The following is a 72,089-nucleotide window of genomic DNA, read 5'->3' on the forward strand; positions in this document are numbered from 1 at the left end:
CCACGTCCTAAATGGTTACCAGTATAGGTCAGGTACGGACACAAGTAATCACGTATATGGTACACGTATTTAACACATAGCATACTAAAACATGCAAGGGTATTGGGCCTGTCCTAACACTTGAACCGTTAATCAGTAACAGTAACCGGAAATCATGCAGCCCAGACATCAGATGCAGCCCAATAACGAAAACAAGTAGCCTACTCGAGACATGGTGGTCTCGAGTCGAGACCTCTCGGTCTCGAGTCGACACCAAATGGTCTCGAGTTGCAGTGGGGTGGTCTCGAGTCACGCAGTTCGAGTCGCAACCTCAGACGTCTCGGGTTCAGTCTCGAGTGATTGCTATGTGGTCTCGAGTAGCAATCTCCGTAGTCTCGAGTTGTAATTTGCTGGTCTCGGGTTGAGACAGGAGGTCTCGACTCGCACACCTGATGACCGAAAACCTTCTAGAACTTGACTAATAGTACTATCCAATAGAATTTTGTTTTCATGATAATATGTACTATCCAATAGAATTTCATAAACATGTTTTGTTGTCTAATTTCCAAGCAAATTAGATCAAACATGGCATCTTTTTGAAATTCATAGCATGTTCAAATATTCATATTCATATTCACATTCAAACTTGTTCATCATTTTAGGGTTTTTCATCATACATCATCATGTTTATTTGGTTTATCAAAATATGATCTTGAAAGCATAGTAACATGCCTTGAACACTAAAACACACATTATTCATTTCAAGGTTTATAATCTAACTATCAAGGAAATCTTGCAAGAATACTATGGAAATAATATTTTCTTACACTTTCTAGCATGAATCCATTATTTGAACACACTAAGCTCATCCATTTACTACTCATTATTCCAATCATTTATTCGGTTTATAAGAAGCACTTTGTTTCACACAAGTTGTTTCAATATTGATAACAAATCTAATATCTAATAAGTAGCATACTCATTCAAGCATCCAACTATCAAAACAATTGCTATGCATTCATAAATCATCATTTTTGATCAATCAACTACAAAAGAACTAACCGGCTAGATGAAAGGGTATGAAGGATCAATGAACCAACTTCCGATTGATGATATCGAGCTTGATCCGAGAGTCTTGGTTGAATCCGAGAGAAGGAAATGAGAGGAGGTTTGGTGGTGGTGTTTTAGGGTTTTAGTGAGAGAGAGAGAGAGAGTGTGTGAGTGTAGGAGAGTGTGGGGAGAATGATGGAAATATCAAAATGAGAGAAGGTTGGCTTGGGCATGGGTTTTATACCCGTTCTAAGGTCGGTACACTCTAATGGGTTCCGAATGGGCTTTGGGGGGGGGGTGCACGGCCTAACCGGCCCAATCGTTCACTCGAGACCGAGTGGTCTCGAGTCGGGTTCATGGTCTCGAATCACTTGTACGTACTTATATATATATATATATATATTACATACACATAGTTTAATACAAGGATCACATAACACACTAATATAATTCACAATTTCCATTTAATAATATATATACACACACCGTTCTAATACGAGAAGGTTGCTCGGGAAAGCCCGAAGTGTCACAGAGGTTTAGGCTCAAAGGGGTTAACTAGGGGGATTTTGGGTAGGTAGTAAAAAATTGAAAAATAATGGTGTAGAAAGAAAAAGGGTTAGTCCTAATGCCTCCATCATTTACTTACTCGGGTTTAAGTTGGTAAGGACCGGGAATGCATTGTCATGGCAAGTTCTAGAGTTGTAAGAACCAAGCGGCTATTCACACAAGAAACGAAAAATGAGCATTTAGTGTAAAGATATGTATTTGTATGCTCAATTTTATGTTACTCGGCGCCTGGACCCGGCCCCGTGGTGAACGGGCACAGCCCCGTGTTCAAGTGCCAGTAACAGAAATTTGTAAAAAGAAACAGAAGCCTGGACACGGGGGCGTGTTCAGTGAACACGGCCCGTGTCCAGTTACCTGAACTGGGCATTTTCTGCAGACTGCGCAGCACGTGGCCGTGTCGGGTGGACACGGCCCGTGCCGAACTTGCTGTAACGAAGAAATTTTGTCGGGGAGTTCTGTTTTCATGCATGGGGTGACGTTTCTCGTTTCCCTTGTCATCCTTCACTATCCCGAGTGTGTTTTAACCATTACAACATCATCCAAACACTAAAACCATCATTTTTATTAAAGTCATAGAGAGAATTACATAACGTTCCTAGAAAATTAAAAGAAGAAAAATAAAAGTTAAAAGTCCTAAACTAGATAGGTCAAGTGATACATAAAATTATCATAAGGAGTTCTACTTTTTCATTAGGAACCAAAATCCCGGAAATAGTTTTCCGGTATTGAGAAGTGTAGTAGGACTCTCGGCCGAGGGTTATTTTCCTAGACATTGTTAAAGTCATTCTTCTATCTCTCTTGGGAGGAAGAAGGCGGCTTCGTTTTCCTCAACATCTTGTGGAGGAGGAGAAACACCAACCGGGACCCCTTGTAATATGTCGTGAGGAGGTCCCGGATGTATGGTGTACCACTCGGCTGGTATGATGACTTCAGGCACCACGTTCCATGCCCTTTGGGTTACTATTGGCACCAAAGGAGGAGAGGTGAGAATGTTCAACCTCTGGTGCAAGAGGTTGACCTCCCGGAGACATCCTTCCAGTCCCACCGTTAGGTGATTGATACGGTCGACCAATGCTTCTTCCACCCCCATCATTTCATCAATAGCCTCTCTTAAGGCGTAAACATAGTTTACAAGAGAGTCTTCCGCCGTTGATGACCTCCTCCCCTGTCGGTTGTTCCTTGAGTGCGATGAACACGTTCCGCTTGTTCTGCTCGCCATTCTGGGAAAACAGACCGGAAAGGGCTCAATTTATATGAAACAGTACCTCGGACAAGGCCCCGTGTTCAATGAACACGGCCCCGTGTCCAATTATCTGCAGGTTTTTAAAGCAAGGAATCTTGGAGTTTTAAATTATTATTTTTTTCAATTTGTAGGTCAATTTTAAGCATAAATAATTCAAACAAAGTTGTATAACTTGTTTTAAGCAAGATTCCTTGAATAATGACCTTACAAACATCACAATAAAGGTTGGAATCATGAAGCTCCCAAGCTTTAATGGAGGTAGTGATTGGAAATTGAAGAAGAAGGCAATGAACAAAAGTGGAAAAGACAAGATGGTTCTTGAGAACCTTCTTTTAGAACATACCTAGGATGGTATGAGTGAAGATCCCAGAAATCTCTTTCTTTTGGAGTGGTCCAAATGAGCAGGAATCTTGCTGCATTTATAGAAAACAACAGCACGCTGGACACGGCCCCATGTTGGCTGGACACGGCCCCGTGTGCAGACAGAATCCTGACACAGTTTGTCCTTATTTTGATGAAATCAGAAGAGAATCTTTTGGCGGACACGGGGGCGTGTTGACCTGGGTACGGCCCCGTGTCTGGAAGCTGTCTTATGGAGTTTGCCTATCTTCAAGGAACTTATCCGGATCGGGCGGTTCCTTACTGGATGGAACAACCCCAAAGTGCCTAAGGTACCTTAATTGCTCTAGATTAAGACGAGAACGCACGAGGTTGTCGGTGAGGGTGATTCCTATGCTAAATGTGGGTGGACAAGTCCAACCCTTTCCCAGGCTCTCGTTAAAGAAGGTGTATGCTGAATCGCTCAGGTCTATGTATGCATCAAACGAAGTCGATGGAGAGTCCTTCACGGCACAATCGGCACAGGGACGACTATCGTCCAAGTCTTCGCTAGAGTTGAAGGAAACGTCGGGAACAACGAGGTTGTTTTTATTTGAATGCGACCCCAACAATTCTTCTTGGTCATTGTCTTGAGATGAATTAAGGAAATCCATCTTAAGTTCTTTTAACCAATTAAGAACTAGATCTTCTAGTTGAAATAGTTCATCGAGGAGCATTTCTCCTAGAATGTCTGGTTGGGCGCATTCGAGGGAGAGATAAGGATTATTTTTACTTTCGTCCCTCTTAAGGCTACAGGAAAACGATGGGTCTATATAGTGGGGCTTATAATTTAGAAAATAGCATTCTAATTCTTTATGACGGCCACCAAATATTTGACACCACATACCATAAGAGTGCCGAAAGTAAAAAATATCATTATCATGTTTGTGTCAGAAATTACCAACCGTCGGGATCTTACGGTTCTGTTTTCAGTAACTGAATCTTGGGCGTGGGGGCGTGTTGAGTGGGCACGGCCCCGTGTTCAGCTTATTGTCTGACTTAAAACAGGATTGCCAGTTCCAATGATTGGGCACGGGGCGTGTTCAGCGGGCACGGCCCGTGCTGAGTTCTGCAGAAGCTGAAAAATTAAGAAAATCCTAAAAAATATAAATTAATAAAAAAAATGATTAGGCCGCTGATTCCTAACTTTCTTAAAATCCTTGTGTCCCCGGCAATGGTGCCAAAAACTTGATGCGTGTCAGTGTGTATATGTTTTAGGTGTATATTTTAAGCCCTTTTTACACTTTTTAGCCAAGTTTTAAATTTATAAACACGATATTTACTAACACTAAACACACATATGGGCAAGTGCACCCATCGTGGACGTAGTATAGTGTTGGTAAGATACCGAGGTCGTCCAAGGACACAAGAGCTTTTAGTACCGGTTTATCCTCAACGTCTAATCAAATCAAAAAGTTAGAAAATGGTTTTAAACTAGAAAAATAAAACTAACTAAAATGCTGAAAATAAAATAAAAGTAAAAACAGATAGACAAGATGAATCACTTGGATTCGACTCGTGTGTAGTGTAACCTTTGATTATTTTCGCACTTTTGCACTTTTTAAGATATTATCTTAGTTATTGTAGTAGGCCCCTCTTTTGAAGGTAACGTTACCCTCAACCCAGTAGTTTGAGTCAGCAAGGATACAATCCTAAAGGGTCGGATTATTGAAAGATAATTAATTAAGTTATTAATGCATAATGTTGTAGGCCCCTCTTTTAAAGGCGACGTTACCCTCGGCTAAGTAGTCTGAGTCAGCAGGGATACAGTCCTAAATGACCGGGTTAACGTTTTAATAGTAGTTTAACTTATGAGGGGATCAAAGAGTTTGGACCCCCGCCATCCAATACCGGTGGGTATTGAAGGAGGTCCTACTAAATTTGACCTAGGTCCTTCGCAGGATCTATACACTGAACAATGGCAAGAGTCTTACCAAACCGTTCCCTTAACCCCCGACCAGGTAGCCAACATACCTCCATATAGACCGTGGAGATATGAATGGTGAAAATCTTTTATTTTATATAGACAGTAAAATAATGCCAAGACACCACGGACAAACGATAAGGAAGAATCACCTTCAACATAAGAAACTAGTAATTAAAGTCATTAATACAAAACCAATTAAAAAGTGCAAAAGATTAAAAATAAAAAGTATTACACTAAACACTTGTCTTCACCAAGTGATGTAAGAGACTTAGGCAAACATGGCCTTTGATTGTCAAGAACTCTTACGATCAATCTTGGATCCTGAGACGACTCACACACTCTATGATAGACAATGGATGATGGTGGTGGATGATGGTGTTGTGATGGTGGTGGGTGGTGGGTGAAGTGTGAGAGAGGTGGTGTGCCAAGGGATGAGTTGCAAGAGCTCCAAGCACTTCTATTTATAGGATGAACAGAAGCTAGGGCACAGCCCCGTGTCCACTGGGCACGGCCCTGTGTCCATCCTCCTCTCTTTCTTCATTAATTGCAGTTTGTCTGCATTAGTTGACCATGCCCCCGTGTCCGCTGAGCACAACTCCGTGTGCAGAAGCATATCTGTACCATCAAGATTTGCCTGGATTCCGCGAATCTTATAGTTGACCACGGCCTCGTGTCCACTGAGCACGGCCCCGTGGTGGGCGATGGAAGCTTCTACAACTTTGTCTTTTCTGCTGACACTTGGGCACGCCCCCGTGCTCACTGAGCACGGGGCATGTTCAGTCTTCTGTTTTCTTGTTTTGCTTGGGAAGATGCTGTCTAGAGGCCGGGCATGCCACTTTTGTTCCTTTTCTTGTATTAGTTTTAGATTTAGCTGCCTTTTTCTTTCTTTTGTTATTTGAGCTCATTTAATCCTGAAAATACAAAAGGAAGACAAAAGCACACTTTTTCCAACATTAGTACTAAAAAAGGGTTAGTTTTATGCCACAATTGATGTAATTTATATGTTGCATTTTGTGCACATCACCTACCCAAAATCCCCCTAGTTAACCCCTTTGAGCCTAAACCTTTTCATTTCTAAACCCATAAAACAAACACCTTTACCCACCAAAACCTTTTTCTTTTCAACCCTTTATTTTAGTAAAAATCTCAGTTTTCTTGTGATGTTTCTTTATAAAAAAATGGAAGTCTAGCAATAAACAAACAAAGTCCTCAAAGAAACTTTGTTTGAAGATGCTTAGTTTGAATAAAACTCACAAAAACAAAAAGTTTTACGACGACCGACGCTTTTTACGCTTTTAGCCCTTTTACTAACTAGTAACCCAAAACCACATACCTTTAGCCCAAGCCTAACCCTTTCCCAAGTCCTCTTGATATTTAAAAAGGTTTATAGTTAAAAAGGAGGAGGATTGATTGCTTGGCAAGCATATGGTAGAAGTAAGTTCCATGCCGGTCTCGAGTGTTTCACAAAAATATATCTTTGGCCGAGTGCTGAGTGATCTCCCATTAGCTATGTGAACTTGTATATAAAAGGAATTTTAAAGAGGCATGTTATGCTCAAATAAGTAATTTCTCTTATAAAACGTTCTAAATAAATCATAATGAATAGGATTGTAAATAGTATAAAAATAAAACCCAATAAAAGATCTTGGATTCCCGACACTCAAGGCAAGCCCAAAACTTCTCTTCTACCTATTCCATTTGGGTGTGTAAGCCACATAATAAAGAGTTTTGCTTGGGGACAAGCAAAGATTCAAGTGTGGGGGTATTTGATGTGTGTAAAATGCAACATATAAATTACATCAAATAAGGCATAAAACTAACCCTTTTTTAGTACTAATGTTGGAAAAGTGTGTTTTTGTCTTCCTTTTGTATTTTCAGGACCAAATGAGCTTAAACGAACAAAAGGAACAAATATGCAGCAAAAACTAACATAAATACAAAGAAAAGGAATAAACATGACATGCCCGACCCCTCGACAGCATCTCAAGCAAAAACAAGAAACTGAAGGCTGACCACGGCCCATGCCCAATGGACACGGGGGCGTGGTCAGATGTCTGCAGAAATGGACAAAGTTGTGGAAGCTTCTACACCCACCACGGGGGCGTGCCCAGTTCAGGACGGGGCTTGGTCAACGCTAAGATTTGTAGAATCTTGTAAATCTTGATAGTACAGATACGCTTCTGCACACGGGGCCGTGCCCAGCGAACACGGGGCCGTGTGGAGCCCAATGCTGACAAATGTAATTAATGAAGGAAGAGAAAAGAGACACGGGGGCGTGTCCAGAGGACATGGGGCCGTGGTCGGGCTTCTGTTTAGGCTATAAATAGGGGTGCTTGGCTCACTTTAAAGGCATCCCCTAGCAAACCACCTCTCTCCGACTTTGCCACCACTCCACCAACACTACAACACCCACATCCACCACCATCATCCATCATCCACCTTAGAGTGTGTGTAGTAGTCTCAGGATCTAAGATTGATCGTAAGAGTTCTTATCAATCAAATGCCATGTTTGGCTAAGTCTCTTACATCACTTGGTGAAGACAAGCATTTAATGTATTACTTTTGATTTTTAATTTTTCGCACTTTTTATTTGGTTTTGTGTTAATGACTTTAATAACTAGTTTCTTATGTTGAAGGTGAAACTTCTTTATCATTTGTCCGTGGTGTCTTGGCATTACTTTACTATCTATATAAAGTAAAAGATTTTCATCATTCATATCTCTACGGTCTATATAGAGATATGTTGGTTACCTGGTCGAGGGTTAAGGGAATGATTTAGTAAGGTTCTTGCCTTGTTCAGTGTATAGATCCTGCAAGGACCTGGGTCAAGCTTACTAGGACCTCCTTCAATACTCATAGGTATTGGATCGCGGGGGTGCGAATGGCCTGCTCCCCTCATATGTAAACTACTATTAATACATTAAACCGGCTACTTGGGATTGTATCCCTGCTGACTCAAACCACTTAGCCGAGGGTAACGTCACCTTCAAAAGAGGGGCCTACCACTTTTCGCATTAATAACTTAATGAATTATCTTTCAATATTCCGACCCTTTGGGATTGTATCCTTGCTGACTCAAACCGCTGGGTTGAGGGTAACGTCACCTTCAAAAGAGGGGCCTACTACTATAACTAAGATAATCTCTTAAAAAGTGCAAAAGTGCGGAAATCATCAAAGGATACGTTAAAGGCAAATGGAATCCAAGTGACTCATCTTATCTATCTGTTTTCTTTTTATTTTTATTTCAGCATTTTTAGTTTTTATTTTTTTCATGTTTAAAACCTTTTCTCAAAAATTTTAGTTTGATTAGACGTTGAGGATAAACCGGTATTAAAAGTTCTTGTTTACTTGGACGACCTCGGTATCTTACCAACGCTATACTACGCTCACGATGGATGCACTTACCCATATGTGTGTTTAGTGTTAGTAGAATATCGTGTTTTATAAATTTAAAATTTGACTAATGTGTAAAATGTGCTTAAAATATCAATAAAAACATAATACACTCGACACGCATCACACATACTAAAACAATACATACATAAACGTAGCATTTTTGAATTATATTAGCACATGAAAATTAATCAAGATAATTAATTTTAGCACATATGTGAAATGATATCAACACTTACCTTTATTGGGTAAAGTTCTTGTACAAATAATCTTAACATACTAAACATACAAATTGAAGGAAAACTCAAAAAGACAAGGTGGCATTTTTGTAATTATCAATAACTATCAAAGTTACTCTACAAATATACCTAAAAAAACCTAACCACTCCCCCACCCCAAAAAAAAAAACCTAAACCCCCCACCCCCCCACCCCCCAAAAACCTAAAAAAAAAACTAACCCCCCCCCACCCCCAAAAACCTAAAAAAACCTAACCCCCCCCCACCCCCAAAAACCTAAAAAAAACCTAACCCCTCCCCCCCCCCCCCCCCACCACCCAAGCTAAAATGCTAAAAACTAAACCCCCCAAAAAACCTAAATAAATCTAAAAAAATAAAAAAAAAACACACAAATTATTTTATTTTATTTTTTTAACATTTTTTATTAAAAAATCGCTATTTTTAGTTGCAGCAAAAAAATAAAAAAATTTTTTTTTTTTTGCTAACGAAATGTAGCGATTTTTTAATAAAAAATATTAAAAAAAATTGTGTTTTTTTAGTTATTTTTGGTTGTAACTTTGATAGTTGGTGGTAATTACAAAAATGCCACCTTGTCTTTTTGGGTTTTCCTTCAATTTGTATGTTTAGTATGTTAAGATTATTTGTATTTGATCTTTTGCTTACCTTTATTAGCATATTGTAAACAAAAGGAAGACCCAAATAAAGAATTAATTGCTTGTTAGCATAATTATAAGGAATTCAAGATAATTTATATTATTTAGGTTATCATTTTACCATTTCTCTATAATTGGTTGGATGTCACATGACACTTTTTAAATGGTTCTTACAATTTGTATACGAAATGTGGTCAGTATTTGATCCTACTCCGATATATATAATAATAATAATAAAAGAACAAGCAAAATTTGATTTGAATTTGTTACCATGTGTAATTCTAAAATTTCTTTATAATAATAGAAGAACAAGCAAAATTTGATTTGAATTTGTTTAGCATGATTTAAGCACTAGGTACAGTAAGCGGAAGAAATATGCCCCAAAAAACATCCACACATGTTTTAAATTGGTTACAAACAAATTTTTATTACATCGGACAATATTGTTCTGATGGGTGAAACAACGAAATTATATATCAATATAACAAATTATTTGGGTTTAAAGTTAAAAAAAGGATTATATTAAAGCATAAATAATGGCATTTTATTTCATATTAGTAAGTATTATTTTCAATAAAATATAAAAACTACGAAATATGAATAATATATTTTATTTGATACAAATCAACATACAACTAACAACCCCATCATGTTAAAATGAAAACTGATGATGGAGTTTGAAATGACAAATATGAAAAGTTACATCTAAAAAGAGAGAAACATTAATAAACATGTAAGCCATCAACGTCTTCTTAGCATTTGATACACTACACTTATAGTTTATAAAAAGAAATTTAATTAAAAAATACATAATATATAATGTGTTTCTTTACCATCACATAAAGCCATCAAAGTCTTATAAATTATAACTAGTGGGTTACCCGCGCGTTGCGACGGGACTAAAAGTATCATCATACTGTTTCTATTCATTTAAACGTCAAATCTGAATTTTTTTTTATTTGAATGATAATGATATATCAGATAAAGAATACATATAACAACATGATATAAGTGTTATCTCAAATAAAGAATAATTGAACCAAACTATCTTGTATTAATTAATTTCCTTTCTATATTATCATTTTTTGAAAAAAGAACTACTAAGATTAGTAAGTTCACATTTTTCTACGACATGAATTACACAATAATATTAACTCAAATGAAATATTTAACAAAAACAAAATACTTAAACATTGGTAAAGAAAAATGAAGGACCGAAAACCAATATATTCTATTATAAACAAACATTTAACATATAGACATACAAATACATATCCTTAATCATGTACTACTTTTTTTACATGTACTGTACTAATCGAAATCTAAGGCTACACGGTATTGGGGACGTCCCCACACCGTCGCACCCTGGCGCCGCACCCAACACCGTGCCGCCCCCAGCACGTCGCGGCCTCTCCGTCCATTCCTTGCCGTTGGAGACGGTCCAAAAAAGTGGGGCCACATTCAATTTTCGACCGTTAAAAGAAAAAAAAAAGAATTTCCATTTTGAATAAATCCAAACGGTCACATTTTTTAAATATATATATTTACCTTCCATTTTTCACTTTCAATCACCAAATTAACCCCAAAATTTCATCTCTTTCTCACATAATTTTTATACACCTTCTTCCACTATTTTATAAACTTTCTTCCACTATAAACCTTTTTACACTTTTTCATGGATCCGTTCAACAACCCGGACAACCCGAACATTCCGAACAACCCGAATACTCCCAACAATCCGACCCAACCTAATGTTTTTTTCGGTTCCTGGATATTATCCGGCGCTAGAACCGAACCAATTCTCGGAATATTCATCGAACGCGTTTGCTTCATTCCAACACTCGCCAAACCAATTCGCTCAAATCTCCCAAAATCAAGCCCTTCAACAAATGATGATGCGGGGTGCTTGGAACTTCCCACCCGTTCAACCTCAACCGATCCCCACACCACTCGTTCAACCTCAACCGATCCCGACCCAATCCGAACCCGAAGACGATGTGGAGATTGTTCCCGAAACCCAACCGCCTAAAGGGAAAGGAAAACGAAACAAAGGCAAGCAAGTGGTGGGTGATCAACCGTCGAAACCGAAGGCGACTAAGTGGACACCAATCGAAGAAGAAGCCCTAGCCAAGACTTTCATTGGCACTTCTGACAACCCGTTAAAAGGTTCGTAATTTTTTTAAAGTTTACATCTTTTTAAAGTTTACATTTTTTAAAGTTTACATTTTTTAAAGTTTAAATTTTTAAAAGTTTATTTCTTTTTTGTTAACAGTGGGTTTTTAGGTTTATTAGTTTTAAAGTTTATTTTTTTTTTGTTAACAGTGGGTTTTTATGTTTATTAGTTTTAAAGTTTATTTTTTTTTGTTAACAGTAGGTAGATTGTTAAAGTTTTAATTTTTTTTGTTAAAGTTTTTTTTGTTTATTATTATGTTAACACTTTATATATTTTGTTTGTTTTTTATAGGTAATAACCAATCGGGTGAGGGGTTTTGGTCCATGGTATTGGCCAAGTTTCTCGCCTTGATGGACCAAGGCCCGTATCGAGATCTCGACTCGGTTTCCTCAAAGTGGCGGAAAATGAACACGTCCATCAATAGGTTTTGCGAGGAATATAATAAATTATATACAAGTGACCGTCGTAGCGGGTGGAACGACGAGGATGTGTTCAAAATGGCGTTGGAAAAGTATAAGGACAAGAATGGTACCAATTTTCCTCACGTTCGCGCGTGGATGGTTGTAAAAGACGAACCAAAATGGGCGCCTATTCCCAACGAGGTGGTGATGGCGAAACGCCAAAAAACATCGGAAACGGGTAGTTTTAGCGCCGGTGGTTCGGACGCGAGGTGTCACATAAACTTAAGTAATGACGCCGACTATGACGAAGACGAGTATAACGTACGTGAACCAGAGCGTCCACCGAGCCGAGACAAAACAAAGAAGGAGCGGGCCAAGGGAAAAGAAAAGAAAAAGGTGGACCTGAACATGGTTGAGTTTATGGAACACATGTACAACGACGTCACGGCCCAAAAGACGAAGGCGAAGGAGCGGGGCGTCGAAGAAAAAAGTCGTGCATCGGAAGAAAAGTTACGCGAGAAGGTCCGATTGGCGAATGAGAAAATCCGAATTTCCGATGAAAAAATTCGGCTCAAGGAATGGGAAATAATGATGATGAATGTCGAGGACGAACCCGAGCCAAAACGTTCGATGTTGAAAATATTACAACACGACATCATGAAAAAACATCAAATTATTTAACTCTATGTTTATTTTTATCAAGTCTTTGTTTTTTTTTTAAGTTTATGTTTTTTTTTTTTTATATTTATGTAATGTGGGTTTAATATTAATGAAAATATTTTGTTAGTATATTTGTTAAATGTTAAAAAAAATAGAATACTAAAAAAAGTAAAAAAAAAAACATAAAAAGTAGTGGAGGACTATGACTAGGACCATCCTACCATGCCCTCTAGTTTTGGAGGATGGACCATCTTAGGGAGGAATGTGACGTGGCGCCTACGTGACGGATCATCCTCCAAGGATGGTCCATCACCGTACCTTGTTGTCTGTTGGTCATTTTTAACTCATTTAACAAGCCGTCATGTTAGGTTGGCTTTAAATGAACTTGATTATAACTTGACAACTCATTTGAGCACCTAACATAAAAACTATAGTTTATAAGTTTAGCCTAACTATGGTGCATTTGTGACTCATTTAACCCTTTCACATCTTGATCATTACTCAAAACATCGTTTGGCACCTGAAATACATAGAGTACAAGGGTTTTGTCCAATACTCATATTGATATTGTTTCAATACTTTAAGTTGATTAACTAAAATGGGATATGGCTTATATACTCACATGGACAAAACTACCTGTTGGATTCTTGTGCGAAGCTAGAATTCTAGGGCAACATCAAATCCTTGCAAATGAAACTACAAGCAAATCACCTAAAATAAAATTAATGAAACAAGTCAAATACTAATCCAAGAAAATGGACCAGATTGTAGATAAAACCACACTCTTTTATTAATTTAATTTTTAAATTAACTATGATAGATAATATAATATGACCAAAACAATAGAAAAGAATATGAACAGAAAATCTCAATGTAATATACTATAGAATTTTGGTATCTCCAATCTTATTTCATTCACCAAAGGATACGATCATATATACAGGTATAAAACCAAAAGACTTGCCTAAGATTAAGCCCTCAAATAAGGAAACTTAATCAAGTAAAAAGAAAACAATATTAGGCTAAAATAAAACTGAAAAATAATCCCTTCCTATACTCCCTCTCAAGTTGGAGCATGAGGATTACGAATGCCCAGCTTGTCGAGTAACAGTTGTAGTTGTCGGGCTCCCAAGGGCTTTGTAAAAAGGTCCGCGATTTGAGATTTGGTGTGAACATGAACCGGCTTTATTTCTTGTGACTCGACTCGTTCTCTTACAAAATAACAGTCCATCTCCACGTGCTTGGTTCTTTCATGAAATACGGGGTTATTTGCAATGTGTTTGACAGCTAGGTTGTCACATAACAATTGTGTTGGACCATTTTGAGTCACATCTAATTCCTTCAGCAACCATCGAAACCAAAGGACTTCACTTACTGTACTAGCCATTGCACGATACTCTGCTTCCGCCGAGGACCGAGATACAACCGACTGCTTCTTTGACTTCCATGACACTGGCGCTCCTCCTAGAAGTAATAGGTATCCGGTCCTCGACCTTCTCGTGTCAGGACATCCAAGCCAATCGGAATCTGTATATCCCACCAAATTTGTTCCTCCTTCCTTTGGAAGTAGAATACCTTGGCCTGGAGTAGCCTTCAAATACCTTAGGACTCTCATGGCTGCTTCCATGTGGTTTACTCGTGGGTCACCTACGAATTGACTTAAGACATTAACTGAGTAAGTTATGTCTGGTCTGGTTGCTTGCAAGTATAACAGCCTCCCCACGAGTCTTCTATATTTGCTTGCATCGGTCCGAACCTCTTCATCATCCTTTGCAAGTTTCGTGTTTTGTTCCATGGGAAAGGCACTTGGACGGCAACCCATCATGCCGCTATCCTCAAGAATATCGAGAATATATTTTCGTTGATTCAAAACTATTCCTTCTCGGGTGCGTGTGACTTCTATACCCAAGAAATATTTCAATGGCCCAAGGTCTTTGATACTGAACTTCTCGTTAAGAAAAGTCTTCGTTTCTTTAATCTTGTTAGCATCGTTTCCCACAAGGATAACATCATCAACATAAATGAGAGCGGCAACGAAGGATTTTTCGGTTTTGAATATAAGTAAGGAATGATCGGCGAGAGATTGCTTGAAACTGATTTGTTGCAAGGAGGTGGTGAACTTTTGATACCAATTTCTCGACGCTTGTTTTAAACCGTAAAGAGACTTTCTGAGTCGACACACTTTATTTTCTTTTCCTTTTTCAAAACCTTGTGGGATTTTCATATAAACTTCTTCGTCTAGTTCACCATGTAGGAAAGCGTTGTTGACGTCAAGTTGGTTGATTATCCAATTTCTTTTGACCGCCACAGCAAGTAGAGTTCTAACAGTGACGAGTTTAGCAACGGGAGCAAACGTGTCATGAAAATCAATCCCTTCCATTTGTTTGAACCCCTTTGCTACCAACCTTGCCTTGTATCTCTCGATTTCTCCGTTCGGCTTATACTTTATTTTGTATATCCATTTTGACCCTATGGCATGTTTACCATTCGGCAATTCTTCAAGGCTCCATGTGCCGTTTTGTTCGAGGGCATGAATCTCCTTCTTCATGGCATCTCTCCAATTAGGGTCCTGTACAGCTTGATTAAACGTTTTGGGCTCATCGTTGGATCCGATGGCCGCTAATAATGCTTTGTGAGAATTGGTAAAATTTTTATAGGAAATAAAATTAGCAATTGAGTGTACCGTGGAGGATTCTTGATCGGAGACGGGTAAACCTTGGTCTATGGATGGCGGAAGGTTGACGATGTAGTCGTTAAGATGGGCTGGTCGAGATCTTTGCCTTCTTTCTCTGATCGGTTGTTGTGCATGTGAGTGATCATGCACTGTTTCGGTTTCTTCTTGAAGTGGGCTGGTTTCGTTTGGGCCGCTGTCTTGTTCTGGCCCAATCTCATTGTCATGATCATGTAGGCTACCTTCATTGAATGGCCCATATTCATGCTCATTTGAGTCATGGTCAGTAGCATTATTTTGTTCATGCACATGCAAACCATCATTTTTAGAACCATCAATAGTTTCTTCATGATTTCTTGCAATTGGATCATGGTGGGTATAGTGAAGCCAAGGTGGTAGTTGAAAAATTTCAGGTTCTTCACTTAGTTGTGCCTCCATTTTGTCGTGTGGAAACACAGTTTCAACGAATTTCACATCCCTTGATATCATCAACTTTTTATTTTTAATGTCAAACACCTTGTACCCCTTTGTCCCATGTGGGTAACCTAGGAATATTCCCGGTCTCCCTCTTTCTACAAACTTGTCGCCCCTCGTCTCGACACTTCGGTAGTAGGCGAGACAGCCAAATATTCTCATGTGGTCATAGTTCGGTTTTCGGTTGTAAACGAGCTCATAAGGGGTCGCATTATTTATTGTTTTGGATGGGAGCCTATTTATTATGTAGGCTGCGGTTAGAATACACTCGCCCCAAAAAGTGGATGGTAATCTTGCTTCAAATTTTAAGGCTCTTGCGGTTTCAAGCAAGTGTCGGTGTTTCCGTTCGACAACACCGTTTTGTTGCGGGGTATGGGGACATGTGGTTTCAAGTAAGATACCTTCCTCACTGTAAAAATTTGCCATTCGGTTTGAGGTGAATTCCCCTCCATTATCACACCGTATCCTTTTCACACTTTTGGCAAACTGTGTTTTGATCATTTTATGAAAGGCGATTAAGAAATCACTTGCATCCGACTTTCGTTTTAAAAGGTAGACCCAAACAGACCGACTAAAATCGTCGACTATAGTTAAAAAATAGTTTGCCCCCGTTAAAGTGGGTGTGCGATATTTTCCCCATATATCACAATGCAAAAGTTCAAAACATTCCTCTGTCTTAATAGAACTTGAAATAAAAGGCAATCTAGTAAATTTTGCTTTCGCACATGAATCACAAACATCACCATTGTTCTTAAAAGAAGCAAAATCAAGAAACGAAAGTTTACTATGTGAAGCATGCCCCAAATGTCGATGCCACACGTCATTTCCAACCGCCATAGCCATCTTTTCTCGTCCCACCATCCTCATCCGGTATAGACCTTGTTGACATTTACCCGTTCCAATCAATTTCCTCGAACTCAAGTCCTGCATGATAAAAAAATCCGGAAAAAATGTTACTGTGCAATGAAGGTCTCGGGTTAAACGACTGACCGATAATAAATTGCAAGTAAATTTAGGAATGTATAAGACATCACTGATTTTAATCCCGTTTGACAAGGTGCACCACCCTTTCCCTTTAACGGGTATAGAGTCACCGTTAGGAATTGTCACGGGTAGTTCACGTGTTGTTTTGATGTTGCCATGAAACGAATCAAGAATGGGGGTTATATGCTCGGTACAACCCGAGTCTACAATCCATTTGCTACCATCGTCCAATCTACCTGCCATATTCGCCATCGGTTGGGTTATTTCGACATTAGAAGAATCCTTCACAGTGAACATGTTGATAAACTGCTTATATTGTTCGCCATTTAACCCCGGAATCGGGCTCGATTCATCCTTGTTGTCACTAGCTTCAACACAAGCGGCCTTTGCGCGTCCTTTATCCAGTTTCGTCTTCCCAGGCCACCATTCCGGATATCCAATGCGTTTGAAACATCCGTCACGATTGTGCCCGTTTTTTCCGCAAAAATCACAATGTTCCAACTTGTCGTTGTTGGGCTTCCTGTTGATCTTTGGCCCGCTTCTGTTTTGCGTGGCAACAGAACCATCACGCTTCATGGAAGCTTGAAACGCAGCGGAATCGATGTTTGTCCTTTTTCCCGTGGATACCGCTCTTTGTTGCTCATCTTCTGCAACGAGATGGTATGCTTCGCTTAAGACAGGAACGGGTTTCATGGCGAGGATTTGGGTTCTGATGGTTGAGAATTCACTGTCGAGTCCAAGCAGAAACTCGTACAACCTCTCTTTATCTTTTGATTCAGCCATCCTTTTGCTAATACCACACGTGCAACCTGTACAGGAACATTTTGGCACAGAAAAAACTGAACCTATTTCATCCCATAAGGTTCTTAGTCTTGTGTAGTATGCTGATACAGAAGACCCTTCTTGTTTTGTTGTCACCAACAATTGCTTCAGTTCATACGCCCTAGGGGCACTCTCTTTCCCGAAACGTTCTTGTAAATCAGTCCATATTTCTCTTGCAGAATTAGCATACTTCACGCTAACCCTGATTTCTTTCTCCATGGCTGTGGTTAGCCATCCTTTAACCATGGCGTCGCAGCGTAACCATGACATATGATTAGTGTCTTTTTCTTCTGGTTTCTTCAAGTTTCCATCAACGAAACCTATTTTGTTTTTGGCGAACAGAAAATTCTCCATCTCTTGTATCCAATCAAGATAGTTGTTGTCGTTCAAGGCTTCGTTCACGTGCATCTGCCTCGGGTAGTCTGACGGGTTGAGATAGTATGGAGAAGTGTAGTCGGCAGCAGGGTTACTTGGGTTGGTTTTGTTCTGGTCGTCGCCGGCCATGGTAGTGAGCAGACGGCGGCAGAATTAGGGTTCGTGAGTTTTTGGTCGAGCGGATTGGAAACCACGCTCTGATACCATATAGAATTTTGGTATCTCCAATCTTATTTCATTCACCAAAGGATACGATCATATATACATGTATAAAACCAAAAGACTAGCCTAAAATTAAGCCCTCAAATAAGGAAACTTAATCAAGTAAAAAGAAAACAATATTAGGCTAAAATAAAACCGAAAAATAATCCCTTCCTATATATACTCCAGCATTAGTCCTTAAACTTAAATATCCTTTGGTAAAAATAACTTTGATGCCTATATCAAAATAAAATATGGTTAGAGAAATTAAATATTATAGTCCACAAAACAGATCAAATTGTATTCAAGTGCTTACAACCAGTTATTGACTCAAACGGGTCTGTTGGCCCATGTAATCAAACCTAGAAGAACAGATGATACTGAAAGCCAAAACTGGTTCTCAACAGTTGATCCAAAATAAGCAATGCATGTTCTAAGTTCCCCCAATGGCAGTGCTTCTATCAGCTGATTATTCTAAGGACTGATCTTCTCAACATCTGTTCATCTAAGTACTGCTGGGTATAAAGACTGAGAAGACCTAACAACTGCTGATTGTCAAAGACCTGATAAAGACTAAAGCACTGTTGATTCAAAGGCCTGATCAACCATTGAAGAAAGCACTGATCTGCAACATTAGTGCTTAGGCAACAACAGTGGAAAGGAGTATCAGTGTTTATATATCAGTGTATTCAATGTAACAGTGTTTGTCTAGATCAGTGTTTAGAGGTTGTTAGTCTGTTAGATGTCACTGTCTAGGTGACGTCAGCATTAGATGCTCAGTGGTTAGGATTGTACTATAAATAGAACAGTACCTGTACTGTTCTGTTAGCTCTCTTTCACCATTCATCTTGTACCATCTAACTGTGAGCTTAGGCTGAGGGGGAGTTTAGAAACACATGCATGCATAGTTGAATATTTGTATTTCATATAATCTTTTGGCTAATGAAATCATATTTGTTGAAAACTGTCTCTCTTTGATTGTGTTATAAAGTTTACTTTCATTTCTGTTGCAATTCATCACTGATTTAACTTCTTTCGTTAATCATTTGTTAAACAAACACAATCAATACAAACCCAGATCCTAACAATTGGTATAAGAGCATAGGACAGTCAAATTCGATCTAACAATCAATTTGACATAAAAGTTCAGCTCAAATCCATTGATACTAAAGTTGTTCGTATCAGTTGAAAAACAGAGTAAAGGGTAATCACGTATAAAGTTGATTATTCAAAAACTTTTGTAAAACAACCAAGATGACATCACACTCACAGGACCCTCACAACACCGGAACACTATTCAAGCCACATATGCTTGTCAGATCCGAGTACAACATCTGGCAACGTAGGATGGGCCATGTGTTAGCTCAGCAAAACACCGGCTGCTGGAAGTCAGTCATCTTTGGACCACACGTTGCAATGGTGCCTAGCACAGAAGATCCCAAGGCCCAAGTGCCTAAAAGCCTTGGAAATTACTCAGATCAGGATTTTCAAAAAATTGAACTAGATACAAAGGCTTTTAGAATTGTGGCTTCGGCTCTCCCAAATGACATTTATGCTGGACTGTTGCATTTCAACAGTGCCAAAGAGTTGTGGATGCACTGAAAGAGAAGTTTGGTGGAACAGAAGAGGTTATAGAAAACAACATGGAGGTTTTGAATCAACAGTATGAAACCTTTTGTCATGTCAAAGGAGAGTCTCTAACCCAACAGTTTGAAAGATTTAGCTGTCTCATTAGTGAATTTAAACTGGTTAATGTCGAATTTGCAAAGTCCACTTTAAATAGTAGGTTTCTAATGTCATTCCGAAATATTTAAAGTATAATTTATTTATATGTTATCTATGTTAGATGATGATTCATTTAATTATATGAAATAATATTGAACTTTAAAAGTCCATGACCTCATCCGTTGGTAAGGTCGGTCGGGGCGCTACGTGGTGGGACGGTGACCACGTGTGGAACCTCTTGGAACACCGCCACCACCCAACTTCATCACGCGTGAACTTGATAACGCGTTGTAGCCACAACGCATGAAGATTTATGAAAGTTACCGATGATGAAGACTTTGATGACGAAGATTAGGTAATTTTGAGCTAGTGAGGGCACCCCTAGTAAAATCCATCACTAGTGATGGAATCAAGCTTAATGACCGCAGACAATGATTGGGTATTGTGAGCGATGGAAAACCATCACTACTGGAGCGGCCCTACCGGCCCCCTAACTGACGTGAACATAAGCATTTCAAAAATTGGTGGTTTCAATGACTGATCATGAATGCCATCTTTTATAGAAGCTAAAATCAATGAATCCTTAAGAGATCAACATAATCATTCGATCGAACTCCCAAGCATCTCTTGTTCACCTCTTTGTTCTCTAAACAATCACCAAGTTCCATCCAGCAAGTTAACATTGATTTCCATATCAAGTTAACATTGATTTCCATATTCGAGCCTATGCCTATTTGCGACTCATAGCCGATCTGTTCAGTTTCTGCAAGGATCACCAACGCAACACCAAGAAACTTTGCTTACTTCTTATTATACCAGCGAAACTGTGCTTTGTCAATGCAAGGGTTTCAAGATCGTTTGGATAAAGTTTTCAATTCATGTTCTTAATTATTGTGATCATCGAATAAGTTACGGATTCTATGGTCTCTTACTCATAGCGTTTTATATCAGTCATCTTCGTAGTGTCTTTTCATCGAATCGTTATGATTGCTTAAGATTAATTATAGTAACAAGTATTGAATTGAATTATTGCCATTGATTCACATGCAATATATTAATTCCTTAAACTCATTATGCATGTTCTTAATGATCATTGATTATCGTCATAGAAGAGCATTATTGTCCTATTTACCTTGACTTAAGTGTACCATTTTATTGACCTCAATACACGAGCACATCAACCTACGGGGACATAGGGCGTCATCATTGGCACCGATGACGTGCATCATCCATGACGTTGCGATTAGTTCACAGCGTCTCTATTTTTATTATGTGCTAACAGTAGCAGTTATTGGTTATTGATTATTAAGAGGCGTATGGAACGATCCTAGGACATTATTGTTATTGTATTGGTATTGGGATAGGTGTTTGTGCCCACATCCCTTCTACATAATGTACATATTGTTTTATCGTTTGTTGTCATTGGCTCACATGGGTATTTTCCACGTAGATGTTATCGGATTGACTCGCCAATGATTGATCACTACATAGTATTGATCGTACCATTAAATTGCCATTGTTACCTTATTGACTCACTATTGATTGATCATAGCATAATATTGATCGTATCGTTAAACTGACATTGTTATCGTATAGCCCATCGTCGGTTGATCTTTATGTAACAGTAATTGTAACGTAATATTATCGTTCATCGTATGACATCATTCTTACCGTTATATTCTTATTGCTATAGTTTTCTCCCTTACTGAGCAATTTTTGGCTCAGTCGTATTCCTTTTGTTGTTTCCTCTTGTTGTTAAAGCATGTACTCATGGGAATTGGGGAAAGGTGTGAAGAGAGTGAATTTATAAAGTTTTGAAGATGAAGAGCTTAATAAACATGTGTTTTTAAGACCATTATAAGATTCAAATTTGAAATTGATGTTAAATGTTTTTATTAAATTATTAATATTATCTCTGATTATTGTATGAGTAAGTTACAAGTTTTGTCCGTTATGTTTACACCAAATTGCAGACGATGTCCTTTAGCACAAAAGTTGACAAGTTTTTTCCTTAATGTTTCACAATCTTGCACATTATATCCTTTAGGCAAAACCTAGTTAGATTTTTTTGTCAAATCTCGTCATGTGTCTTGCACATGAGGGCATTATTGTCATTTTACCTCCCTAGGAACTATTGAGTAAATAACTTGATATTCAAGGGACTTATTGTGTACAAAATAGAAAATAAAAATATAATTATTGAAAAACCTAAAATCTCTCTGACTCTCTCTTCTTTCTCTCTCGAACATAATCTCATTTCCTTTCTCTCTCTTCACCCACTACCACCACCTTCCACCACCACTTTTCACATTCTCAAATTTCTGTTTTCTTCTTCTTCTTCTTCACATCCTCTGCGTAACAAACCTCACATCAACACTTAATCAACATGAGCAAGCAAGACTACATGAAGCTTCAGGTACTCATCTTCATCCTCCATCACTCAACCTCTGTTTTCCGACGATTATTTCATTTATTCACCGGTTTTCCTATTTAATTTTGTTGCAGACATGTGTAATCAAACTCAACACACAGTGCGCCTGTGATGGATGCAAGCAGAAGATCAAAAAAACTGTTGAATAAAGTCGACGATTAGTCCCTATCTTCTTCCTTGCTCACTCGCACGAATCGTGATGAAGTTTTGTTATGTTTGATTCATAAATAACCTACAGATCTTCACGATTTGAATCCGACTGTACTATTTTAGGTCAAAACACATTTAATCGTTTATACGATATTGTTAAATTCTTATCTACGATAAAATCCGAACCTGCAATTGGTAGTTTCACAATCGGTTAGTTCATTAATGGCGGATCTACCGTTTCTTAACCGCTTATTAGCGATAAAATTTGTAGTTTCAGATGCGGTGTTAGGTAGCGGATCTAGCGTGGCGGTGGTGGTAGTGGGTGAAGAGAGAGAGAAATGAGAGGAGATTGTGTTAGAGGGAGAGAGAGAGAAGAGAGAGGGAGAGAGAGAGAGAGAGTCAGAGAGAGAGATTTCTGGTTTTTCAATATTGACAATAATGAAATGACAATAATGCCCTCATGTGCAAGGCACATGACCAGATTTAACCAAAAAATCTAACTAGGTTTGGCCTAAAGGATATAACGTGCAAGATTTTGGAACATTAAGGACAAAATTTGTCAACTTTTGCGCTAAAGGGCAATTCCTGCAATTTGGTGTAAACATAAAGGACAAAATTTGTAATTTACTCTTATTGCATTGTGTGACACATCAGACCTAAATGGGCCGGGATGTTTCAATTAAGATGGAAGTTCCACACCGGTTGAGGAATAGAACGAAGCCTTCCTTATAAGGTGGTGGAAACCTTCTCTAACAAGACACGTTTTGTCTATGCGAGCAACTCGTCCCGTAAAAAAAACCATGAGTTCTTGGATGGGCAACCCATTGGGGGCAAAGCGGACGATATCTTGGCAAGGTTCACTTCGGCTGATACAAATGGTATCAGATCCAGGGGTCGGGCTGATGTGCTAGCGAGGACGCTGAGCTCCCTAAGGGGTCGGGCCGATGTGCCAGCGAGGACGCTGAGCTACCTAAGGGGGTGGAGATGTAAGTCCTAAATCAGTTGAGGAGGAGAACGAAGCCTTTGCCTGGACACCGTGAGTTCCTGGATGGGCAATCCATCGGAGGCAAAGTTCATAATATCTTAGCACAATTTACTTCTGCTATTACACTTATGTTTAGTATAATTGTGTTATCAATAGCTTACAAAACTCACACAAATTTTGTTTGGATTATCATCCTTACGTGTTGGGTATGTTTGGCATGGAGCTTTTAGGAGCTTCTGGCTTTAAGCTTTTAAGAAAAAGCTTCTACTTAATAAAAAACTTTGTTTGGTTGAAGGAGCTTAAAGTTTTTAGGTTAGGAGATTGACGCTTTTGGTTGAACGCTCCTACTAGTAGTGTCTAGAAAGAGCTACAAGCTTTTATGGAAAAAATGACTATTTTAACCTCTAAAGATAATAAACTTTTTAATGCATAAATTTTTTAAATTTTTAGTTATGATTATTTTGGTCATTTTATACAATTTATTAAAAGTTCCAGCTATTCTACCAAACACCAAATATATCTAAAAGTCTACAGCTACTAGCTATAGCTACCAGATTTCAGCCAGTAGCCATTAGCCACCAGCTATTTTTGTCAAACATACGCGTAGTATAATTATAATTATACTTATCTGTAAGTTTTACCATATGGACTTATTAGTGATGACTATAAGTATTTGTAGAATACGGAACACATATTTTTATTTTAAAAGTCAAAATGCTTTTGCAAACGTACATGGAGTCCCCACTCACCAAACAAAGTAAACACAAACTAAAAGCATACATGCAATTTTGCAAACGTACAATGGAATCTTAACATTTGTGCATGATCATTTGCCGGTTTTATTGATTCAAACATGTTCATCCTTCCTTTAGCCAATCAATGAACTTGTTGAGGTTTTTGTTTGAGGAGTTTCCTTCTCGCAAGCAGTCCGTTAATTTTTCTTTCAAATTCAAGGCATTTGCTTTGTGTATGTTGTTGTTGACCAGTTGCTCCACTTTACTCTTGATTTCTCCTCGTGTAACAATACCTGTTTCATCTTTGTTCAAACCCACACCAGTTTTCCAGATACCACATATGTATGTTTCGTTAAAAAATTGATCAGCAAAGTATGGCCAGCACACAAAAGGTACGCCATTGCTAACGCCCTCCATTGTAGAGTTCCAACCACAATGACTCATGAAGCAAGCCACTGACGGATGGTTTAGGACCTCCTGCTGAGGTGCCCAGCTGACTATTTTCCCACGACTGCCTACTCTGTCCATGTAGCTGCTCGGATAGACATAGTCCATATTACCACTTGGGCCAGGTCGAACAACCCACAAGAATGGCATTTTGGTATCCTCGAGGCCTAACGCCAGCTCTTCAAATTGCAGCTGGTCAAAAATTGTGATGCTCCCAAATGCAACATAAATGACCGAGCGGACCGGCTGTTGATCGAGCCATGTTAAGCAAGTAGAGTCTTCTTTCCAAAAGTGGACCTATTGGCAACATCTTTGGAAATAGAGTGAATGCCCCAGGCTCCAGCTCCATGGATGAATTGCAGATTATGTGGTCTGCTGCTTCTGCTGCATCCTTACCCTCAAGAAACAGGTAATCAAAGAAAATTTGGTTCGTGACCGGGTCGCCCATACATGCCCATACAAAATTCGCAGGGTCCATGAGTGGCATAGAGGTTGACAGCTGAATCATTTGATCCTTCAGAATTTCTCCTGGAAAAAACTTTGATTGCTTACGGATAAATATTTGGGAAATTTACGAAAATGTTAGTTGACCACAGTGTTTTCAAATTTGTCGCGTTCCTGCGTCCGTGGACGGACCTCTGAGCATGGGATGAGTCGGCGTATCATGTTGAATAGTCCATGTCCATCCGAAGCGTCGGTGGACTCTTCCGAAGCGTCGGTGGACTCTTCCGAAGCGTCGGCTGACTCTTCCGAAGCGCGTTGGTGGACTCTTCCGAAGGAGCGTGATACATGGACTCTTCAACATGATACGCTGACTCATCCCATGCTCAGAGGTACGTCCACAGACGCAGAAGCATGACAAATTCGAAAACATGGTTGGTCAACTGACATTTTTGTAATTTTCCCTAAATATTTTGTTATGTAAGTTGATAAAAAACTTAAAAAGCTATCTCACCTGATCTGCGGTTTATAACTTCATCATCCATCAGCTTCTGAAGGCTCATGGACACAGCCAAAACTGCAGCCGAGCTGGGACAAAAGAGTGCTAGTCTAATACTCATCTTCCGTGCAACTCTTAGTACCCATCCCATATAACAATCAGCAATGATGCATGTAATTTTCTCATCATCGTTTTTGTTAATATCATTTATCAGCTCTTCTAGTTTGGTGGGCATAAGTTGGAACATTGTTTTTGCCAACTTCCCGTGATCATTTCTGTCACCACAAGGTTCCATCCCATCAGGGATCGAAGCTAACTGCATCAAATCACTCGGACAATCTATCTCTAAACAGGCACTCATAAGCCTTTTTTGAATGAACTCTGTGTTCACAAACGTGACCTTGAGACCGTTGCTGGTGAAACACCGTGTTGCCTCCATAAGAGGCATCACATGGCCTTGTGCTGGATAAGGTACTGCTAGGATATGAATATTTTTCATTTTTTTGAATGTTTAGAAAGACTCAATGTTTTGCACTTATATATAATGATTTATGTTTTACTGTTGGATTATAAGGGTGTACGGGGCACTAGCGGGGAGGGGGATCGGTGACCCCATTCCCTAATCGGGAACACCGTCGCCATCACCGCGGGGACCCAAATCGGGGAGGGGAATCGGGGTTGGTTCACCGCGTTGAAATGGCACAAAGATTGAGGAACGGTCGAATTTTTAAACGTTGGCAACGGTTATAATTAAAAAAAAAATTCAATTTAAACTAATATAAATAACCAACTTCACTAATTTTTTACCACACCCACCACTCTCAAACTTTTATACTCTAAAAATCTATCAAATACAACAAAAGCCAAACCGAGCAATGGAGAACCAACCCCGCGAAGCCAAGAAAAAAACTAAGGGACGGGGCTCGCAACCGTCTCGTGGTGGTTCGAGCGATGCAAGTGCACAACCACAACCCCCTTTCGGATATACTTCACAACCCCCGTTTTTTTTTTCCAACAACCTTCACACCCCTCCTTTTACAACACCCAACCACCCAACCTTCAACCCAATTTCGGCTATTTTCAAAATCTGTTATCAATGGATCCTCCTCAATCCCCCGCCTTTGACCCGTATGGTTTTCGTTCCCCACAAGTTCCATCTACACGAGGAAATGTTGAACGTCCTCTACCTATTTACGACGACGAGGAGGTAGTGCCCGAAACTCAAAATTTGGGTGACTATGAAGATGACACCGGCGACGATGAATATAATGTGGATGAAGACGCCGGCAACGAAGAAAATGACGCTCGGGATAAAAAGGGAAAAATGGAGAGCCAAAAATGGACAAAGGTCCAAGAAGAGGCGTTGGCGAAGGCGTGGGTAAATTGCTCTACCAACAAAAAGAAGGGCAATCAACAAAACCGCGATAGTTTTTTGCGTAAGATTTTAGATCATTTTAACGCCACCGTTGGTGGAAGTAACCGGACCGTGCATCAAGTACGGTCTAAATGGGGCCCGATGATGACGAAAATAAACTTTTTCAACGGCCTATACCAACAAGCGGTAAAAATTATATTTTTTAACGTTGTATATTTTTTGATTTTGTTTACTAAGTTCATATTTTTTTAACACTTATTATTTTATAATATGTAGGATCGCACACGAGGAAGCGGGTGTAGCGATCTCAACGTGATGAAAGTCGCTTTAAAGGAATTTAAAGAGAGATATCCGAACGGTTTTCAACATGTCGAGGCATGGGAGGTCGTTCGAAAACACGACAAATGGGCCCAAGTCCCATTGTTGGGTGAGGAAGGGGAAGGTTCGGCACAAAAAAGAAAGCCCGTTGACGTGGACCCTTTCATACCCGATATGAACGAAGACCCCTCGCCACAAAGAACACAACGGCGAGACAAGCGTCAAGCGACATCGTCCGAGCGAAGCTCGGCCGAGTTGGCGGCACAATTCAAAGAGTACACCGCCATAAAAGAAGCGAAGCATGCGATGGAATTGGAGGCGATTGAATTGAGGAAGAAAAGAGAGTCGGAGGCTCGCGAGCTCATATCGGAACAACGCGAGACGATGAAAAACTACAATTACGATCGAGATATGAAAACATTCCTCAAGCCGCACGACGATGCTCCGCCGGAAATGTTGCCCTTCATCCTCGCCCTAAAGCGCGACATCGCTAACAAGTACGGGTGGCCGTGCAATTTCTAAAAATTTTATTTTCTAGTTTTAATGTAATTTTTATTTTCTAGTTTGAATGTACTTTTAATTTTCTAGTTTGAATTTAATTTTAATTTTTATTTTCTACTTTTAAATGTCTTTTGTTAAATTTTAATTAATTTTTATTAATATTTTTTTAATTTATAAACATGCATAATTACAACAAATAAAAAAAACAAAAAAAAATATAAAAGCAAGTCCCTTAAGATAGGAGTGCCGCCATCAAATTAGAGTGTGAGGGGAGTTTAAAAGGGGAGGTGACGTGGCATAACCTAATTGGGTGTGCGTAAAAGAGGGGACTCCCGTAAGAGGGGAGTGCCCCTCTCACCCTAAGGTTTGGCTAGAACATCATGAATATAATTGGTGGAGGTCCAACCATCAACGTGTCAACTAGATAATCGTCCCTCATTTCATTTTCCAATGTTCATCAATGAATGTTGGGATTCAGTGGTGTAGCAACCGAAAAAATCAATCCAAATAACAAGGTTGTTGTATGCCAAAAATTTTATCGTTTAACAAATTATAAAATAATAAAATTCTAAATTTTCTTTATAATAATAAAAGAATAAGCAGAATTTGAATTGAATTTGTTATGATGTGTAATACCGCGCTACACAGCGGAGTTTCGATTGTTATGAGTCTGGTTTAGTATGACTTAAGCACTCGGTATAGTAAGCGGAAGAAATATGCCAAAAAAACATCCACACATGTATTAAATTGGTTAAAAACAAATATTTATTACATCGGACAATATTGTTATTGTTCTGACGTGTGAAACAACGAAATTATATATCAATATAACTAATTATTTGGGTTTAAAGTTAAAAAAAGGATTATAGTAAAACATAAATAATAGCATTTTATGTGATATTAGTAAGTATTATATTCAATAAAATATAGAAACTACGAAATATGAGTAATATATTTTCTTTGATACAAATCAACATACAACTAACAACCCCGTCATGTTAAAATGAAACTGACAATGGATTTTGAAATGACAAATACGAAAAGTTAGAGCTAAAAAGAGAGAAACATTAATAAGCATGAAAGCCATCAACGTCTTCTTAGAATTTGCTACATTACACTTATAGTTTATAAAGAGAAATTTAATTAAAAAATACATAATATATAACCTGATTCTTTACTATCACATAAAGCCATCAATGTCTTATAAATTATAATAATACACTTGCTTTGGAAACCTAGAAGATAAGATGCGTGTAACTTTGGGAGATGTGGTTTTAAATTTTGAGAGTGAAAAGTCATAGAATTTTAGACTTATATAGACCTAGGTCTTAAAATTTAAAATAAATTCAGTAATTTATGTTCTCAAAAACCACGTTACAATTATATTCGTTTAACATAGTTCTCTTTACTACTCTTTCTCTATCTTCTCACTTCCATATAGTCTTAAATCAAAATAAAATCAGGAAATGGGTTCATCTTCCTTGCCGTCCCACCACATCGTTGTCTTCCACTTAAGGTGAACAAAGTTGTCTTCCACTTATATATGTCACCTCTCGGGTTTCGATCCGATCCAAATGCTCACCCCTACTTAAGTACGTGTAGTCCAGTTGTAGTTGTAGTGGATTCCAAATGAAAATTTAAAACACTTTTGTGGGATAATGTGTACACATATAGAGAGAAAGACACATGTATGCCTATAGAGAGAGAAGTGATGAGAAAACATTTTCTCTGCAAAAACCCCAAACCCGGATACTCCCTCTCTCTCTCTGTAACACCACCAACCGCGGCCGTCAAGATACCTTGCTACCACAGTACACCACCATGCATCCACCATATAACCTGTTTTCATCGGTTAACCCCACCTCAAACCCCACGATCTCTGCGAAGTTGTTGGAAACAGTTTTAGCGGCGCTTAGTGGTAAAAAGCACTTAAAAAGTAGCCACGTTGTTCTTCCAACCATCATATGTGTAGCCTTTGCCAGATCGGCGGCGGCGAAGGCTAAAGACCGACGGGGACCACTCACTTTGAGCAATGACCACAACAACGTGCTCTCTCTCTCTCCACAACACCATCGTGAAACCTGTGGAACCGTCGGTGGCGTCTGCGGTAGCTGGACGGTTTCGAAAAAAATGCGAGAAGAAGAGAGCGACGCGTGGAGGGAAAATAGAAGGGAAAAATAGCCAATAACCAGCTGCATGGAAGCTGGCTAGCACTGTTAACGCGAGTTCGTAAATGTTATAGATACTAGATGGATTCCCCGCGCTTCGCGACAGGTATTCAGTCGAAAACGGTTCATTTTGTTACAGTACAAACCCTAGGTGTAGCAACCGAAAGAAGAAACCCAAATAACAATGTTGTCATATGCCAAAAATGTTATCGTATATAAAATATCGACTCCAACAAATTATAAAACAATAAAATAATAAAATTTCTTTATAATAATAAAAGAATAAACAAAATTTGAATTGAATTTGTTACAATGTGTAATGTGACAATTGTCAAAATTTCATGTATCCGTACAATAATTAAACAATGATTAGTGCTTAATGACTGTGCTGATTTAAAATTTATGACATGAATGTTTTCTGATTATTGTCATATACATACATGTGCATCACATATTGCATAATGTCATATCATTATTTCATGCAACACCTTATTGATTCAAATGATGCACGAAACAAAGTTAGCACAGATACCAGACAAATCAGAAATACTGACGGGAGTTCAGTACTTAGACAGACATGGTATTGAGACACAGAATGAGCCAAAAACCAAGAGTTACACTAATATAGTGTGTAGGAAAGTAAGGATTATAAAACTACCTTCCTAGTGATAGTTGAAGTACCGGAAAGTGCCTAAAACTCACATAAACTGCAGAATTCTGTAGAATTCAGCAAAAATCAGCATTTAAACAACTAAATATTTTGCAGAATTATGGTTAAATGGTCTAGAATGCTTTCCTAAATGTTGGGAATCAAAACTCTCACAAAAGGTAACATAAAGCACACTAAACTGCATAGTTTAGCACCTTAACGAACCGCTAACCAACCGAACAACCGGACACTAACCGAAACACCAAATTTTCACTAGAAGTATTGTTTTATCATTTCCAAGCTAGTAATGGTCCCCGAACATCATAACGCCTCTTATAACATCATAACAACTTATACACTAACTAAACCCTTAGATTTCAACCAACTAACTTAACTATCCAACACAAACTAACTAAACCCCCCCCCCCCCTCATGAACACGGTTACAAGGGTGTGGCCCACCCTTGATTTTAATTGTTTTGTTTAATAGATTATGTTAGATCTTTAGTAAACATTGGAACCATTGGACTAAATGTTGTTGGAGATTATTTAAGTTAACCAAGAGACCATAACTCTCATTTTCCTTCAAAACACACCAACACTTCACTCTTCCTCTCCTCTCCTCTAGTCTCGGCCGAGAACAAGACCCACCACCACCACCATTTTCACCTCATCTTCATCCATTCTCTAGTGAACACAAGGTGTAAGGAGCTTGGTAAAGAAGCTAGGAGCCATTGGAAGGTGAAGGACCTCTCTTACAAGCTATTAACCACCAAGTTCATCATCATCTTCTTCTTGAATCTCATCCTTAGCCTTGTGCTAGTAGTAAGACCCTTCTAATCTTATTTTACATCTTGCTATGTTGGTTAAAAGATGATACAAGTAACTAATCATGAAGAACATAAGGAATCAAGAACAGAATCTTTAACATAAAGCTCTAAATCATCATAATCTAAGTTGTTTAAGTGTTTGCATGCTTCTTGATTGTTGATTGTTTGTGTTTATGATGTTAAACATCATATAAAGCTTGCTAGATTGTGATTAAACACATGATCTAGCAAGATGAGAGGATGATCTTGTGAAAAACCAAGATGATCATACTTTATTTAAGCATGAACTTGAAGTATGAAGTGTTTTTCTTGAATGATGATGATCAAAGTATGACATAAATCATGTAAGTAAATGATTTCAAAACTAGTTTTATCAAGAAACTACGTAAAATTACAAGATTTACATAAACAAGAGTTTTAAAGAAACTAATCACATTTTTAGTGATTAATCAAGTGTAGAAACATGTTACTAACAAGAAAAATTCAAAAAGAAATATTTTTAGAAAATTATTTTACAAGTTGTAAAGATCTAAAATCTTCAAGAATGATGTTATTAAACAAATAACCACACTTTAAAGGGTAACTAAGCTTACTAAACACTCTACCAAGTTACTACGAATTTTTATAAATTTCAAGTTCATGAAGTAGTGTAAATGGCTTGATTTTGGCACTTGGTAAGTATTGTTTGATTTGTTGATAGATTGTGATGATTTTTAAAAGAAAATGATATGCTTTGAAAGCATGGGAACCTCCATTTTTAAGGGAAAAATATGGCAAATGTTTTCTAGAATTTAAACACATAGAAATATATTTTAAAACAAGTGTTTACAAGTGTATTTTAACCATGATTTTTCATATAAGATTTGCCATAATTTTTGTTACAAAATTACAAATATTAGAGGTCGGTTTTTGATAATAAAAGTGACTAAATATGTATTTAGGAAAATATATATTTAGATGTCACAATGTGTGTGGTTACTTGTATATTATGTGTATTAGTTATATTATTTTAGGACTTGAAATAATATAACTCCCCAAAATACCAAAAATTACAATACAAAATATTACCAAAATTCCAAGATATAAATATATAATTTATACTCAAAAATTGGAGAAACGGAACAAGGAATATAAACTACAAAATATTCCGGAATTAAATTCATAAGTATATTTTGGTAAACGGTATTTTGGAAACCAAGAGAACGAAAATATGATTTTTATAATTACTACAACAATATATCATATTTTTAGACAAGAAGAAAATATATTATTTTTTAGCAAAGAAAAATATATATTTTCTCGAATTACTAGAAAATATATTATATTTGAGGAAAATATATATTTTCTTAAACAAATTCAAGATATATTATTTTTTGGTGAAAAATGAATTTATGAACATTTTCTAAGTTAAACTTGAAAATATATTATTTTTGGAGTTTACATAAAAATACAATTATTTTTGCCAAGGGAAAAGTTATAGATAATTTTCTATAAAAGTTTTCTTGAAATATATATTTTAAGAATATATATTGGTGAATTTTTATTAGAAATATTATTCTGGAAAATTTAATACAAGAATTAAGTATAAGAATACTTAATAAATACAAGAAAATACGTATTCTCGTACGTATAAATACACATCGGAATACGCTAACGATACTTGGCAAAATACACAAGTTTAAGAATACAAGTGTAAGTATACCCATCCTTGGGGAAAGATATACATGCATAAATACATAATGTGTAAAGTTAAAATATATTATTTTAACAAAAATTCCAAAATATAATAAATATAATTTAAGTGAAAATATTTATTATTTTAACAAATAATTATGTACTTTGGGATAATACTATGACATAACGAAATGTAACTCAAAAATGCTAAGTCATAACAAATAAGACTAAAGTCAAGGCACGACCCATCCGTCTAATACACCTTAGCACGTGTGTAGGTAGTCATGCGACTGAAGGAAAGCTTTGAGTTAGCGAGTTACGAGACGCAAGACTGTGAGTTCATGTCCCCCTTTTCTTTTAACTGTTTTCAGTTTTTTAATTTTGGGGGTGAAGTACATGTTACAAATTGTTTACAAACGTTTACATATGGTATGGTTAGATAAGGAATGAACTGTTAAATCATGTGAGTGGTGGGTACAACGCTTAAGACCATTAATCCTCGTATAAGGACCGAGGGACATGAGTGATAGATCTATTTGGGTGTTGCGAGCCCCACCCTTGGGACTGGGATTTGGCCCATGGTGTGACTATGTCTTCCAACCCGAAGCCCGATACAAAATCCGCTAGGTTTGAGCCTTCATGCATCACTGCACACATATTAATGGCCTTGCAAACCATTACTTGATCTGTTTCCTTGTTTGGTTTCATACCGGGGTTTAAATACTTATTTACAATGATTACAAGTTTATTTCGAGCTCACATACAAAACATATAAACTCGCTCAACTTTTGTTGATGTTTTCAAACTACATGTATTTCAGGAAATTGATTATGGATCTGGTGGGCGATCAAGGGTTTTCAAGTTGTGTCTTCGAATAAAAGATGTCATCCAGTGTTGATGGGTTTGAATTGTGTATTTTATCTTGGATAAGATACATGGTTCAAAGCCTATCTTTTAATAGTGTCTTTTGTTAAGTCATGTACAGAACTTAAACTTGGGTTGTTATATATTTTAAACCTGAAGTCTATGTTTGGATCTAAAACAATGATGGTTATATTATTTTGAAACTTAATTATGGATGAACATTATGAGTTTTATCATATAGTTGTTTGTTATGGTTGAATGCAATGATATTAAGCAAGTCACACGTAATCACGCTTCCGCAAAAGTCAGGGTGTGACAGTTTGGTATCAGAGCCAGGTTGTAGCGAACTATGATTTCTTCTCGAGTCTAGACTACAATCATTAGGGCTCTCCCACAAAAATATTTTTACAACATATTTTTCATTGCATATACACACAACGCCCAGATCCAAGGAACAAACGTTTTACAAAAGGAAAAACAAGAAACACAATGCAAGGTCACATTTGTGGTTTAGTCTGCATGGGGTAGACTAAGAAAGATAGAAAAGTTATATGAAGGATAACGTGAATACATATCTAAGTGATGATTGTTTTGTTTGCATGCACTGTGTGATAGTGGTTAATATATGTGCATATGTTATGATTGTTATGTTACAGGCATCATGTCATCTTCCGAGAGTAGGTTATCCAATACCCACGACCCGATGGCTGTCGTATCAGATGACGAGGTTATGCCCGCACCAGAGATATTTACGTCGAACACTGAGAGTGATCCCGACATGCTGTCCGAGGACGAGGACGACTTCCAGCCATTCGCGCTACCAGATTTTGGCGATGATTTACCTATTGCTGATGGTTTCCCTGTTGAGGATATCCCTGCTCCAGTCCATGTTCACCTCATCATTGCTCACCCCGATGGTGAGCACTGTCACACCCCGAAATTATCAGAGCTGGCGTGACTGGACTGGTATCTTCATTGCATAGCGGAAGCAAATAAGCTAAGACTTCTAGAAACGAAGGCCCACTAAGTACTCGAATCCTCAATGGTTCTCCTATTCCAACCGTGCCATAATTTCTGAAATGCAACCTGAGAAAGAAACATGCGAAAAATCAACATAAAGTTGAGCGAGTTCATAGTTTGTTTTGGAAAAGATTTGAAATAAATCTTTTTGAATAACCGGTTTTTGAAATGTTGTTGAGATAACGAATTTAAAAGTTATTTTCTTGTCAAGTTATATGGAAACTTTGTATTTGTAACGCATTATATTCGTAAAACCATGTATTTGTAAAATCTTGTATTTGTAAATTCTGTGTAACCGTTAATGTCCACCCTGATATTGACAACATGCATGCATAATCCTATGCTTGGAATTTGTATAAAACATGGTATGTAATTTGTAAAGACGTATTGAAACTGAGTTCTGTATATGTAAGGAATACGAGATCGCTAATGGTTCGCGAGGCCACTAACATATGTAACGACATAGGAAGCATCCAAACCATAGGCATTTTTAGCTGTCGAATCCACGACTGTCGATTCACGACTAGAGGCACAAAAGCACTGCTTGGTACTAGAGTGACCAAGAGTGTGGCTGCCTGAAACCCATTAGATCTAACCTTTTGTTCCGCGCTCTTGATATGTAACTGATTAATGGTGCTTATGTTACCCTATTCGTGACATGATCTATTGTGTCATTCCTTAGTTTAGCATGTCGTTTGTACTTGTACTTTCCCGTAGTTTAGAAAACTAGAATACGTGTGTATGCACATTTCGAAAAATACGCTTGTTGGAAAAACCGGTATAGAATATAAGCTTTTCGTAAACCATTTGTGTTTATTAAAATGGTTTAGAAATACATAATTTATGTTTATTGAAAACCTTGTATGCTTTGCAAATCGTGCATGTCTTTCCACCCCGAAAAACATTTAGAAAAATGTAAAATCGTAAAAAGGTGGGGTTATGAACTCACCTGGATTTCCTTATGCAAAGCTAGCTAAATATGACTTCGTGATGTCGTTTCCAAGACATGACTCGCTAGCGTGCATTCTACAATATTCCTAACATGGAATATCTTATAAGTTTCTAAATAAAAGCGGTAACTAACTACGTGTCACCGAGCTCTACCGAATCGCTAATCGAACGATTCGACGGGAAGTTGTTAACTTAACGAAAATGACTAAGTTAAACTTTGTTTAGTTTGTTTATTATCGGTAATAACTAATAAGTCTTAGAAAGACTTAGTTCTCGAGAGATTTAGAGTGTATACATGTTTATATAAACATATATAAACATATCGTTATCATCGTGTTAGTCGTCTCGAGAAGTCGTTTGTAATGTAATAAACATTTATATGAAAATAACATGTAACAAACTCGTACGTGATATATATGATTTATAATGTGCCATTTAGGCGTCTTGAAATAAATATAAAAAAGTTATATTTATTTTATAAAAGGGTCCTCGAGTTGTTTGAAGTTTGAAATAAATATAAAACTATATTTATTTTTGTAAAAGAATCCGAATTGTTTGATATTTGAAATAAATATATAAATTATATTTACTTTTATAAAAGAATTCGTCAAATTTCCAAAGTTCAAAACAACTAAGTTTGTTGTTGTAAATAGTTTCCGAATCGTTGTTTTCGTAAGTTGTAAAGTGTCGTCGAAAGAAACTTTATATTTATCTTGTTTTATAAAAGTCGCTTTATATCAATAATTGTTGTTTTACAATAAAGTACGTTTTGTTTTATAATAAAACTCGTTTTATTTTACTGATTTCTCGAAAAACGGGCAGAGTTTCCTCTGTTTTTGGACGGCCCCGACAACACAAGTTGTCGTTATATTTTCAAAATTCAACAAGTTTTCAAACAATATATTTATAAACTCAAGTTATAAAACAAGATAATATATGAAACTGCAAACTATATACATATACGATTTTATCATTCGGTTCGAGAGCTCGTTTGCCATGTGTAAATAAAACTATGTAAATTCAAACTAATTTCGCCGTTAAAACTTTACCAAAACTCTTGCGTCAGAACGTGGACTGGATTTGACCGAGTTAACTCGCTGAGTTGACTCAGTTTGACAGAGTCGACCCGAATCATGAACCGCGAACAGCAAGACCCGATGTGTTAACTCGAACCCACATCTGACTAGGTTGACTGTTGTTGACTGGTGACTTGCTTTGACCAGTCAACCCGACGTGTTGACTGGGTTTGACTGAACCCGAACGAGCCAAAAAGTAACCCGAGCACGAATCTGAACCAAACATGTCCCGAAGCTCACTTGAGAACCCGAACCAAAACTGTGAGCCGAAAAGTAACCCGAGCACGAATCTGAACCAAACCTTTTTAGGCACTACCTGTGTCGGACTCACCCATGCACTGTCCGAAATGGGATAGATGATCCCCGCATCCAACCACTTTATTACCTCTTTCTTCACAACTTCTCTCAAGTTCGGGTTCAACCTTCTTTGTCTTTCTCGGTTCAGCTTTACATCTTCATTGGTAATAATTTTGTGCATGAGAATGGATGGACTAATACCTTTTAAGTCGGCTATCGTTCATCCAATGGCCGCCTTATGAGCCTTTAACACTCACAACAATCCTTCTTCTTGAGCCACCTCCAAATTAGAAGCAATGATCACCGGTAAAGTGTCATTGTCCCCTAAAAACACATATTTCAAGTGCTTTGGTAACTCCTTGAACTCCACTTGTGGTGGACACTCTAACGAAGGCTTTGTACCTGAATCAATCTCCACCGGTAAATTCTCGATTTGGTGGGTCCATGGCGGTCTTTCTTCCTTGACCGCTAAAGCCTCTTGCTCCTTTTCTTCCATCCTCAATGCACACATATGTACCTACAAAGAACAATCACAAACACACGGTTCCAACACATCTTCCTCGTATTCATGCGGGTCGCATCCGTCAATGATATCTGCTAAGTGATGTGGAAAAAGTAGTTCAACTAAATAAACTAAAATTACCCTAAATTAAGACTCAAGTAATAAAAATCTAGACTCTTTAACCTGACTAAACTACTCACCGGCAAGTGTACCGGTCGACTCTAGCACAGAAAAGTAAGTCCGGATGTCGAACCCACAAGGACTCTAATAAATTACGTTGACGACTAAACTTAGACTAGACACTGACACGACTAAACAAATGTTGTGTTTGGGGGGGGGGGGGTTGTACTAAAATCCTAAAATTGTGATTAAATTGAAATTAGACTAAGACACGAACGAAACTAGGGTTTTACTTCAGATGAGATTAAGGACTACCTAGACTTGAATCCAATTTACCTATGAATGGACTTCTAACGGTTTTATTGTTGTATGGAGCCGGGATCGTAAAATACTAAACCTTAAGGTATTTCAATGCTAAGACTTCTCGACCCTTCTCAGGAAGAAACCTAGGAAACCCTACAAGGCTGTTATGATTACCGACTGTTAGATTTCCTCTCAGTCCTCTAACGACTCTAAAAGTGCCCTAATACGACTATCTACCTCTCAGCGCGACAATCTAAGGCAATTCTAGGTTCTAACTTGGTTTACTAGACACAAATGCAATTAGGGAACTAACGTCGACTTCTCTCAAAATCTAATTTAGCTATATACTGCACCGCGACCTAATAACTAACTCGAGCCTCTCAGCGACAAGTTAAGCAGAATATTTACTTCTAATTACGTTTTAATTACTGTTTCTAAGGCTATCGGCCGATTTACCCAAAGATCACCCGAACCGGCAAGGATGCAAATAATTAACACAGATCTATTATGTGAAAGACATCCACCAAAATCTATGTGAAATAGTAAACAATCCACAATCAAAAGTAAATACGCACACGCACCAAATCAGAAAATCTAGAACACGTTACTTTCAAAGTCAATCCATAATCAATTCAATAAAAAACCGTTAAAAGATCCAAACATAAATTAAACCATCATCAAATCTAGGTAGTTTCTAAAATTTAGCCAAGAATCATGATGTTCAAAACAAACAAAACAAGTCTAAAACAAGAATTCATCGTAGAGTATTGAAAACGCGAAAATAAGGAACACCGGGAGATAAAACCCGAAAGATCTTCACTCTCACGATCCAAGCTTCGACCGGATGATCCCCGTTAGGAAAAATACTCCAGAATGCTCAAAATCACCTCCGAAATTCGTCCTAGGGTTTCTTGATTCGTAATCAGAGTTCTATTCAGTTTCTTGGAAATCCCATCATCAAAACCCTAATTTTCCCGGAGTTACTACCCGTCGCGTGACGTCTAGGGGGGGTCGCGTGACGCGGCGCCTCCCCCTTCCAATTTTATTATTTTTTTATTCCATTCTGATTTCCAGCCTTTCCGACGCGCGTACGAATCCCGATTTTCTTCCAAACTGCTCGGTTTTACTCGTTTTTCAACACTTTAAGCTACGGGACCTGAAATCAAAGCTTAACGTCAGCAGTATCGCAGTTCTAACCTAAACTAGACTCTAAACGACTGAAAACTGACTGAAATATACACTATAAACATATGTACTTTGCAGTACATCAAACATCCCCACACTTACTTTTTTTTCGTCCCCAAAAAAGAATTATGCAACGGAATCACAGATAATTATTCACTTGGGTCGAAAATTATAGGTATAATTAATTAAAACCAAGGCTTGCGTTAGCTGCGATTGCGAATATACTTTATCCACTTTAAATCCGAATCCAATCCTAAACCCTTATCATGTGATTTTAATTTAAGTGCGGTCAATCCACCTAGGGTCTCACACTAGAATCAACAGTCCACCTACTCCCGCCTCAAGCTTATAGGACTAAAAGAACGATCATTTGACCAATTCCCAACCGTCTTATATCAAAACCAAGAGAGTTTACAATCAAACTTTTTTTTTCTTCTTTTTCCATTTTTTTTCTCTCGCTTTTCTTTTTTTTTTCTTTTCTTTCGTGAGACTAGACGGTGCTTTCCCTAGCCAAGAGGCAATCCGGCTGTAGAGTCGCTATCCCCAACCACAGATTACTTAGGTTTCGGTACTTATTTATTTATTTTTTTAGCACGGTCGATTTCACACACCCTAGAGGTAATTCGGCTGTAGAGTCGCTATCCCCAACCACAAACTACATAGGAATGCATTACTTTCATTTAGTTTCTAGCCCACTTTTTATTCTATTTTTTTTTCATGATCAAAAACTCTAACCGTTTTAACTTATAATGGTGCCCCTTATACTATTATTGGCGGTTTTAGTTTCCCATATCTCCCAGGCGAAAACCCACTAGCGGACCGACAATTAAGGTATATTAGCTCAAAGGGACTTAAAACCAAACCCGGGCCTATCCACATATCCCTAACTAGACGCAAGCTCGATTTATTTAAATCTCATATTATTATTATTCGAACCCAAGCAAAAATTTTTCTTTTCTATCATTTTCCGCTTTATTTTGCAAACTTCTTTAAATCGAAAGACATTTTCTGATTTTTCAATTTTTTTGGATTTTTCAATTTTTTATTTTTTTGTATTTTTTTATAATAAAGACTCGATTATTTACATGTATTCCCATCCCCACACTTAGAGATTGCATTGTCCCTAATGCACGAACGAAAACACGACTCGACACTACCTAACTACTACTAAATAACGACCTAAATAAAAACTAGACGACGAAATAAAATAAAAATACAACAACAACAAGAAGGAAAACGACTTAACTGAATATGTGAGACTGTCAAAGTGCCAGTCGTTTCCACATAGGCCCTCCAATACCGAACGTGCTCAGCAAATAATACCAAACTCTCTCTCACACGAACGGAAAGCGGCTCCACATCATCAACCTAACATAAGTACCATACCAAGCATACTTCTACAAACGTTTATCGTAGCATCATCCGAAGTTCAAACAGAAAATAAAAAAATTTCCTACGAATACAACCATATCGAACTACTGAAACAACATAAATAAAATAAAACATGAAAGGATATATATGCTGCTGCAGTCTGCTACATCACTCCTCCTCAGAATCCTCGTTCATCTGCTGGGTTCCCGAACCGCCAGCCTGCTGCCAACCAAACTGACCACTATACGCATAACCACTCTGACCCCCCCACTATCATACCCCGGATACTGACCATAAACATACGGGGTCTGCTGCTCGCCTCCATAAACTGGTGGAGGTAATAATCCTGCAAAGGGTGGAGGAATCGGAGCATCTAGTGACATACCCGACATCATGTACCTGAGCATGTCGTCCTGTCGGTGGTGGCTCTGCATGGTCCACTGGTGGTCAACCCGTATCCTGCTCTCAATCTGATCAAACCTCTGCTGCGTGTAGTCAAAAGCAGCCTCAGGAGTGAACGGGTCGGGTCTCGGCGGTCTAACTGGCTGCTGTGGAGGAATCTCACGCCTCTGTCGAGGTGCCGGCTGTCGTGGCGGAGGAGCACCAACCTCGTAGTTCCACTCTGGCGGGTCCGACTGTGTAAGAATACCTGCCAACTGTAGGTTCGCAACATCCCAACGAACCGTTGGCATACCCACATTCATCTGCTCAATCTTGTACTTTGTAAGGGCCCGAATATTCTGTGCCAACCGAGCTATATAAGGCCCAAGATCCATAGCAGCCCGTTTACCTCCCCGACGAGGCCTATTGAACGACCACGCAAAGAAACTAGGCAAGTTCCAGTTTCGCTTTTCAACCATGCACATCAACGCGAAAATATCCAACCAATTCGCCTTGTTTTCCCCCGACTTCCTCGCTACAACTGTCGTCGCCAACATCTTCAAAATATACCTGTATATAGGATCACGAACCGATGTGATAAGGTTCGTACGCGAGAATGGTTGAGACGCAATTGTATCCCAAAATCTTTCCAAATCCACCGAATTCAAACACTTCGGCCGAGGGTGATTGTACACACCCCTTAACCCATTCACAAATTCATCCGTCTCCACTTCTTCCGGTGTGTAAAAACCCAGAGCTACTCCAAACTGAGCCATATTCATTTCATAAAGATTTCTACCCAATGAAAACGATACCGCATCCTTTTCAGCAAAAGTACCCTCTTTGTGACGGAAGGTACAATGAAACTCAATTGTAAGTTCGGTATACTGCGGCCCGTCACATGCATCCGTAGCCATCCTCAATCTCGGCCCTAACAATTCTGCCACCCGCTCACTTGCTCCCATACTTTGTAACCATTCCCAATCCATGACACGATGCTCCAATGTCTGAGTTACCACATACTTTTTGAGCTTTACCCTCTCTTAGGTACCCTCTTCAAAATCCAATACCGGATGATCAACCAACCTCTCAATCCGGGCATACACTCTCCTGTCATTCCCGCGATACTTGATCCTCCTTTTCCTTGGGTTTGACGACGAACCTGCACCTGACATGATCTGCAAAACAAGAAAGATTTGACAAGAGAAACAATGCAGATTGTTAGTACTCACAAGCTATTTTTGGTGTTTTTAATTTTTAAATTTTTTTTTATGAAATAGCCGTATAGCATTTCATTCGCGGCTAATTTTGAAAACATGGGTTACCGTTTACAAAAGCTTAAGTTACACATCATTCTACCCGAATGGAGATTGAGTACGGGCAAAAAGTTGTGAACTTGTACATGCATATAAGTAAACCCGACACTAGACTCAAACTACTACTCTAAAGACACTACTAAACTCAATAACTCGAACGACCTACGACTCAATGTACACTATCTCCTCCCGGCACTTTAATTGTCCTTAATTAAGCGTAAGTGCCAAAATATCCCCACACTTGAGGCGAAAACACGTGAGAGTTTGACATTTTAAACCTTGACACAACTTTGGTGGCAACAAAATCTGTTTAGAAAACTAATTTCATTTGCAAAATCAGTTCAAAAACTTATTTTTTTAGCAAGAATTCATAGTTATACCCAAACAAACCTGTAAAACTCAAACGTGTTGTCTAGTTGTCCAAACATACCCCTCATGTCTCAAACAACCTCAAGCAAACCAACCCGAACCATCCGCAGACCCGATTTGTATGTAAACATCCGAACATAACCACCCGCATACCACTAACATGAAAAAAAGCTCAAAAAATCCCAACTTTATGACCCTACACAAACCCTAAAACTAAGACATGACTGACCCGACACTAAAACGAAGCAATAAAGCTACCTACTAGCAAGAAATCACAGAAATCATACCTTGGATTCGGATTTAGCAAGAAAAATGAAGTCTTGAACTTTTGGTGCACGAATTTGTCCAAAAACGTGAAAATGGAGCGCGAATTCGGTTGAAATTGATGATTAAGATTGTGGGGAATGTGATTGTGGTGATTTAGGAAGAAGAATGGAGAGATTTGGTGAAGAAATGAGTGAGTTATGGTGATTTAGGTGAAATTCGCGTTCTAGGGTTTAGAATTGGGGAAAAAGGAAAAAGTCCAGCGACAGGTTCACTTAAAACAATTTGAAAGGGGTCAACAGGGCGTCGCGTGACGCGTAGGAGGTCATGGAAGGCCTCGCGTGACGCGGCGGGTAAGAAATAATTAGTTTTTGAACCTTTGACCCTCGCGTGGCGCGAGGGTCCTTAGCGTCGCGCGAGGCATCGTTTTTCACAGAAGGTTTCGTGAAAAAATTGGTTCCATGCCTTAGAAAAATTTCCTAACTTTTCCCAAACCATCCAAAACCCTCAAAAGTTGTTCTAAGTGTCCAAGACACTTACCTGGGACCTCTTTTCTCAAGCTTTCTCCTTTCCGTAGCGGTGATGAAACCTGCAAAATTCTCGACGACACAAAACAAACACCGAAAAACTACGAAAAATACGAAAAAAATAAGAAATTTACAAACGGTACATACTCTACACGCGAAGCTTTTCGCGCTCACTGATCGGTGAAGGTAGGCGGGTCCTCTAGAGGAATTTCTTCCTCTTCGGTGGTATCAATAGGACCTCCCAAGTAATGTTTCAATCTATGACCATTTACCTTCCATACACCTTTGTCGACTTCATCGTATAATTCAACCGTGCCGTATGGAAACACTTCTTTCACCACATACGGGCCATTCCATCTCGATTTCAATTTCCCTGCTATTAAATTCAAACGTGAATTGAACAAAAGCACTTTATCACCTACCTTAAACTCTTTCAAACCTCGCAACCGCCTATAATGCAATGCCTTGGTTTTCTCCTTGATACTCCATGATCGTTCATAGGCGGCATCCCTCAATGCTTCCAACTCATGAATTTGGAAGAACCTCCTTCTTGCGGCTTCGGTAAGGTCAACGTTTACGGTTTTTAATGCCCACAACGCCCTATGCTCTAGCTCTACCGGAAGATGGCAAGCTTTGCCATACACGTTCATAAAGGGTGTTGTTCCTAACGGTGTCTTATAGGCGGTACGGAATGCCCACAAAGCGTCGTCGAGCTTTTCCGACCAATCCTTTCTACTTTTTCCTACCGTTTTCTCTAAGATTCTCTTCACCCCTCGGTTAGCATTCTCTACTTGGCCAGTAGTTTGCGGGTGGTATGCGGTAGAAAGACGGTGAGTGACACCGTAGCGTGCAAGTGCTTTTTCCATGGCGGAATTGCAAAAATGCGTGCCACGGTCACTTATGATAGATTTAGGGACTCCGAAACGCGTGAATAGCTTCTTAAGGAATCTCACCACCACTCGGGCATCATTGGTGGACAAAGCTTGAGCTTCGACCCACTTTGAAACGTAATCAATGGCCACGAGTAGGGGTGTTCAAAACCGGATATCCGAAAATTCGGATATCCGAATTTCGGATATCCGAAATTTTCGGATACCTGGTTTCACTATCCGAATCCGTATCCGAAATTTCGGATATCCGAAATTCGGATATCCGAATTTTCGGATATCCATTCGGATAGTGAAACGGATATCCGAAATTAAAATAAATTGTTTCAACTTAAAAGTCTAACACAAACCAGCAAATGAATTACAAGATCAAGATGTTTAAAAAAGCAAATAAACACAAATTATTTCTTCCAAAATAAAGACATAATCTTTCTAATTCGTTAATCCAAATTCCAATCCATATTTCCAACGTTTAAGCTAGCAAATGAAATCTCTATAAGAAAACCTGAAGACAGATAAAATGATAAACAATAAGCAAAAACCTGTATGTGTTTAAATTAAATTAAAATATAATATAATATAAAATAACTTACTTTACTAATCAAAGAACATTTTCCCCTGTATTATGAATATCATCTCAAAATCCCAATAGCCTGTGAATAAAATCATCAATTTATGTTGTTTCAGTCGAAGTTTTCAAACGATTTGTTACATTTGTATGAATAACGATGGCAATAGAACCCACTTTTCATCCAAGAACACCTAATAAAACCAAACATAACAGATGGGAACCTTAAATCGAAACATAACAAGTCAGTTCAGAATCAGATGGGAAACTTAAATCGGCCTTCAGATGGGAACCTTAAATCGGCCATTCGATCATCTAATAGATACAGATCTGACTTAACTTCAAACCAACAGAAAAATCGCTTCGAATGTAAGCAAATCGGAACCTGAATCGGCTTTCGAATCTTCAAATTTGTGTGGAATAATCATGAATTAGTTTGGTGGGCGGCAAAGGAAGTGAAATTAGGAATATAATAGGGATGCGTATGAGTGATTTGAATAGATTTAGGGTTTTGAATAAATTTTATTACTATATAGATAAAAATACAAAATAAAATAATTTAAATTTTCGGATATCGGATATCCGAAATATCCGAAATTTTTCAAATTTGCTATCCGAATCCGAATCCGAATTTTCGGATATCCGAAATTCGGATATCCGAAATTTCGGATATCCGAAAATTCGGATAATTCGGATTTGGATATTCGGATAATTCGGATTCGGTTTCGGATTCGGATTTTTTTGAACACCCCTAGCCACGAGGATGTACCTATTCCCACTTGAAGATGGAAAAGGTCCCATGAAGTCAATGCCCCATACGTCAAAGATTTCCAAGACTTGGATGGGATTTTGAGGCATTTCATCCTTGGATGAGATGTTTTCGGTACGTTGGCAACGGTCACAAGTCCTAACAAACTCTACGACATCCTTAACTACCGTTGGCCAATAAAACCCACTATCAAATACCTTTTGTGCCGTCACATTCGCTCCGTGATAGCCTCCCGTTAAACCCTCGTGCACATGTATGTCTAAACCATCCTCCTTTGAAACACATCTCCTAAGCACTCTATCTCCACCTATCCTAAATAGGTATGGGTCATCCCAAATATACTTCCTAGCCTCCCTAAGAAGTTTTTTCTTTTTTTGGTAGGACATACCCCTCACAAGATCTCCGGTCGCTAAATAATTCGCCAAGTCCGAGAACCATGGCAAACCCTCTGCCTCGGCACTAACAAAATCTATGGTTTCGTGGGGAAAAGTGTCTCATATGGAATCCTCACGCACCTCTTCTCTCTTTGGATCCTCTAAACGTGACAAGTGGTCGGCGGCCACGTTTTCCGCTCCCTTTTTATCCTTAATTTCTATGTCGAACTCGGAGAGCAAAAGAATCCATCTAATAAGACGCGGCTTTGCGTCTTTCTTTTGAAACAGAAATCGCAAAGCGGAATGGTCGGTGAACACGGTGGTTTTGGAAAGCACGAGATATGAGCGAAACTTATCAAACGCAAACACTACGGCTAAGAGTTCCTTTTCCGTCGTGGTATAGTTCTCTTGAGCATCGTTTAGTGTTTTGCTCGCGTAGTAGATCGGATGAAAGTGTTTATCGACTGTTTGACCTAGGACCGCACCTACGGCATAATCGCTTGCGTCACACATGAGCTCGAAAGGTAAGCTCCAATTGGGAGAAACAAGTATCGGGGCACTAACAAGTTTTTCTTTCAAGAAGTCGAACGCCTTGATGCACCCCTCGTCGAAGACGAAAGGTACATCCTTCTCTAAAAGCCTAGTCATCGGGCGTGTGATTTTGGAAAAATCTTTTATAAAACGCCTATAAAAGCCCGCATGACCTAGAAAGCTCCTAATGGACTTGACACTAGTAGGCGGAGGCAATCGACTTATGATATCTATCTTGGCCCTATCCACCTCTATGCCCTCTCTCGATACCTTGTGTCCTAACACTATCCCCTCCGTCACCATAAAGTGACACTTCTCCCAATTCAACATAAGATTTGTCTCTATGCACCTCTTAAGCATTCTATCAAGATTAGAAAGACATTGTTCAAAATTGGTGCCATAAACTGAGAAGTCATCCATGAAAACCTCCATGGAAGTCTCAAGCATGTCTTGGAATATAGTGACCATGCATCTTTGGAAAGTTGCCGGAGTGTTGCATAACCCGAAAGGCATGCGGCGATACGCATAAGTGCCGTAAGGGCATGTGAACGTCGTTTTATCTTGATCCTCCGGGGCGATGGGGATCTGAAAATAACCCGAAAATCCATCGAGAAAACAATAGAATTGTTGACCCGCTAGACGCTCCAACATTTGGTCAATGAATGGTAAGGGGAAGTGGTCTTTCCGGGTGGCGTCGTTTAACTTTCGATAGTCTATGCATACACGCCATCTGGTAACGGTACGGGAAGGGATTAACTCGTTCTTTTCATTCATGATCACCGTCATCCCACCCTTCTTTGGGACGACTTGGGTCGGGCTAACCCATGGTGAGTCGGAAATGGGGTAAATCACCCTGGCATCTAACAACTTAAGCACTTCTTTCTTAACAACCTCTTGCATGTTCGGATTGAGGCGCCATTGAGGTTGCACCACCGGCTTATAGCAATCTTCCATGAGTATCCGGTGGGTACAATAGGCGGGGCTTATGCCCTTGATATCCGAAAGACGCCATGCAATGGCTTCCCTATTGACTCTCAACACCTCTAGTAACCTACCCTTCTCCCCCTCCTCTAACTTAGATGAAATAATGACGGGAAACTCGGAACCCTCACCTAAGAAAGCGTACTCTAAGTGGGATGGGAGGACTTTGAGTTCTAATGGGGCGGGCTTCTCTATAGGTGTACTCTCACTCTCACTCTTAATTTCACTCAATTCTAGCACTTCGGGGACCCACTCGTTCTCGTCTACCTCTTCACTCTCACTGACAACCTCCTCTACCTTCTCAACTACCTCATCTATCCTACTCTCAACTAGGTCGGCTCCACTAATATAGTCAAAGCAATGGTCAACACAAGATAAGAAAGACTCTATGAAATAGACCGAATGATAAGGACTACTAAGATCATCGGAACCACTAGGGTGTTCCATGGAGCGTGCTATCTCGAAAGTGACCCTCTCCTCACTGACTTGAAGTGTGATTTTCCCGTCAAAGACATCGATGATAGCCTTGGCGGTACCCAAGAATGGGCGTCCTAGAATGATGGGAACCTTTTCGTCGGCTTCCATATCAAGAACGACAAAGTCTACGGGGAAGACGAACTTATCCACTTTGACTAAAAGGTTTTCAATAATGCCACGTGGATACTTAACGAATCTATCGGCTAGCGACAAAGACATGCGGGTAGGTGACAACTCTCCTAGACCTAACCTCTCATACAAAGAATATGGCATTAGGTTTATACTCGCTCCTAGGTCGGCTAGGGCCCTACACTCGGTATCACTCCCAAACAGGCACGGGATGGTAAAAAGGCCCGGATCCGTCAATTTTTCCGGGACCTTGTTCAACACTACGGCCGAACATCCTCCACTAAGGGGGATGTTAGAAACCTCTCCTAACCTATCCTTGCGTTTTAGAAGGTCTTTTAGGAACTTTGCATATTTGGGCATGGATTAGAGAGCTTCTATGAACGGAAGGTTGATCCTAAGTTGCTTAAAGATCTCTAGAAATTTCCCGTACTCTTTGGAACATGTTTGATTTTTAAGGCGGGAAGGAAACGAAGCACGGGAAATATCAACATTGGGTGATGGGACAACTTGAATGGGTTTCTTTCCTACACTCTTCTCACTCGAAGGCGCTCCGGTGTGTGCGGTACTTGCTGGGATTAACCTAGGTTGCACTTTACCGGCGCCTCCATTTCAATCTCTTCATCTACGGGTTCCTCCTCTTCTATCTCAACACTCTCGGGTCTTACTACCTCTCCTAAGGTCCTACCACTACGGGTCGAAATTGCCTTCAAAGAGCCAGATGGGTTGGGCCTTGTGTTGCCCGAAAATTGACCGGGAGGTCGTTCTTGCAACTGGCGTGCAATATCCCCAACTTGCCTTTGAAGGTCTAAGAAGCTTGAATGATTATTCTTTAGGAGCATAGCGTGGTCCTCTAAAGTACGTTGGGTAGCCTGATCCTTAACTAATAATTGGGAAAGAAGGTCCTCTATCCTAGACAAACTACCACCCGACCCCTCACTCTTAGGTCGAACCTCTTGGTTTGACCCCTCACTTCTGAACTGCCCCCCTGAACCTGAACTAGCAAATTGACCTGTTTGACCCGACCCCCCACTAGAATAAAAACCTGGTCCCCTACTTTGATATTGACCTGACGGAAAACCAGGGGGGTTACCTGAGGAGCGATAATTGTTAGCACGCCAATTAGAGTTACTATTGTTGAACGGGTTGGTTGGACCCCTATTTTGACCTGCTAAATACTCGACCTGCTCTAGGGTGATGGTTGGGCAATCTATGGTGTCATGTCCCCCTCTACAAACCTCGCATCTATCTACCTTCTTCTTAATTTCTAGCAACTCTTTGGTGATAAAGTCAAGCTGAGATATTAACTTTGAGTCTGAAACGACTTGATTCACTCCTCGAGAAGATGAGGAAGTAATCACAGGATTGGAATTCCTGCCGATAGCACTATGATCTATATCGGCATGAGCGAAGCTCTCAAAGAGCTCGTTGCAGTTAGCCACTGTTTTCTTTCCTATTAGGTGGCCTCCTGCGGATGTGTCGAATCGGGCCTTGCACTCAGGGGTAAGACCATTATAAAATTTTTCTACTAAGGCCCAATCCGACAGTCCATGTTGGGAACAACGCGAGAGCAATGTTTGAAACCTCTCCCATGCTAGGTGATAAGGTTCGTCAGGCTCCATTCTGAAGGAATGGATTTGATCTCGAAGGCGGGAGGCCTTCGCAGGTGGGAAATACTTAGCAAGGAAGGCATCTCTAAGTCCAGCCCAGGTGGTGTAAGTACCTGCTGGCTGCGAATCAAGCCAGGTGGCTGCGCGGCCAGCAAGCGAAAAGGGGAATACTTGGAGATAGCGGGCATCAAGATTCACACCTTCGATGCCGAAGGTGCTGCACAGACGGGTGAGACGGTTGATATGTGCTGGCGCGTCCTCATCATCACGACCGTGAAACTGACAAGAGTTGTTAATGGCAGTCATGATGTATGAAGGAATTTGCCAAGACTTATCATTGGTGATTTCAGGAAGGGCGATGGGTGAGTTTGCGGTAAAACCCGCTATGGAACGCTGGTGGACAGTTTGGTTTTCGGCCATTTGGTGAACTGGTGGTGGGCTAGGGTGACGGGAGGGTGGTGGGGAATTATGGGGTGATGACTTCGGGGTGAAGTCGTAGTTCGGTGGTTTAGATGGAAGTGTAGAGTCAGAAAGGGCTGAAGATGAAGTTAGGGGTTTTCGAACCTGAGGGATTGGTGTGGAGAAGGAAGACTTGTCAATTGGTGGCTTCACTGGTCCCTGCGAACGCGTGTGGGGCATGAACTGCAAAACCAAGAATAAACAAGTAAGACAACTCCAACAAAAGACTCGAAAAATACGAAAAAGACACTAAAACTGCTTGGTCTTCTACGACTCACAAACACACAAAAAGCACGTAACGATATCAGTTGAAATCCAAACAAAGCAGTTAACGCAATTGCCAAGAGTCCCCGGCAACGGCGCCAAAAACTTGATGTGGAAAAAGTAGTTCAACTAAATAAACTAAAATTACCCTAAATTAAGACTCAAGTAATAAAAATCTAGACTCTTTAACCAGACTAAACTACTCACCGGCAAGTGTACCGGTCGATTCTAGCACAGAAAAGTAAGTCCGGATGTCGAACCCACAAGGACTCTAATAAATTACGTTAACGACTAAACTTATACTAGACACTGACACGACTAAACAAATGTTGTGTTTGGGGGGGGTTGTACTAAAATCCTAAAATTGTGATTAAATTGAAATTAGACTAAGACACGAACGAAACTAGGGTTTTACTTCAGATGATATTAAGGACTACCTAGACTTGAATCCAGTTTACCGATGAATGGACTTCTAACGGTTTTATTGTTGTATGGAGCCGGGATCGTAAAATACTAAACCTTAAGGTATTTCAATGCTAAGACTTCCCGACCCTTCTCAGGAAGAAACCTAGGAAACCCTACAAGGCTGTTATGATTACCGACTGTTAGATTTCCTCTCAGTCCTCTAACGAGTCTAAAAGTGCCCTAATATGACTATCTACCTCTCAGCGCGACAATCTAAGGCAATTCTAGGTTCTAACTTGGTTTACTAGACACAAATGCAATTAGGGAACTAACGTCGACTTCTCTCAAAATCTAATTTAGCTATATACTGCACCGCGACCTAATAACTAACTCGAGCCTCTCAGCGACAAGTTAAGCAGAATATTTACTTCTAATTACGTTTTAATTACTGTTTCTAAGGCTATGGGCCGATTTACCCAAAGATCACCCGAACCCGCAAGGATGCAAATAATCAACACAGATCTATTATGTAAAAAACATCCACCAAAATCTATGTGAAACAGTAAACAATCCACAATCAAAAGTAAATACGCACACGCACCAAATCAGAAAATCTAGAACACATTACTTTCAAAGTCAATCCATAATCAATTCAATAAATAACCATTAAAAGATCCAAACATAAATTAAACCATCATCAAATCTAGGTAGTTTCTAAAATTTAGCCAAGAATCATGATGTTCAAAACAAACAAAACAAGTCTAAAACAAGAATTCATCGTAGAGTATTGAAAACGCGAAAATAAGGAACACCGGAAGATAAAACCCGAAAGATCTTCACTCTCACGATCCATGCTTCGACCGGATGATTCCCGTTAGGCAAAATACTCCAGAATGCTCAAAATCACCTCCGAAATTCGTCCTAGGGTTTCTTGATTCGTAATCAGAGTTCTATTCAGTTTCTTGGAAATCCCATCATCAAAACCCTAATTTTCCCGGAGTTACTACCCGTCGCGTGACGTCTAGGGGGGGTCACCTGACGCGGCGCCTCCCTCTTCCAATTTTATTATTTTTTTTATTCCATTCTGATTTCCAGCCTTTCCGACGCGCGTACGAATCCCGATTTTCTTCCAAACTGCTCGGTTTTACTCGTTTTTCAACACTTTAAGCTACGGGACCTGAAATCAAAGCTTAACGTTAGCAGTATCGCAGTTCTAACCTAAACTAGACTCTAAACGACTGAAAACTGACCGAAATATACACTATAAACATATGTACTTTGCAGTACATCACTAAGAAACACTCATCACCACCAAAAGAATTAGATCCGTTAGTAAAAACATTTAATCTCATATTTCTATTACCGAATGTCATGTCAACCGTACCATATCGACAATCAATAACGGCATGGGCGGTGTTCAAAAATGGCCGACCCAAAATAACATTTTGTTGTTGAATTGGGTCCGCGGATGAGTAGTTTAAAAAAGAAAATCGACCGGATAATAAAACTCATCAACTTTCACAATAACATCCCGCACAATACCCTGGGGAAGCTTATGAGACAAATCGGCTAAAACAACTGTTGTCTCAACTCGCTTCAATGGTCCAAAATCGTATTGGTCACATAAGCCCCCCGGTAGAATACTTACTCCGGATCCAAGATCAAGTAACGCCCTCGCTGTTTGAAAATTTCCAACTTGAATATTAATAAGGGGCGTTCCCGGATCTTGAAGCTTAGGAGGAAGATCTCCCTTTAAAACCGCACTTACCCGCTCAGTTAAATCGACCCGTTTAGGCACTTTTAGATGCCTCATTTGAGTACACAATTCTTTTAAAAATTTTGCATAAACGGGTACTTGTTTAATTGCCTCAAGTTACGGAATATTTTTTTAACCTGTTTGAACACCTCCCACATTTCTTCCTTTTGAGTACCCCGTTTTGAAATAAAATTCTTTTTACCCGGATCCACTAAAGCCGAAGGAAATGGGACTTGACTAGATCCCTCTTCATCATTTTTATCTTTTGTTTCTTCACTAATTACGGGTTTTTCAAAACTGGGTTTTTTAGAAGAAATTTTAGGTGTTTCATTTTCATCATGACTTTCTTGACCCGTTATATCCTCAACCATACCATCAACCAATCCCGGTGAAGGGTTGGTTTTATACTCTTTACCACTTCTCAAAACACTCACATGATTAATATTAATATTACGAGATGAAGTATGAGAAGGGTTTACCTTAGTGTTGCTTGGTAACTGACCTTTACCTTTTTTCAACTCTGCCACTTTGGTTGCGAGTTGACATATTTTGGGTGGTCAAAGATTGAATTTCTTTGTCACAGATCTCATCCTTTTTGACGCGAGCATCATCCATTTGATTTCTCTTTTGCATTTCCGTTTGCATCTCCTTCAACATCTCCATCACTTCATTTCCACCCGAAGACCCACCATGCTCTTGACCCGTTTGTTATTGTTTTTGAAACCCTTGGTTGTTCCCGCCTCGGTACCCACCTTGATTATTAAACGGTTGGCGTGGAACAAAGTTACCTTGACTTCCTTGAAAATTTGGGTTGGCTTGATTTGATGGATTCCCATATATAAAGTTTGGGTGGTTTCGTAACCCGGGGTGGTATGTATTCGAATTCATGTTGTAATTTCTGCCACCCCCACCTTGACCTTGAAATACATTAACCTCCTCATATTGCCCTTCCATCCCCTGGAAATTTTCATTCGCATGCCCCAATTTGTTGCAAAGTGCACAAACATCATAAATTTGGTTTGTGGTTTGTACATTTGCATCTTCCACCGCATGCACTTAAGTTCGGGTAATGGCCGGTCGTGCTCTCCTTGACGATTGAGCTTTCCTTTTCGATGTGACCGCCATTTGTTCCAAAAATGCCCAATCATCTTGCTCATAGTTGGTACCGAATGTACCATTCGTGATAGACATTAAATCACGAGCATCCTCGAAACATAAACCCTCATGGAATGCATTCAACAACTCCCATAATTCAATACCATTATGTGGGAAATTTTTAAGCATTAAATTGAATTGCTCAAATGCCTAATGGAACATCTCACCTTGTTGTTGTTGGAAGCTTCTCAAGCTTCTCCTTGCATCATTCGTCTTTTGGGCGGTAAAGAATTCCTCCAAAAAGATTTGTTGTATTTCCGCCCATGTGTAAATTGATGCCGAAGGCAATGTGTAGAACTATTTTTTTGCCTTGTCTTCTAGCGAAAACTGAAAGATTTACTTCATCCGATGAAAACCTTTGCCCACCACTAGTGTTACATATCGAATCATAAGCTTCCAAGTGAAAATAAGGCTCCTCCATTGCTAGACCCTTATATTTTGGCAAACTTTGTAGAGAATTTGTTCGAACTTCAAAAGTCCTTCCTTGATTATTTTGAGGAATGACTATTGGTGACGGGTTGTTAGTAATCACCGGCCTAAAGTGTGCCTCTATACCTCTCACGGGCTCTCGAATACGTCTTCGTGGCATGCCCAACTAAACTCTTGGACATATGGGACCCATTGGTCTTTGAACTTGTGGCCTTGGAGGTCCGAATTGTTGTAAAGGTGGTTGAAACCTTGGCCCCACATGTTGTTGTTGAACTTGCCTTTGAATCGGTGGACCTTGTGGTGGCAATTTTTGAGGTATAATTTGTTGAACCCACTTGTTGTTGAGGAACTCTACCATACCCTTGCATCCCTTGACTTTGACCTTGAACATACATGTACTCTCCTTGCTCTCCATCTCCTCTATACATGTACCCCTCTTCTTCATATCCCCCAAACTTTTCGTCATAACCATCATCAAACCCATCTTGTCTTACACACGAAGTTTGTAGAAACTGTGGTTGTTGATATTATGCTCCCGGTTGCAAAGGTGGTTGAAATGGAGTGGAATGGATTATGGATGGACTGGGTTGAAATAAACCGGGTGGTGGTATTTATTGTGATGATGATGATTGCCCGAAGGTTGGGAAAAATGATGAAAAGGCTGGAACAGCAGATGATGTAGAAGTATAGCTAAAAGAGTATTCGGGTTGAGTATTTTCGGGTAATATGGTGTTGGTCGGTTTAATTTCGGGTGTGGATGTAGGAATGGTAGTATTTGGTGAAGGCGTGGATGGTGTAGGTTGACCTGTAGTGGGTGGTAGTCGTGATTGATCCATTGTTCTGATCCGTGTAATTCGTGCTGTAGGTGTTGTTGGTGAACCAAGAATTTTGTTTTCTCTTAATAGTACTCGATTTCTTCTCAAAGTTAGCTCAATCTCCGGATCAAACGCTAGTGGTGATAGCTTATGAGAGCCTCTTGTATGCATGCACCTGTAAATACTTGCACACTAACACACCCAACGTAAACCAGAAAAATAATAAACTTAAAATATCAAAGATAACACACGTTGTGCACTACTCCCCGGCAACGGCGCCAAAATTTGATGAGAGGTTGAAGACTCAATCAAATTTAATCCAATTACAACTAATAGCTAGTGGTAAGTGGGTATCGAACACAGCGAGTTTGTGGAATTAGTGTTATCTAGATGGTTTGCTAATTAACTAAATTAAACTAATTTGTAGAAATATAAACTCAAAGATTTGGATTATTTGATTTTGAAAACTAAGATTAGCTATTTAAATTGTAAAAGAAAGGTTTGGTTTTTAAACAGTTTAGGAACAAATGACCATCCTAGATTTCTGGTTTCAATTGACATTCATGTTCAAATTCAACTAGAAAGAACCACATAGACATGGCTTATGTGTAGTTACTTGTTTGTGATAAAAGGGAACGAAGTTCTCGGATTACACTAATGCGAGGTTGTTACCCGATGATCAATTAATCAACATCCAACCCTTAACCCTCCCATAATATCTCGATTGCCAACGGCACCAAGAACGTATGGTTTAGACTATGATTGAAACGTAAATCAACAAGTTACAAACAAATATCAACACACCATAATAAACCAACAACGATTGCAAGTCTATTATTCTAGAAATAAGAACAAGAATATAAGTATCTCAAACAAACATTCAATCTATGATGATCACCATAAGTTTTAGCCACTCATAGCTTGGTGCATCAACATCACATAAAGTTTAATGTTCATACGAATGAAAACACAAACCGAAATGTTTAAAATAATGTTTTTCACCAACAAGAAGCCAAAATTCGCCTGGAACTGCTATGTAACCGAATGGGACTGATTGGAGGTGGAAAGTTATCATAAAAACCAATAAAAATGGGTAGTTACATCTTTCACGCCAGTCGGAGCCATAACCTTCAGCACCAGCCGTAGGCTACGGTGCCACATAAACCCTTACGGCCCCTTGATACTAGACTACAGCGCAGCACTGGAAGCTTCACTGGGTGTCGTAACCTACGGCTCTAGCCGTAGGCTACGGCGGTGCCTGGGAATCCTTCTGTTGTTTCTTTTGTCAAAACTTGATTGTTCCAATTCATTTCTGCCACATACGAGCCCCCGTCCAAACAACATAAATCCACTTCTTTATTCTTCTTTTCACCTGCAAAACCAAGTGTACCGTAGTTATCACATTCCACAAGTTAAACGAATTAAATGTGAGATATTCATCATTTTATGGCATTTAAGGGTTGTCCTACGTACCACCCGTCATGCATGCATCAAATTTCTCATGAATCACATCATCAAAATCAAGTAACATCAAAAATAAAATCTCAATCTCATATTCTTCCACATTTTAGGCCATGTTATCACACACAAGTTTCCATTTTAATTTTGTATAAAAACCCATTTATTTTAGTTTCAAGTTTCTGAAATATTCCAAGAATCAAGAGAAACCTTCTAACATCATAAACATCACCAAGAATCAAGAGTATGTTTAAAAAAAAATATTTTTATACCTTCAAGATTCAAATGGGTTTTGACAAGATTTTAATGTTATGGAGCTTGTTTCCTCTTGGAATCACCTTGGAAACCTTCTTGGTTCTTCAAAACAACTTAGAACCTTCTTGAAATGAGATTTAATCTTCAAGGAAACTTTAAATTTCGAAAATGAAAGGATGGATGTGGGTGTTAGGCCAAGTGAGAGAGAAGAGTGAAAGAATTTTTTATTTTGATCTTGAAAATGTAGTAATATGGAGTGTTGGAAGACATATAATCATTGTCTCTTGCATGTCCAACACTTGTTAAGAGAGAGAGAGAGTGTGTGAGACATTCCATGGCTGCCACCTAGTCCCTCTCTCTCATGAATACACGCAAATACACATATATATACATATCATATGCTTTAAACTGGTATTTTACTGATTACCGGGTATTTTAACTAGCGTTTTAATCCCGTTTTAAGACGTTTTAAATTATTTTTATCACTCTATAAAAATAAACTCGCCATATTATTACTGAAATAATTATCAGTTGCCTTGACTGGTTGTGTTGATAGTATTTTGTCATATACGCGCAGTATCGCGCGGTACGCGCTTAAACTCGAAAATTAGAGTTTCTTAGCGTTTTAATTTATTTTTCCTCCAGAACATGATTAAACATACAATTTTAATCATAATGGAGTATTTTTAGGATTTTAACATTAATCGAGCGGTCACCGACATTCGTTTCGCATTTTGTTCGTTACGCGATAAGCGTTTATCTTATTATTGCCACATAATTTTTAACCATGTTTGGATTTATCAACACATCAAATACCACATATAAACACAAATATCAATAAAATATAGCCTTTTATTTATTCATGACACGTGTTACACTTGTACGATACAACTTAAAATAGCCGGGTGTCACAACAACTGCTTTAAAGATAAAGAAAGAAGAACCTGAAAACAAGCACGTGGAAGAGATCATTGACGTGAACCAAGAAATGATGATGGAGAATCTGAAGAAGATGCTCGATAGAGCAATGATGGCGAAATTAAACGAGGTAGAAACACAGACTGAGTCTACCGAGTCGTCAGAAAAGGTTAAGTTAACCGGTAAAAGTGATGAAAGTGGTAAGAAATCTGAAACTAAAAATGAGCTGCAGTGTAGGAAATACATGGAAACATGCAGTGCCTTTACTGAGAAAGATGAAGTTCTGAAATCCAAAAACATTGAATTCACAAAAAAACCAGTGGTGTAAAAGGCTTTAAACTGAAATGATTTTTCAAAGAAATTGGCTTTAACCAGTTGGGAAAACTGAGAAAGATGAAGTTCATCTTTCTCACAAAAAAAACCAGTGGTGGAAAAGGCTTTAAACTGAAATGACTATTAAACTGAAAAGGCTTTAATAAGTTGGGAAAACTGAGAAAGATGAAGTTCTGAAATCCAAAGAAATTGTTTTGCTAGAAAAGGATCTTAAACTGAAACAAAAACAAATTGAGGATTTGAATGAAAAAATGGTTCTTTTGAAAAACGATTTGAAACAAGGTGAATTTGAAAGTGATAAAAAGGATTTTGAAATGAAGAAGCATAAAGAACATAATGATATGCTCAGTTTTGACTACAAGAAAATGAAAGAGGCATACGATTAAATGAAAAGAAAAATTAACGAGTTTGAAACACGCGCTCATAATCAATATGAAACAAATGAAATGTTAAAGATAACGGTTTAAGATAAGCAATTGAGTATTAACAAATTTCTTGACGACATTGATAATCTTAAGCTATAACTTGAAGAGGAAAAAATTGAAAATGAGAGTGTGAATTTGAAACTAGTTAGTTATTCAACTGCACGGTATGTCCTTGATCATATCATTCCAAAACCCATCGGAAAGAACAAAAAGGGACAAGATGTTTATAGTCATGGAGACAGGGTTGGGTATAACCGCGTTCCACCACCTGTGAATAATGATTTTTCAAATAAACTAGTGGTGGAAAAGGCTTTAAACATCAAGTTGAAAACTGAGCAGGCAAACAATCTGATAATAAAGAAGCTGACAAGTTGCCAGAAAACATTGATGTTACTATTGAAAAAACAGAGAAAACCAATGAGGAAGGAATTGAATCTGAGGTGGTTAACAAAGTAGTAAACAATGTTTTCGAAAACGAATGTGAATTTGATAATGACTTCATTAAATTCAAGAGTCCTAAAGACAGTTTTGAAGATGAAGAATGTTATTTGAACAATTATATTCCTAAATCCCAAAACAACTCAAATGATGAACCAACTCTGGTCATGTACCAGATGTGTGGATCTGATAAGTTGTTTTTGGATGAGGAATCTCCGATTCAAAATGTCAACATGGACAAGATCGAAAAAGTTTTTAAACTTGTGGAAGTCGATGTATCAGAGGTGGAAAATTTGTCAAGCTCAAAGAGGTTTTTGAATTTCCCAAAAGACAAAGCTTATTACACCAAGCCAAGAAACCCACATTTTCAAAATAAAATCCGAAATAATGGGAAGTTCGGGCAGGGGAGGGGTAAGCAACACCAAAAGAAAAATTTTCAAAAATCTGGGTATGTGAAGAAAACGAACTTTGTGAAAAGTTCAAGTTCAAGCTGTGACAAAGAATCTGAAATTTTTCAGCAAACAAACGAAAGGTACCCGTAGTATCTCGGACAACCGGACTTGCTTCAAATGCAATGAAATTGGGAATATTACAAGAAAACGTCCCAAACAAACACCTAGGCCTGTTAATGTTCCAAACAAATAGATGAAAAGAAAAAGGGTCTAATGTTTGTTCCAAAATAGGTGTTAAAGAAATAAAATGAATCTAAAGTCAAATATCAACCAGTTAAACATATTTTCAAACCAAAACAAACTGATGAGACATCGAAACAAAATGAAAAGAAAGATTCAACATTTGGAGTGAAGAAAAATGTTTTGAACAAGCAAACTTGGAAGCCTAAAATTCGAGGCAAACCATCTGTTGAAAAGAAACAAACTTCTTCGAATACTCAAGTCAAGAAGTATGTTCCAAAGGTTTCTATTGTTGACAAAAGGAAACAGACTTCTTCGACTACTCAAGTCAAGAAGAATGTTCCTAAACTAGTTCAACCATGTGACCCACTATAACAACCTAATATATACCTCGTATACAAGAAACGGGCCTATGATACCTTTATATTTACAAAAATCAAATAAAACAAAATCTGGGAGTTGCTCGCGGGGCGCGACCCCCTTGGCCAAATCCCTCGCGGGGCACCACTGGCTTTGTTTGTCGGACAAGGCATTGCACCACGTGTCCTGAAGCGTGTCAAGGCTACCCCATCGACTCACCAAGGCTAGATCCTAGCCTATGGTTCTCGCGGGCCGCAAAGGCCGAAGCCAAAACTCTCGCGGGGCGATAGACCTCTCGTCAGCCTATAAAAGGAGGCGCAAGCCTCAGTTTCAGTCGTTCAATTTTTTTTCTTTCTCTCTGTCACTATAACAACTCAAACTCTCGGGAATTTTAACCCCTATAAAGCGAAGCTCTGTCTCGTTGTAAGTATTATAACCCTATTTGTTACCCTACACAATCGATTTAGGGCTCCATAACGCATGTCAAGGCTCTGTTTGACTCAGTAGTTGGAGTTCTGTCTCGTGTTACACCCGATTGATCTAGGACTCCGTAATAGGGATGAGCATATGCCACCGAATACCGATCCCATACCGATTCCGTACCGATCCCGTCCCGATCCCGATCCCGATCGGTATCCCGATCGGTATCCACTTTTTGGCGTTTTCGGTATCGGTACGGTACGGTATCGGTATTATACCGATACCGACCCTCAAAATACGGTATAATACCGATACCGTACCGTACCGATACCTAACCGACATGTTTCGGTATCGGTATCGGTACCTAGTTTGGGTGAAATTCGGGATCGGTATTAGGCGGTATCGGTATCGGTTCGGTATCGGATACCGATATGCTCATCCCTACTCCGTAATGCATGTCAGGGCTCTGCCCGACTCAGTCATTGGAGTTCTGTATCGAGTTGTACGGTTAATGTAATTTAGGTTATTTTACTAACCCATGTCCATTTTTTAATTTTAATAGATAATAATCAGGAGATACACCAGGAAGCCTTAGTTTTACCTAAGTAAACAATGTGAGTACATTCTCTTTTTGTAAATCTTTTTCTTGTTGTGAGTCAAAATGTTTTACCAAAACCTCAAATGTTTTAAATTACACTTAACAACAATTGAGTATTTGTAATTCTACAATTACTTCCGATATTTTGGGGTTTTGTATACATTACTTGAAACTCGTTACTATTGGAATTGTAGCATGACCACAAGTCAGGATTGACAGTACCAATGGGGTAATTGGATAGAAATAAACAAATGTAATTGCAGATGCCCTCAATACTGTAAAGATGTAAAGTGATAAAACTGTGTTGATTAAACCGGGATGCACTCGCCAGTATTTCTTGCTGATAAAAACCTTTTTAAAACGCGTTTCAGGTAACTTAATATGAAGCTATTAGAAGTCAGCTGGAGAGCACTGAAGGCTTGGAAAAGCGGCTAGAAAAGTTACCAAAATAAAAAGGAGTTTTGTTATCAATAAAACTAGGGTTTATCCCTATAAATGTATTGTAATGGAAACTTGGGTTTTATCCCATTTGTTTACTATAAAAAGTTTGGTGTTTTAACTCTGATAAAATATTTCCTAACTACGGTCCTGATGTCTCATTTCCGCTGCCAAATTAATAAACACCGATACCACCCGCTCTACGTGCCGCGACCGCCCGCCTCCCGGGGCAAGGGTCGGGGGTTGCGACAGAAGGTGGTATCAGAGCTACAGCCACCGGTTTAAGCCAATGAAGTGTGCTGCTGACACTTAAATTTTTGTTAGGAAATAACTTATATGATTACGTGTGAATATGTAGGTCATTGTTTTGTGTTATTTGACAATTTGTTAGTTTACAGTATGAGTGAGCAAGGTACACCCGGCGCTTATCGTCACTTAGCTAGTTCCCCAAAAGATGAAGGAACCTCGTCTCAGCCAAATCCCATAGGATACTCAGCTGATACTGAGGAAGGAATATTTATTTTTAAGGCACAGTCTGAGGAACCCTTCCCTACTAAAAAAAGATGATGGTTTAATAGGGGAGCACATGAGAGAAGAAAGAGGATGAAGAAATTACAACAGAAGAGAGCGATAGTAAAAGCTAATAGGGAAATGAATGCCCAAACTCAGGAAGCAGTCAATAGACCACCGTGGGAAGAAGAACCAGATAGGCAGTTGGCAGATTTCCATATGCTAGCCATTACAGTAGTAGACTCTAACCTAAACCACCACTGTTACCCTTATTCCCATACCAACAAATGCTAGAACCAAACCAGGAAAACCAATTCCCGATACCTACGTTTGATCCCAATTATTTACCTAGAATCCCAACCCCAATCTCTTCGGAATATGATCCATGGTTAGACGACAATAAATCGTACTCGGCCCTATATACTCCCGAAGAACCAGTGCCAGAACCACCGTTAAACCCACCAATGAGTCGAGAATTTGTGCAAGAACTCCGTCAGTATGGCGAAAATTTAGTGAACGAAGGGAATAGAATTCGATAGATAGGGGAGAAACTAGTTTGGAAATATGATGAGAATGAAATGCAGTACTAGATGAATGACACCTAGAATAATACCTAGATATATGTGTAATTTTGTATTTTGATAAAAAAAAAACTAAAATAGATAGACTAAAATAGATATCGATGCATAACTACTAGCGTGTTTAGTTTCCAGTTGTAATTTGTAATCAACGCATAAGTATAGATATATATGAAAAGAGTAAAGTCGCGATTTTCAACGTTTTTGATCAATCTGTTTGTATGATTGTTTGTATCAACATCTTATTCTGTGATAATTAATACCTGATAAATGTTTACAATTCAGATAGACAACAAAGTAAATCAAGAAAACCCAAATAATAAGAATAACGGAAATCAAATAGATAACAGTGCCATCCAACATATAGTAGCACAAGGAATTATAGATGCTATGCCTTATATTATCAAGACTGTTAAAGAAGCAGAAAATAATAAATATGCAAATGGAAGTAAGCGCCAACACACTGAACCAAGTCACAGTGTGAACGATAATAACGTACAAATAATCCAAGCTCCAATTCCTAAAACAAGAAGAACCGTCTCTTACGGTTGTTCTTATAAAGAATTCTTGGCCTGCAAACCAATAGAATTCTCAGGCAATGAAGGAGCCATTTCAGCCTTGCGCTAGATAGAAAAGACAAAAGCAGTCATAAAAATAAGTAAATGTGTAGATGAAGATAAGATTATGTTTGCTTCTAATCTTTTCAAAAATACAGCCTTAGAATGGTGGAATATTATTCTCCAGTCTAGAGGAAGTGACAGAGTTTATAGTATGGAATGGACTAACTTTAAAGAGATAGTTGAAAGAAAATTTTGTCCTCCTCATGAAAAGGAACAAATCGCCAATAAGTTCCTAAATCTTAAAATTACTGGAATAGACTGCAAATTTTACACTACCATATTCTTTGAATATGCTAGAATAGTGCCAACCTTAGCCTCACCTGAGCCGGTATTAATCTCCCGTTACGTTTAGGGATTAATTAGTGAAATTAGACATGTAGTCAAGGCAGCTAGGCTAAAAACCATAGAAGAAGCAGTAGAACTAGCCAACACCCTGACTGATGAATTGGTACGCACACAAGAGGAAAACCAGAGAAAGAACCTTGCTCAAAGGCTTACCCAGGAATTCCGCTATGGTAATTCCAACAATGGGAAAGGAACAGGTTCTTCCTCTGCACCATACTACAAGACTTGTAAAAAGAAGCATTATAGGAGATGTGCAAGGTATTGTAATTTTTGCAAAAAGCCCGAACATAAGGAAGAAGAATGTCGATCGAAACCTAGCAATAGGATATGCTTCAATTGTGGAGAAACTGGTCATATTAAACCAAACTGTCCGAAACTAGCTCTAGCAACAACCAGCAAAGCTAAGACAGCTGAAGGACCCAAGAAGAATGCCAGAGCATTCGTTCTAACAGCTGAAGAAGCCAAAATGATTCCAAATGTGATTGCCGGTACGTTTTTAGTTAATGACATTTTTGCCAAAGTATTATTTGACTATGGTGCAAACCAAAGTTTTATCAATACTTCTTTCTACAAACTTCTCAATCAACCATTAACCAAACTCCGACAAGATTGTCTGGTAGAGACGACAAATGGAGAATCCATTAAGATCAGTGAAATCTTGCAGGGAGCAAGAATAGAAATTCTGAACCATCATTTCTTTGCTAACCTTTACCCAATGAATCTAGCCGGATTCGATGTTGTATTAGGAATGGATTGGTTGGTAGCCAATCATGCCAGTATTTTATGTGATTAAAAGTCAGTACAGGTAAGTACACCAAGTAGTCAAAAGATCACAATCAGAGGAGATAAGCCAACCAGGTCGACAAAATTCATCTCTGTGATGAAAGTTGCAAGCTATGAAAGGAAAGGAGGAATAGTATATATGATTTCTGTAATCACTAATACTAAAGGAAAAGAATTAAAAGATATTCCTATAGTATCTAAATTCTCATACGTTTTTCCAGAAGAGTTACCTGGATTACCGCCTAATAGAGAGGTTGAATTTAGAATTCACCGAACCAGGGACATCACCGATTGCCAAAGCGCCATATGCACTAGCACCAACGGAGATGCAAGAACTGAAGAAACAATTGGACGAACTTCTTGACAAAGGTTTTATACAACCAAGTTCATCACCATGGGGAGCGCCAGTTTTGTTTGTTAAGAAGAAGGACGGGTCAATGCGTATGTGCATTGATTACTGAGAATTGAACAAGGTTATGATTAAGAATCGGTATCCACTACCGAGAATCGATGTTCTGTTCGATCAACTTCAAGGAGCTCGATTCTTTTCTAATATCGATTTACGCTCAGGATTTCATCAATTGAAAGTACAGGAAGAGGACATTCCTAAAACTGCTTTCAGAACAAGGTACGGTCACTATGAATTTACCGTCATGCCATTTGGTTTAACCAATGCCCCAGCCGCATTTATGGACATGGTGAATAAGATATGTAAACCATACTTGGATAAACTTATAATTGTCTTTATAGATGATATTCTAATTTACTCTAAGAGTAAAGAGGAACATGCAGAGCATCTGCATACACTTCTGACATTATTGAGAAAAAAAAAGCTTTATGCTAAATTCTCAAAATGTGAATTTTGGTTACAACAAGTGCAATTCCTTGGACATCTGGTTAATCATGAAGGAATTCAGGTGGATCCCACAAAGATCGAGGCGATTACCAAATGGAAGGTCCCTGAATCGCCGACGGAAGTAAGAAGTTTTCTTCGACTGGCAGGATATTATAGATGATTTATCCAAGATTTCTCTAGGATATGCATTCCATTAACCAAACTGACCTGCAAAACAGTTAAGTTTGAATGGGGACCAAAACAGGAAGAAGACTTTACGATTCTTAAACAAAAGTTAACCAACGCACCTATACTCGCATTACCAGAAGGAACTGAAGACTTTACAGTCTATTGTGATGCATCTAAGTTAGGATATGGATGTGTGTTGATGCAACGTCAAATGGTTATAGCTTATGCCTCTAGACAACATAAGAAACATGAAGAGAATTACATAACTCATGATCTAGAGGTAGGAGCCATAGTTTTTGCCCTTAAGATTTGGAGACACAATTTTTACGGAAGTAAATTTGTTGTCTTCACAGATCATAAGAGTTTAAGGTATATTTTTGGGCAAAAGGAATTAAATATAAGACAGAGACATTGGATGGAAATTCTTAATGATTATGATTATGATATCCAGTATCATGCTAGAAGAGCTAACGTAGTAGTTGATGCTTTAAGTCGAAAGTATCATGAAAAGCCAAAGTGAGTACGCTTTCTTAAATTAAATCTGCAGATAGATTTAAATGAGCAAATTAGAGAGGTACAGGAAACAGCATTCAAGGACGATGCTAAAGGTTTAAAAGGAATGATTAAGGAATTAGAACAAGGATCAGATGGAATTTGGAAGTTCCATAAGAAAAGGATGTGGGTACCTAAACAAGGAATCCTATCCCACAGAATTCTAGAAGAAGCCCATAAATCTAAGTATACGATACATCTCGGAAGTGATAAGATGTATCAAGATCTAAGAAAGAATTTCTGGTGGATAGGAATGAAAAAGGATATAGCAAACTATGTTTCTAAATGTCTAACTTGTTCACAGGTTAAAGCTGAACATCAGAAACCCTTAGGATTATTACAGCAGCTAGTAATGCCAATATGGAAATGGGAATTGATAACAATGGACTTTGCTACCAAATTACCCAAGACTCAAAAAGGTAATGATACAATCTGGGTGATTGTTGACAGACTGACCAAACCTGTTCATTTCTTACCAATGAAGAAAACTTTCAGTATGGAACAGTTAGCCAAGCTATATGTAAATGAAATAGTTTCATTACATGGAATTTCTTTATCTATTGTATCTGATAGAGATAGCCGTTTTACTTCTCATTTTTGGATAAGTTTCCAAAAAGCAATGGGAACCAGGTTAAATCTAAGCACAGATTATTATCCACAAACGGACGGACAAAGCGAAAGGACAATTCAAACGATGGAAGATATGCTTAGAGCCTGTGTAATTGATTTTGGAGGAAATTGGGATGACCATTTACCGTTAATAGAATTTTCCTACAATAACAACTATCATACTAGCATCAATGTTGCCCCTTTTGAAGCACTTTATGGACAAAAGTGCCGAACTCCAGTCTGTTGGGCAGAAATTAGAGAAAAGCAACTATCTTGGCCAGAGAGAGTGCAAGAAACAACGGACAAGATTATTCAAGTCAAGGAAAGACTAAAAGCAGCACGAGATCGCCAAAAGAGTTATGCAGATAACAGATGAAAACCCTTGGAATTTCAAGTTGGAGATAAGGTATTATTAAAAGTTTCTCCATGGAAAGGAATAGTCAGATTCGTTAAAAGAGGAAAGATAAGCCCCAGGTATGTTGGACCTTTTGAGATTATTCAAAGGATAGGACCCGTAGCTTATCAGCTACAACTGCCAGAGGAAATGGTAGGAATACATGATGTGTTTCATGTATGTAATCTCAAGAAATGCTTAGTAGACGAATCATTAGTGATACCTCTTAAGGACATAGAGGTAAATGAGAAACTTAAGTTTATAGAGAAACCTATTCAGATTGAAGATAGAAAGATCAAGAATCTCAAACACAAAAGACTAGTTCTAGTCAAAGTGAAATGGGATTCCAAGAGAGGACCCGAATATACTTGGGAGCTCGAGTCAGAGATGCAGAAGAAATACCCACACCTATTCCAGTAGACCTCGAGGACGATATCAAAAACAAGGTGGGGAGGATATAACACCCTCCTAAACACACTTAGACACCCCTAAACATCCTAATATATACCCCGTATACAAGAAACGGGCCTAGAATACATTTATATTTACAAAAAATCAAATAAAACAAAATCTAGAAGTCGCACGACTGGCTTTGTTTGTCTGTCAAGGCATTGTGCCACGTGTCCCGAAGCGTGTCACAGCTACCCCATCGACTCACCAAGGCTAGAGCCTAGCCTATGGTTCTCGCGGGCCGCAAAGGCCGAAGCCAAAACTCTAGCGGGTGCGAGAGACCCCTTATCAGGCATATAAAAGGAGGCGCAAGCCTCAGTTTCAGTCGTTCAATTTCTTTTCTTTCTCTCTGTCACTATAACAGCTAAAACTCTCGGGGATTTTAACCCCTATAAAGCGAAGATCTTCCTCGTTGTAAGTATTATAACTCTATTTGTTACCCTACATGATTAATTTAGGGCTCCGTAACGCATGTCAAGGCGCTGCCTGACTCACCCATTGGAGTTCTGTCTCGTGTTACACCCGATTGATCTTGGACTCCGTAATGCATGTCAAGGCTCTGCCTGACTCAGTCGCTCGAGTTGTACGGTTAATGTAATTTGGGTTATTTTACTAACACGTGTGCGTTGTTTAATTTTAATAGATAATAACCAGGAGATACACAAGGAAGCCTTAGTTTTACCTAAGTAAACAATGTGAGTACATTCTCTTTTTGTAAATCTTTTTCTTGTTGTGAGTCAAAATGTTTTACCAAAACCTCAAATGTTTTAAATTACACTTAACAATAATTAAGTATTTGTAATTCTACAATTACTGCTGGTATATTGGGGTTTTGTAAACATTACATGAAACTCGTTACTATTGGAATAGTAGCATGACCACAAGTCAGGATTGACAGTACCAATGGGGTAATTGGATAGATATAAACAAATGTAATAGTGGATGCCCTCAATACTGTAAAGATGTAAAGTGATAAAACTGTTTTGATTAAACTGGGATGCACTTGCCAGTATTTCTTACTGATAAAAACCTTTTTAAAATGCGTTTCAGGTAACTTAATATGAAGCTATTAGAAGCCAGCTGGAGAGCACTGAAGGCTTGGAAAAGTGGCTATAAAAGTTATCTAAATAAAAAGGAGTTTTGTTATCAATATAACTAGGGTTTATCCCCTATAAATGTATTGTAATGGAAACTTGGGTTTTATCCCATTCGTTTACTATATAAAGTTTGGTGTTTTAACTCTGATAAAATATTTCATAACTAGGGTTTTGATGTCTCATTTCCGCTTCCAAATTAATTAACACCGATACCACCCGTTCTGCGTGCCGCGGCCGCCCGCCTCCCGGGGCAGGGGTCGGGGGTTGCGACACCCACAACCTGCAACTCTACCAAAGACTGGTAAGGCTTGGGTATCCCTTTTCAAGTAATCGCTTTTGATTATATGCAAGGGCTCCCGAGGTCAATTCTGTCAAAGTGGATAATGGACTATGGAGCTTCTCGGCACATGACAGGGATGCTAGCCTTGCTCTATGATGTAAGATCTATCAAAGGTGGCTATGTAGGGTTTGAAGGGAATCAGGGTGGTCGTATTATCTGGGAAGGTACTTTTATCAAATGGAAAAGTGTCATTTGAAAAAGTCAATTACATCGCTGAATTAGAGATCAATCTGCTGAGCATCACACAGATTTGTGATCGCAAGTTCACCACATATTTCAACAACAAAGAATGTTTGATTCTTAAACCTGGATTTGTGAGACCCAAAGAATGGATTCTAATGCGCGCACCGCGTGAAAATGACCTCTATGTCCTCGACATGAGTGTCGCAAACACAACGAACAATCAAGCGCAGTGTTTCATTTCCAAAGCGACCGAGAAAGAGTCTGTTCTATGGCACCGAAAGATGGAACATATTCATCTGAGAAAAATGAATTATCTTATACACAACAATCTAGTGGATGGCGTATATTTGAAGTACTTTCATATGGGTGATGAATGTGTAAGCTGCAAGAAAGGTAAGCAAACGACAAAGTCTCACCCGAGGAAGATTCTGAATTCCATTAAGTTGCCGCTAGAGAGGTTGCATATGGATCTTTTTGGACCAGTTAATGTCAAAAGCATCTCTGGAGATTCGTATTGCTTGGTTGTGATGGATTATTTCTTGAGATTTTCTTGGGTAATGTTTCAAGAATCAAAAGATGAGGTATTCAGAGTTTGATGATTCTGTTCCGAAAGCTTGAGAACCTGTACAAGTTGCTAATCAGAAGAATTCGAAGTGATAACGGTACAGAGTTCAAGAACAGCAGAATGACAGAATTCTGTAACGATAAAGGGGTATTGCATGAATTTAGCGCTCCTTCCACACCGCAGCAGAACGGGGTGGCCGAAAGGAAAAAACAGGACGCTAATTGAGGCAGCGAGAACAATGTTAGCAGATCCAAAGCTCCCTGTGAGTTTTTGGAGTGAATTTGTGGCCACTGCATGCTACACCCTCAACAGAGTGTTAACTGTCAAACCACACAACAAAACGTGCTTTGAATTGATCAACAACCGAAAGCCGAATTTGAAATATCTTGAACCTTTTGGTTCGCCTTACATAGTAATTGATCCAGGCGGTAAATTCGGTGCGAGATCATTAGAGGGCTTCTTCGTTGGATATGCGAGTCCACTCAAATGCGTATATCTACCGAGTCTCAATAAAGTAATTTAAGCACAACATGTTGATTACCAGCGGTACTCTATGCCTACTCAAAAACCTGGTGATGCGTGGCTCTTTGACTATGGGGGCTTATGGAAATCATTTGGGCTTCCCGAGGAACCAACAGAAGAAGAACTGGTAATGATATTTCAGCAACATCAGTCATCCTCGCATGAGCAAGTCCCGAGACCGATCGTAGTTACACAACAACAAGGTGGAACTCATGATGCAGAAGCGGGCCCCAGTAACACTCAACCATAAAATGAAACTCAGACTATAGAAATAGTTGAACCCATTGAAAATACTCCAGCCATGGTGTTTGATGAATCAGATAATTCAGAATCTGGTGGTCCTTCGTTCGATAGAGGAGAATCTGATTCTGGGGGGGGGAGCAGATCCAGATTGATGGTCAAACAGACGAAGTCCAACAAAATGTGGAACAAAACATTTCAAATCTGGAAGACAAGGTGATAGTTCCTAACAAAGTGATGCCAAGGACGCTATCTTATCACCCCGAGGAGTATATCGTTGGATAACTCCAATCCGGAGTCTGAACCCTACATCAAATTGATCAGGGCTTATCATGTTTTTATACTAAAATTTCTCCCTTACAAACTGATTTCTCAATTAAGTGCTTTATTTCACAGGTTGAGCCGAAAACAAATAAAGAGGCGCTTACTGAAGAATCATGGATAAATGCGATGCAAGAGAAGCTGAATCAATTTGAGAAGTTCGGAGTTTGGAAGTTAGTTGATTTGCCCGAGGGTCAAAGAATGATAAAAACAAAATGGGTATTCAATTGAAAACGAGATGATAGTGGCGTGAGAGTCAGAAACAAAGCTTGCCTAGTGGTTCAAGGTTTTAGCCAACAGGAGGGTATCGACTTCACAGAGGTTTATGCTCATGTTGCTAGGCTCGAGGCGATTTGTATTTTCCTTGCTTTTGCATCTTGGAAAGGGTTTAAGGTTTACCAGCTCGATGTCAAGTCAACATTTCTATACGGAAAAGTCAAAGAAGAGGTGTATGTCGGTCAGCCACCGGGCTTTACCGATCCTGTTTACAAAGACAAGGTCTACTTGCTAGATAATGCCTTATACGGGTTGTATCAGGCCCCGAGAGCCTGGTACAAGACTCTGTTTCAGCACCTGTTGTCGAATGGTTTTATTCGTGGCAAAGTAGATGCAACACTCTTCACCAAAGAAGCTGATGGGCACTTGCTGATAGTCCAAATTTACGTGGACGATATAATCTTTGGATCGACGAACGACACACTTTGCAAAGATTTTGAATGGGACATGAAACTTAAGTTCAAGATGAGCTCAATGGGCTAGATGAAGTTCTTCTTAGGCTTACAAGTCGATCAGTTCAAACTGAACGCGAAGTCTACTACCACCGGCTGCCAGTTCTTCGGAACTAGACTGGTAACATGGCAGAGTTAGAAACAGACTACAGTCGCTCTCTCTACATGCGAAGCTGAGTACATCTCGGCTAGCAGCTGTTGTTCACAGATATTGTAGATCCAACAGCAGATGAGAGACTATGGTCTGCAATTTCTTAACACGCCTATTTACGTAGACAATGAGGCTGCAATTAACATAACTAAAAACCCTGTTCATCACTCTAAGACAAAACATATTGAAATTCGACATCACTTCATTCATGATTGCTACGAAAAGAAGTTGATTAAAAATCCACACCGATGAACAAAAAGCTGACTTTTACACGAAACCGTTTCATAGATCAAAATTTCAATATCTTTTGAAACTTAATGGTATGAGGCTTTTGTCATCAAGGGGTGAAGTTGTCGGAGGACGTTGAAACGTAATCTGCATCGGTTTGTCATTTTTTAAATGTTTTTAATTTTAGGGGGGAGAAAATGTAGTATAAAATACAAAAACATTTAAAAATTCAAAAATGCAAAAAAACATAGAAAAAGACAAAGAGTTAGTGTAAAAGAGGAAAAGATAGTACATCAGTAGACAGTCAC

At 38.9% G+C, this 72,089-nt stretch overlaps 4 protein-coding genes across 4 annotated transcripts; 2 read left to right on the forward strand and 2 right to left on the reverse strand.

Annotated features, from left to right (window-relative positions):
* Positions 1-11,178: 11,178 nt before the first annotated feature.
* Positions 11,179-12,682, forward strand: LOC110914140. The gene is made up of 2 exons (XM_022158953.1): positions 11,179-11,593; positions 11,892-12,682. Exons 1-2 carry the CDS (start codon positions 11,179-11,181, stop codon positions 12,680-12,682), a joined length of 1,206 nt encoding a protein of 401 aa, XP_022014645.1.
* Positions 12,683-24,151: 11,469 nt separating this feature from the next.
* LOC110912377 (UDP-glycosyltransferase 83A1) lies at positions 24,152-26,228 on the reverse strand. The gene is given in 3 exon segments (XM_022157078.2): positions 24,152-24,952; positions 24,954-25,188; positions 25,616-26,228. Coding segments are annotated over 3 exon segments (1,335 nt in total). The 5' UTR covers positions 26,100-26,228; the 3' UTR covers positions 24,152-24,336.
* Positions 26,229-26,610: 382 nt separating this feature from the next.
* Positions 26,611-29,975, forward strand: LOC110914141. The gene is made up of 4 exons (XM_022158955.2): positions 26,611-27,161; positions 27,252-27,802; positions 28,273-28,309; positions 29,469-29,975. Exons 1-4 carry the CDS (start codon positions 26,697-26,699, stop codon positions 29,973-29,975), a joined length of 1,560 nt encoding a protein of 519 aa, XP_022014647.1. The 5' UTR covers positions 26,611-26,696.
* A 13,855-nt stretch (positions 29,976-43,830) lies between these two features.
* On the reverse strand, positions 43,831-44,526 carry LOC110914142. Its single transcript, XM_022158956.1, has one exon. The coding sequence runs from the start codon at positions 44,524-44,526 to the stop codon at positions 43,831-43,833; it is 696 nt and encodes a 231-aa protein (XP_022014648.1).
* Positions 44,527-72,089: the final 27,563 nt, after the last annotated feature.

This window comes from Helianthus annuus, chromosome 15 (assembly GCF_002127325.2).
Source record: "Helianthus annuus cultivar XRQ/B chromosome 15, HanXRQr2.0-SUNRISE, whole genome shotgun sequence".
NCBI lineage: Eukaryota > Viridiplantae > Streptophyta > Magnoliopsida > Asterales > Asteraceae > Helianthus > Helianthus annuus.

What these genes read in the sequence shown, in the direction of transcription:
- LOC110914140 (XM_022158953.1), top strand. Translation starts at nt 11,179, where the DNA reads ATGTTTTTTTCGGTTCCTGGATATTATCCGGCGCTAGAACCGAACCAA. An exon ending in TTCTGACAACCCGTTAAAAG is followed by an intron (nt 11,594 to 11,891) that starts GTTCGTAATTTT and finishes TGTTTTTTATAG; the next exon opens with GTAATAACCAATCGGGTGAG.
- LOC110914141 (XM_022158955.2), top strand. Translation starts at nt 26,697, where the DNA reads ATGGATCCTCCTCAATCCCCCGCCTTTGACCCGTATGGTTTTCGTTCC. An exon ending in ACGGCCTATACCAACAAGCG is followed by an intron (nt 27,162 to 27,251) that starts GTAAAAATTATA and finishes TATAATATGTAG; the next exon opens with GATCGCACACGAGGAAGCGG. An exon ending in AAATCAATCCAAATAACAAG is followed by an intron (nt 28,310 to 29,468) that starts GTTGTTGTATGC and finishes GTACACATATAG; the next exon opens with AGAGAAAGACACATGTATGC.
- LOC110914142 (XM_022158956.1), bottom strand. Translation starts at nt 44,526, where the DNA reads ATGGAAAAAGCACTTGCACGCTACGGTGTCACTCACCGTCTTTCTACC.